Below are 72,089 nucleotides of genomic sequence, written 5' to 3'. Positions count from 1 at the left end.
TCATCATTGATGTTTCTATCTCTCCCTCCCTCTCCTTTCCTCTCTGAAATCAATAAAAAATATTTTTAAAAAATAAAATAAAATCAGAAATCTCCCTCTCTTTTCTCTTACAAGGATACCAGTCACTGGATTTAAGACCCATCCTAATCCAGTATAACCTCATCCTAACTTGATTACATCTTCAAAGACCCTATTTCCAAATACAGTCTTATTCACAACTATGGAGATTCAGACTGGCCAGACTTGAGGTGAGATGCAGAGAGGTGAGCTGCCAAGTTTTGGAGTAGCCAATTAAAACAGCAAGCCAAATGAAGTAACTGTCAATCTTTAATCACGTTCTGTGATACTGAAGGCAAGAGCCTAAATCAAAGACTCCCCTCTGTTCTATTTTTCTTTGGGAAATGGTTCTTGTGGAGGACCAGGTGGGTCAGCACAGATATAGGGAGTTTTCTCACGGTGGAGAGAGCCCCACAACAAAGAATTCTTATAGATTTCTGGCTCTGAGGTCTAGAGGGAGGATGAGGGAAAGGGCTAGAAATGGAAAAGTACTGCGTCACAGTAGCAAAAGGTGTTTTCAAGGGACCCTCCCCCAAGTAAGGAGGTTTGAGCAGGTGTGTCTGAGGATTAGGCCCTCAAATGCAGATGCTGAGGCTAATAATGAGACTATGTGTAAGGAGATGGTTGGCAAAAGTGGCTGAGTCCTTGCCTGCAGCTTCCTTCTGAGATTGTGCACTAGCTCTGGCATGAAGAAGTCACTGTTTCTGTGTGAAGCTTGGCAGGTAAAACCTTTGTAATTGCCTGTGTTTGGGCCTGAAAAATCACATATGAGTTTTTTATCAGGATCTGGATGCCTCAAGGACTCAAACACACATTTTGGGAGGGGACACAATTCAATCCACTATAAATGGTAGTTTTATCAAATTGCTGGAGACTGAGTATGGTCCAGTGTGAGAGTAAGAAGCCCCGGAGGCTGCAGTCAAGGGAACAGGATGCTTTCATGGGCTTTCCCCCAGGAATCCCACCAAGTACTCACAGCACAAATCTAAGAAAGATCCTCTCAAAAAAGAAGAAGAAAAAGGAGGAGGAAGAGGAGGAGGAAGAGGAGGAGGAGGTGGAGGAGAAGGAGGAGGAGGAGGAGGAGGAGGAGGAGGAGGAGGAGGAGGAGGAGGAGGAGGAGGAGGGGGAGGAGGAGGAGGAGAAGAAAGATCCTTTCTTAGTTCTACCAAGGAAGAGGAAGAGTGATCAATGTAAATATGCCCAGAGCCATCTCCAGACCTTCTCTCCAGAGAAAAAGACTGTTTCAGAGCCTTACCCTAGTTGGGGGAGGTCATTCTTCTCACTAGTGTCCTTGAGCCTTCCTGTCTCATCTCAGGGGGGAAAATATCATAGACAACAGGACTCAGGGCTTTAAGGAAATAAACCTGGAATACTGCAGCTAAGAAAAAGTAAGGCACAGGGAGAAGAAAAGGTATATTGCTAGAGAAACAGTTGGTCCCAAGACACAGAGCTAATAAATGACTAATGATAGCTAGTGGAGGAAGTACAACCAAGAGATTTATTTTTAGTAGATAATATTCCGTCATATCATTATGATGGTGAAAAACTATGGCAAAGTTGATTACAGGAGAGAGAATTGCTAGAATGGTGTTCTTGAAAAAGCATAGGAAAGTGGGAACCAATAGATCAGGGGAAATGTTGGTATTAAATAGAACAGATAGTTTTTCTATAGTAACAAAAGGGAAATCAGGACAAGTGGATGGAAATGCATCTAGGCATACACAGGTGTTAGCATTGAATGGTACCCCATATCAGACCTCAAATACTCTAAAAATCTACTTTCCATTTGACAAGAAGGAAAGATGACTCGTATGCATGCATATAACCATAACCAGTGAACACAGACAATAGGGGGGTGAGGGCCTGTTCTGGGGGAGGGGGACAGGAGCAAGCTGGGAGAGGTCAATGGGGGGAAAGGAGACATATGTAATACTTTCAACAATACAGAATTAAAAATAAATAAAGCATATTTTTTAAAATGGGGGGGAGGGGAAGGAAAGATGCGTCATTCTTTTGTTTTCCCACAGAAAGCCTTTACTAGAGGATTTTAACTGGGTCCAAGTTCTAAATGAACATAGTTTTACAGAGATGTGCTACCTCAATGAGCTAGGAATGAAAAGTACAAAAAAAGCAATATTCAGTTATGTAGTCAATCAAAATTATTTTGTCTTCCAGTTCCCCTAGTAATGAATGAAGTAGGGAACAACATTTGAAACCTTTTTTTTACTTGAGCATACTCTCCTATTTTTTTAAGATTTTTTATTGATTTTTAGCGAGATATGAAAGAAGAGGAGAGAAAGAGAGAGAGAGAGAAAAACACAGATGTGAAAGCAAAACATCGATGGGCTGCCTCCTACATGCCCCTTACCAGGAATAAGCTGCCAAGAATCAAGCTGCAACCTGGGCATGTGCCCCGACCTGGAATCTAACCGGCAACATTTCAGTGCACAGGACAACACTGAACCAACTGAGCCACACTAGCCAGGGAAACTACCCTTACTATTTTTAATGTTAGCCATATGACTAATAACATAACTCAACAATGTATTATTGTCTTCTAACTATAGTTGGTCCTAGCTTAGGATGAGGCGATTGATTGTGACCTTAGTCAACAATGCTTTATCTTCTTTCAACTTTCCCATATAATTTGACTTAGGAGTCCCTGGATTATGGTAAATTTGATATTAAAATAATATTTTTTTAATTTGTAGAAATATATAATACGCTGAAATGGTGCACATTTGGATGGACTCCAAAAGTTGATTAGCTTCACCTGTTACATGTCCCCTTCATGCCGAAGTCCCTAGAGTGCTGAAGCATCAGTTCTTGGGTCAGGGTCAGACTTGATCAACGTCCAAAATAAATCAATGCTATAGGAAAAATTGAACAAAACTGGCCATTAAGCCCTTGAGAACAACTGAGGTTTGCATTTCTCATTCTGATGAGCTAACAAAAAATATAGAAAAATGAAACTACTCAGTCTTAAACTGCAAGCTGATCTTTCCATAGACCACGAGTACAGACAGCATATTCTCAATACTCAATAGCTTAAATGTGAAACATCTTAATGTGAAACATCTTAACACTATTTAAAAATATCTAATATTTACATATAGAACCAGAAATTTTTCACATTTGATCCAAAAACCATGGCTGAGCCAAGACCTACACTTACTTTATTTACAACAGTTGTGAGGAATTGGTCATTCTGCTTCTGTTATATGTTATATCCCTTCTGTCTCTTTACAAATTAGCAGGCCCAGATTTACCATAAAAGTAGACCAATTCTTTTTCACTATACAAAATTAAATTAACTTGCAAATATTGAAAGCTCTTATAAATCAAACCTAAACTTTACCCATCGTACAGTTCACTATCCTTCACCATGACTACATGAGAATATAAAATACTTAGCTCTGAAAAGAAGAAATGTCATTATGTAATACGCAATATTGTCACCTTTTGGTACATTACATGCTGAGTCATTAATAACTACACAAATCTGCACAAAGTACATGTCGATGGAAAAGCACAGTAAATATCTGAAAGAAATGCAAGCACTTGACAATCAGGAGAGAGTGTGTTTCAAAGGACAAGTTGACCTTTTCAAGTGATCTAATCTGCATGAATCATTAATATTTCTTCAATTATTTAAGACACAATTTTTATTTTTCACTGAAGGTATCGTGAGAAGATTTACAATAGTCTTTTTAGTGATTATAATACCACTTCTGTTTACCTAAGAGTATTTCTTGTTTTGAAAGGGTGTGGGGGGAGGTAAAAGAGGGTAAAAGGGGATAAATAGTAATGGAAGGAGACTTGACTTTGGTGATGAATACATAAGAGAATATATAGGTGATGTATTATGAACTATATATACATAAAACCTATATAATTTTATTAACCAATATCACTCCAATAAATTCAATTTAAAAATAAAATAATTTTAAAAAGAATATATCTTTTTTTATATATGTGCCCATACCACTCCAATACTAAACACTAAAGGCACAGACAGTGCAATAGGTTTTGTAACATTAAAAATTTTATTTTTATTAATCCCCATAAATATCAGAAGTACACATTTCAGCATTTTTATTTTTTATATATATATATATTGATTTCAGAGAGGAAGGGAGAGGGAGAGAGATAGAAACTTCAATGATGAGAGAGAATCATTGATTGCTGCCTCCTGCACGCCCCACAATGGGGATGGAGCCCACAACCTGGGCATTTGCGATGACCAGGAATCGAACCATGACCTTGTGGTTCATAGGTCAACATTCCACTACTGAGCCACACTGGCCAAGCTCAGAATTTTAAAATGCCTGTCATAAGGAACTTCAACAGAAATAACTGGAAATATAATTATGCCCCAACAGAATTAGCTGATACATAATTGCACATGTAAAATGTAGTAATATAAATACATCAATGTTTCTAATCATGGTTTTGTACCTATGGGACCAAATCTAGCTTTTCTCACTCTTTTCCTAAGTAGAAATTTCATCGGTGAGTCAGAGCTGAAACTCAAAAAAAAGTGAGGATGGAAATGAGTCAGGAAGTATTGGGGGGGGGGGCTATAAAAATACCTAATTTTCTTATCCATATTAATAGAAAATAGTTCTGTCACCATAATGTTGCCTAATATTATAAATGCAAAGCTAATAACGTAAGTCAAAAGCCTTTCACTAATTCTAAAAGCTTTTCTTCTGGCTCAGACCTCCTTTCCTCATTCCTCATGTTCTGTTTGTGTTTGGGGAGTGCCTGGAGAGTGCATTGACCATACATCAGAATAAGGCCTCTTTATCTGGAGCCTACCTTTTCCATCACTCCTGAGGACTGCATGGCTTAGGTTTCATTATTTATTATTTGTGTTCCTATAAAGGAAAGCAGGATAAATGGAAATCCTTTTGAGTTTCCATTTGTGGTATAAATACTGACAGCAGCTTGAAATGTCCATTGTAGTGAGCCCTGGTGATTGTCCACACACATAAATTAGAGCAGCAAGATGCCTCTCAGCATCTACCAAAATGGGAACATAATCCCTTCTCTTCTTGCTTTCTACTCTTTGATCCTTTAAGGTTACAGCCTGTAGGTATTCAGTAGATGACGTATTCAATAATTCTGTATATGCAAGTACACCCAGGCAATATTTTTTATGAAAAACTATGACTGTATTGCATCCTCATTATTCGGTAATGCATTAAAATAGCAATTTTGTCATTTTTAGGTTCCTTTGCTAGGACATGAGGATGGATAACAAACAACTGCTATGGGATTTTGAGTAAGAAAATGCTGGAAACATGATTTCAGCACATGGTCAAGGGCAGCAAAAATTTTCCAGTCTATCACTATGACACTCCTCCCCATAAGGCCACAGGGAATAAGGCAATGGCATCTGTGAGATAACAAGCTCACTAGAGATTGTCTTTGGGATGGAGTCAGGTCTTGGAGCAGAACTTAAACAGCCTGTATCCCAGTATTCTACATCAGTTATAGCGGAAGCAGGAACCCATCTATCACCTTTCCATCCCACTCATGGTGGCTACACTGGAAACCAGAGTGCACATCTAATTGGCTTACTCACTCTGGGAAAAGAAAACAAAAAATAGAAGGCGAGTGTACTTTTGACAGTATATGATTTTTTGTTTGTTTGTTTTTCTTTGCTTATTGAGGCAAAACTCAGCAATTTAAAAAAAGACAACCTGTTAACGAGTACAAGGTCCAGTCCAGTTCCTTCTCTGAGAACATTTTACGATAGAAAGTCTCTAATTGTCCGTCATTTAGCTTATTCACTGGATTAATAGACCTGTTCCATTCCCTCTGATAAAGTCACTAAACTGACTAATTTACATGGTGTGATAAACGTACGGCTGTCTTTCTAGCACTCTACTCAGTTATGCACCACCAGTTGAGTTGTACTTTTACTAAGTTTCTATTGTGTCTGTTTGTTCCTACTCTGTTTATACCAACTACATTTGTCAAGGTAATTGAAGCATTTGATGAACTATTCTGTAAACCACTAAAATATGAGTTCAAAAAGAATGAAAGGTGTTTTTCTATGAAACCCAAGTCGAATGCTCTGAAAAAATTAGGTGTGAATGAGATGGATGAATCAGAAAAGTCTACATAGAGTCAGAAGTAAGCAGCTTTACAAATATCCTAAAATTCTGACTATTTTTAAAGAAACAGAACCTGGAAATAGGATATGACAGAGACACAGCCTCATGAATGCAGTTTAGCCAAGAAAAGTGATACAAAATCAGAAGGCCTCAGATTATGTTAGTAAGACTGGCAAATAAATATGTTTTAAAACAGTTTACATTAAAGTAAAATATTTAGCCCTGACAGGGGTGACTCAGTGGTTCGAGCATCAGCCTGGACACTGAAGGGTCATAGGTTCAATTCCCAGTCAAGAGCACGTACCTAAGTTGCAGGCTCAATCCCCAGCCCCAGTGAGGGGATATCTCTCTCACATTGATATCTCTTTCTCTCTCTCCCTGCTCTCTCCCTTCCTTCCACTGTCTATAAAAATCAATGGAGCCCTGACCAGTTTGGCTCAGTGAATAGAGCATCGGCTTGGGGACTGAAAGGTCCCAGGTTCGATTCCAGTCAAGGGCATGTACCTTGGTTGTGGGCACATCCCCAGTAGGGGGTGTGCAGGAGGCAGCTGATCGATGTTTCTCTCTCATCGATGTTTCTAACTCTCTATCGCCTCTCCCTTCCTCTCTGTAAAAAAAACAATAAAATATATATTTTTTAAATCAATGGAAAAAATATCCTTGGGTGAGGATTATTAAATAAATAAATGCTCTGGCTGTTTTGGCTCAGTGGACAGTGTCGGCCTGTGGATTGAAGTGTCCCGGGTTCGATTCCAGTTAAGGGAACATGCCTGGGTTGCAGGCTCGATCCCCAGTGGGGGGCATGTCGGAGACAGCAGATCAATAATTCTCTCTCATCATTGATGTTTCTATATCTCTCTCCCTTTCCCTTCCTCTCTGAATTCAATAAAAATATATTTAAAAATAAATATTTAAGCATGTGTATTTCATTTGTTATGATTCCTTCTCTTAATGACTTTTTGAATTAACCTCCCCCATTGTTCCTAATTGCCTTGGGTAAGAGATCTGCTTCTATTTTTCTAATTCTAACCACATTTCACTTTGTGTTACTCACTTTGCTTCCTTCAAGAATAGTATTTTTAAGAAATATCCCTAGCATGACCAAAAATGCTGCCAAGTAAAAAGATAGCAAGTTTTGCATTCTAACAGTGAGTAGTGATAAGGAATCCTATCAACCTGCATGAATTAAGACTCTATTCTGGCTTCAATTTACTTCCAGCCCTGTTATCATCTTGTGACATTTTGCACTACTGGGGGGGAGAGGTTGGCTAAGTCCTTCGTGCAGATGTAATTCATGGCAATTTAAACTGAGTCAAGTTAATAACTTTGAAATAATGCATGCACCCCATAGTGAGTTTAATCAGGGTTTATTAAATGATGGGTTACTTATGCCTTTTTGCCCTTCATGTTTCTTCATTTAAAAACAATCTTACTAGGAATTAAGCAAAAGCCCTCATAGTGCTCTTAATATTTTCTAAATTGTAGGCTTTTTATAAAAATGACTTGTCAGAACATAAATGTCTAAAAAATATTCCACAGCTCCCCTTCATCACTCTTCAGGTTCATTATCAGCAAAAAGCACATTTCTCTTCACTCTGAAATTGTAGAAAATGACGCTGCTGTGAAGCCTCTGGGACTCCTTGCTAAAACATGAATATTCACCACCAAGGACAGAAGCTTCTGCACATCAAATTAAATGGAACCTTAAGAAGAGCTTATCATTTTTTAAGTCATTTGCATCTTTCCCCCTTCAGACTTCCCTTCCCAACTGTGAAAGATGACAGTGCATCTCTACCCAGTCAGCATCAATTTTGCATATCTGAGTGAGAAGGCAAATGGTTACTTTCACTGGGGCTCCCATGTAGAAGCTTGGATGGTCACCTGTAACAGCCATGTAGCCAGCCACCAAAGAGTCAGTATTATGTGAGATAAGGTTATATCACTGACAAGCCTCACAATACTAATTCAAGTCCTAAAAAAATAAGTATGTGTTAGGAACTCTCAATTAGGATTGCTTGGTTGCAAGTATCAGAAACCCAACTGAAGTTGGTTGAAGCAACTGCAGCAATATATTGTGATACTTCACTTGGATGTTACAGGGGAGTGGACTGGCCTCAGGCATGAATGGTTGAGGGTTCAAACAATGTATCTTGCTCCTTGCCTAATTTCTGCGCTCCCAGAGAGCCCTCACTGTCCAAAGGCAAATTCATGAAAAAAAGAGTACCCCTGCATGTCTGTGTCAGCCTGATTGTCCCTTCCCTATGTGGGTAACATGTCCATGCAATTGGCAGGGAACTCAGGGGCAAATAATTAAGAACTTTTTTGGATTACATAGTATATGGTAAAAAATAAATAGCCAACATCTACAAATATCCTTTCAAAGAGCCAATATGAGTGGCAGGCTGGAAGGAGACAACGGGGGTAATGAAAAGAATACAAATTTGGAGCAAAAGTTTTATCTTTGAAAACTGTACCCACCACCTACACACAGTGAGTGGCTAAGTCAATCATTTCTCCAAGTCTGTTTTTCCTCCTCCAAAGCAAGTCCCAGCTTGCAAGATTATTTCAAGAATTAGATATTCTCTCTGTAAAGCACCTAGCATGGGTACTGCCAGGTAACATATGTTCAGAAAAGGGTAGTTCTTATTTGGATGAGGCCAAGGAACTGAGATTAATTCTAAATCTCAGCCAAAAAAAAAAGCAGAGAGTTGAAAAGATATGAAAAAATATAAAGCTTACTCTAACAGAGAGTAAATAAATAACCATATCTGCTTTGAAATATTTTAAATAAAAATTAGCATAGCTCTGGGCAGTGTGGCTCAGTGGTAGAGCACTGGCTCACACACCAAAGGATCATGGGTTCAATTCCTGATCAAAGGCACATATCTGGGTTGCAGATTTGTTTTCCAGCCCCAGGGCCCTAATTCAGGACACATTCAGAAGTCAAACAATCAATGTGTCTCTAATCGCCTCCAAAAGATAGTTTGTGTTTGAGAACATAGCATGAAAAAGGAAAAAAGTTTATTTAGATCCTTACATTTCACCTCATCTCCCAGGACAGTTTTATTAAATGAGCAATTAATTAATACATACCTATCTTTCTTATTAGTTGCAGATATATATTAATTGGCTTTTAATGTGTAAGACCAACTCCATTAAAGAGGCATATTTCATAATTAATACAGGAATTCAAATCCATGGAATCACAGATCTATAGAGCCAGAGGTAATCCTTGTACTGAACTAGTCCAACCTCTTCAGTTTATAGATGAGAAGAATCAGAACCAAGTTCATATTTTCTAGGCTTGAACCTCTGTTCTACCATTCCATTTAAGCAAGAGATTTTTAAACATTTAAAGGTTTTTTTAAGGGAGTATTATATTCTCTCAACTGCAAAGAGAAGAATAGAAATAAGAAAAAAGAAAGATGTAAGAAGAAGGACTGAACATAGATGATCCAGACTGGTGTCTGAAACTGGTTGAAAAGATGTCCTGAATGGGAGACTCAGGAAGCCCTTAACCACAGAGATGAATGGAAGAGTAGATGGGGAATGAGAGTCTCTAGAAATTTTCACGTAATAATTGCCACGCCCCATAAAATCATCACATGACTATCTACAAAATAAAGAGTGAGGTAGATGCATATCAGAGAGCAAATTAAATACTAGAATTCAATGAAAAAGTTCATTTTACTGACCAATGTAAGGCTACTAACTGCAGAGTTGATAAGGAAAATGTTAAATAAAATGTCATCACACCAGACAACTGTTTTGAGTAACTACAAGCCAATTTTAAATAAAGAGAGGATGATTATTAGCAAGCAATATGTGCCCAATGCCTACAAAGTCAACAAATCAACTGTGTAAAATAAAAAATTTCTTTTAGATCCACAACTGCAGCACCCACGGAACAGCTGCGAGCCCCAGAACAACGCTCCCCAATTGGCGCAAACACACGGGTTCAGAGGAGCTCTACACTCCACCACGGAAAGGTCAGATTTCGCCTGGGGAGAGAGAGAACTACATAACCAGACACCCAGAGAAGTGAGACCATGGGGAGACAAAGAAACAGCCCGCATATGAAAGAAAAGCAGGCATCACCAGAAAAGGAAGTAAACGAAACGGAGGCAAGCAACCTTCGAGAGAAAAAATTCAGAGAAATGGTCATAAGGTGGCTGAAAAGAATGGAAGACAAATTGGACAATATGAGCAAGAACCAAGAGGAAATGAAAAATGACATCGCTGCTGTAAAGAACTCAATAGAAAGCATCAAGAGTAGACTAGAAGAAGCAGAGGACCGCATCAGTGAGCTAGAAGACAAGATGGGAAAAAATACCCAAGTAGAGCAACTTCTAGAAAAAAAAAAATTAAAAGGCAGGAGGAGAGCCTAAGGGAACTTTGGGACAACACGAAACAAAACAACATCCGCATAATAGGGGTTCCAGAAGGAAAGGAAGCTGAGCAAGGAATAGAAAATCTATTTGAAGAAATAATGACAGAAAATTTCCCTGATATAGGGAAGAAAAAACCCACACAAATCCAAGAAGCTCACAGAGTCCCAAGCAAAATGAACCCCAAAAGACCGACGCCAAGGCACATTATAATTAAATTGGCAAACACCAACGACAAAGTAAGAATCTTAAAAGCGGCAAGAGAGAGACAGAAAGTTACATACAAAGGAACTCCCATCAGACTAGTGACTGATTTCTCAACAGAAACTCATCAGGCCAGAAGGGAATGGAATGAAATATACAAAGTCATGCAAAGGAAGGGTCTGAATCCAAGAATACTGTACCCAGCAAGGCTGTCAATCAAAATTGAAGGTGAAATCAGGAGCTTCACAGACAAAAAAGGACTAAGGGAATTTATTACCACCAAACCAGCAATGCAAGAAATGCTAAATGGTCTGTTGTAAAAAAAAAAAAAAAGAAAAAGAAAAGAAATAGGAAGCGAAGAAGGAACACAGGGGTGAAGAATAGGAATGGCGACAAATAAGTACCTATCAATAATAACTTTAAATGTAAATGGATTAAATGCCCCAATCAAAAGACATAGGGTAACGGATTGGATAAGAAAACACGACCCACATATCTGCTGTCTACAAGAAACCCACCTCAGAAAAAAAGACGCACACAGACTGAGGGTGAAGGGATGGAAAAAGGTTTTCCAGGCAAATGGAACTGAAAAAAAAGTTGGGGTAGCAATACTTATATCTGACAAATTAGATCTCAAAGTGAAGGACATAAAAAGAGATAAGGAAGGCCACTTCATAATACTAAAGGGAGCAATCCAACAAGAAGAAATAACTCTGGTAAACATATATGCACCCAATACAGGAGCACCCAAATACATAAAAAAACTCCTGGAGGATATCAAGGGAGAGATTGACAGCAATACAATCATAGTAGGAGACTTTAATACCCCACTATCACCATTGGACAAATCCTCTAAACAAAAAATCAGCAAAGAAACATCAATCCTAAATGACTCACTAGACCAGATGGAATTAATTGACATCTTCAGAACATTTCACCCCAAAGCCACAGAATATACATTCTTCTCAAGTGCACATGGGTCATTTTCAAAGATAGACCATATGTTGGGACATAGGGAAAGTCTCTTCAAATTCAAGAAGATAGAAATCATATCAAGCATCTTCTCAGACCACAGTGGCATAAAACTGGAAATCAACTACAATAAAAACAACCCAAAGAAATCAAACACATGGAGACTAAACAGCATGCTATTAAACCATGACTGGGTTACCAGAGAGATCAAAGAAGAAATAAAAAACATCATGGCAACTAATGACAATGAAAACACTACAATCCAAAATCTATGGGACACAGCAAGAGCAGTCTTAAGAGGGAAGTTCATAGCTCTACAAGCCTACTGCAAAAAACAAGAAACAATGGTAATAAATTACCTAACCCAACAACTCAAAGAGTTAGAAAAAGAGCAACAAGAAAAGCCCAGTGTAAGCAGAAGGAAGGAAATAATAAAGATCAGAGCAAAGATAAACAACATAGAGACCAACGAAACAATACAAAAGATCAATAAAACCAAAAGCTGGTTCTTTGAAAGGATAAACAAGATTGATGAACCTCTAGCCAGGCTCACCAAGAAGCAAAGAGAGAGGACCCAAATAAACAAAATCAGAAATGAACGAGGTGAAATAACAACATATCCCGCTGAAATACAAAGGATTGTTAAAAAATACTATGAACAACTCTATTCCAACAAACTGGACAACCTGGAGGAAATGGACATATTCCTAGAAAAATATAACCTTCCAAAACTCAATCAGGAAGAATCTAAACAGCTCAACATGTCAGTAACTATGGAAGAAATTGAAGCAGTCATCAAAGAGCTTCCGACAAACAAAAGCCCGGGGCCAGACGGCATCACCGGAGAGTTTTACCAAACATTCAAGGAAGAACTAAAACCTATCCTCCTCAGACTATTCCAAAAAATGCAAGAGGAAGGAACACTTCCAAGCTCCTTCTATGAAGCCAGCATCACCCTAATACCAAAACCAGATAAAGACAACACAATGAAGGAGAATTACAGGCCAATATCCCTCATGAATGTAGATGCCAAAATCCTCAACAAAATTCTAGCAAATCGGATCCAGCAGTACATCAGAAAGATCATACACCATGACCAAGTAGGGTTTATCCCAGGAATGCAAGGATAGTACAAATTCCGCAAATCAATAAATGTGATACATCACATAAACAAATTGAGAGATAAAAATCACATAGTCATATCAATTGATGCAGAAAAAGCATTTGACAAAATCCAACACCCTTTCTTGATAAAAACTCTCAACAAGGTGGGAATAGAAGGATCATACCTCAACATCATAAAAGCTATATATGATAAACCCACAGCTAACATCATACTCAATGGGCAAAAACTAAAACCATTTCCCCTAAGAACAGGAACAAGACAGGGATGCCCACTCTCACCACTCCTGTTCAATATAGTACTGGAAGTATTAGCCATTGCAATTAGACAAGAAGAGGAAATAAAAGGCATCCAAATTGGAAAAGAAGAAGTAAAGCTGTCCTTATTTGCAGATGACATGATATTGTACATAAAAAAACCGAAAGACTCCATCAAAAAACTAACAGACTTAATAAATGAATTCGGCAATGTAGCAGGATACAAAATTAACGCCAAGAAATCTATGGCATTTCTATACACCAACAGTGAACTTACAGAAGGAGAGACTAAAAAAGCAATCCCATTTTCCATCGCACCAAAAAAATTAAGATACTTAGGAATAAACCTAACCAAGGAGGTAAAAGACCTATATGCGGAAAACTACAGGACACTGAAAAAAGAGATAGAGGAAGATGTAAACAGATGGAAGAACATACCATGTTCATGGATTGGGAGAATCAACATCATTAAAATGTCCATACTACCCAAAGCAATCTATAGATTCAATGCACTCCCCATTAAAATACCAACGGCATATTTCACAGACCTAGAAAGAACTCTCCAAAAATTCATCTGGAATAAAAAAAGACCCCGAATAGCCACAGCAATCCTGAGAAAGAAGAATAAAGTAGGAGGGATCTCAATACCAGATTTCAAACTGTATTACAAAGCCACTGTCCTCAAAACAGCCTGGTACTGGCACAAGAACAGACATATAGATCAATGGAATAGAATAGAGAATCCAGATATCAACCCAAACCAATATGTGCAATTAATATTTGACAAAGGAGGCATGAGCATACAATGGAGTCAAGACAGTCTCTTCAATAAATGGTGTTGGGAAAATTGGACAGATACATGTAAAAAAATGAAACTAGATCACCAACTTACACCATACACAAAAATAAACTCAAAATGGTTACAGGACTTAAATATAAGACAGGAAACCATAAAAATACTAGAGGAATCCACAGGCAGCAAAATCTCAGACATATGCCAAAAGAACTTTTTCACTGATACTGCTCCTAGGGCAATGGAAGCCAAAGAGAAAATGAACAAATGGGACTACATCAAAATAAAAAGCTTTTGCACAGCAAAAGAAACCATCAACAAAACAACAAGAAACCCCACTGTATGGGAGAACATATTTGCAAATGTTATCACTGATAAAGGTTTAATCTCCAACATCTACAGGCAGCTTATACAACTTAATTAAAGGAAGATAAATGATCCAATAAAAAAATGGGCAACGGACCTAAATAGAATCTTTTTGAAAGAAGACAGAGGAAGGCCAAGAGACACATGAAAACATGCTCAAAGTCACTAATTATCCGAGAGATGCAAATCAAAACGACAATGCGATACCATCTCACACCTGTCAGAATGGCTATCATCAACAAATCAACAAACGACAAGTGTTGGCGAGGATGCGGAGAAAAAGGAACCCTCGTGCACTGCTGGTGGGAATGCAGACTGGTGCAGCCACTGTGGAGAACAGTATGGAGTTTCCTCAAAAAACTGAAAATGGAACTCCCATTTGACCCAGTAATCCCACTCATAGGAATATATCCTAAGAAACTAGAAACACCAATCAGAAAGGATATATGCACCCCTATGTTCATAGCAGCACAATTTACAATAGCTAAGATTTGGAAACAGCCTAGGTGCCCGTCAGCAGATGACTGGATCAGAAAACTATGGTACATCTACACAATGGAATACTATGCTGCCATAAAAAAGAAGGAATTACTACCATTTGTAGGCACCTGGATGGAATTAGAGAACATTATGCTAAGTGAAATAAGCCAGTCAATGGAAGAAAAATACCACATGATCTCACTCATTTGGGGATAATGAAAAACATTATAAACTGATGAACAAAAAGATAGATACAGAGGCAGTAAAGCATCAAACAGACTGTCAAATTACAGCGGTAAGGTTAGGGAGAGGTGGGAGAAATAAGAGATCAACTGAAGGACTTATATGCATGTATATAAGAGTAACCAACGGATGCAAAACATTGGGGGTGAGGGCATGTATGGGAGTGGGGTGGGGGGGGCAATGGTAAGATATGTACACATATAATACCTTAATAAAATAATAAAATACAAAAAATAAAAATTAAAAAAAATAAAAATAAAAAAAATTTTCTTTTAAATCTCAAGTAAACAGTTTTTGTAAATTTATCTTTATGGCCCTGAAAACAAAAGTGGTATGACCAGGATTTTCAGAATGCTGGAGTAGGGTTCTCAACTGATCCTTTCCCCAAAAGCAATGATAAAACTGAACGAAGTTGTTAAAAACTAGTCTTCAGAATTTTTTAATGAACCAAAGGTATAATTTCATTGGAAATGGATCAAAGGCATACAATGAATTGAGAAGTGTTTATTTATAAACAATGTTTGTTTATAAATGTTAATAACCAATCGCTACATTTATTTATAAACAATTGCTCCATTTGAGCCAGTCTGAACCAATTAGGGATTTTTCTGTTCCAGCCATTGGTTCAGGAATGGGCGTATTAACCACATCTGGACAATGGAACATGATAGATTTTCTGAGAACCTCAGGAAAAGTGTGTAAAATAAAAGGTATTATTTTTGAAGTAATCATTTTGTTCACCCTTTTGTTTTGTGTGAGGAAGCCTATAACCCCAATAAGTTCTCATAACCATGAGGGAAAACCAGCATTAAACACAATCTGACACATTGAAAGGCAGAGCAGAGGGAGAGACCAAGAAATAGATCCTTGATCCTGTAAATTAACCACTGAATTAAACCTAACCTGAAGCCTACCTTTCCTGTGGAATGTGAGATAAGTGAGCCAATAAGACACTTTTGGTTTTTTTTGCCAGTCTGAGTTGGGTTTCTTCTTACCTTCAACCATTATACACAGGAGTTGTTTGTTCGTTCATTCGTTTGTTTCAATCTCATAGCAACCTTATGAAATAGGTGATCTTATTGTCATCATTTTAAAGATGAAGAAACTGAGGCCTAAAAAGGTTTAACCTCAGAAGTAGTAAGTGGCAAAGCCATGACTTCACACCACATTCCTAAGCACTGTATCCTACCCCACAAGCAGCACACGTTTGGAATCAAGAAGCCACAAGAAGCGATGACAGTGGGACTAGCACAAGCATAGGAGCAAAAAGCAAGCTTAGAATCCTAGAATATTCCAGCAGGAAGCGGTGGACAGGTTACCTGTTTCCACCCCTGCTTTGAACCAATGGGAGCCTGAGATCCAGGCAGGCATGAACCTGAGTCACTCAGCCAGAGATAGGATTTAAATGCAGCACCTCCAACTCCCAGTCACATGCTATCTGGGGATCACACCTTGCAAGGCCCACAGTCCAGTAACCAATAACCATAGAGGCCACTGGGTACCACTGCCTTACAGAAGGAAGCCTGGGTCTCGGGGAAGAGGGTGGCCCCCATATACGCCTGGCAGTGTGGCCACAGGAGAAGGATCATTTTGCTGCTTTTGGAGTTCAACAGCCATGTCTACACTAGTGTTCCAGGCTTTGGACATAGCTCCTGGGAGCCCTGTTTTCTGAACATGCAGGGTATTGTGGCATACTTCAGGGGCATCCTCACCTATAGAAAGCCTTCTGTCTTTCTTTTGCTGGTGGACATTAGGTGAAGTACACCTGCTGTCCTAGTTAGCAGCCCTTGCCTGTACACTCCTCAGTTTCTCTGTGTGACCTGTTTGTGTATTATTCTGTATTTGTCTCCCACAACTTGGGAGATGGTCCTCTGAAGAAGACCATCTTTAGCCATCTCGAATTGAGAACCTAGACTATTTTTGCAGAACTGGCTGGCCAAAACCCACAAACAATACCTGTCCTTCCAGCAGGACCAAAGGAGCCAGCCTCAGTGCTTGGGTGTGACTTGCACAGACACCTTTTCCTCAAGAGTCAGCAGCCCTTTCAACCTCTGGCTCCCAGGCCAAGTATGCTCACTTAAGGGTCCTTCCCTTTAAAGCAATCCCGAAGGGCGGAGCCTAGACACAGAGAGTCAAGCACAGCCACAAATAGCCTTAGCCAGTCCCTGAGGGCAGAGCCTAGCTCTGAAGATCCGAATATCTGAGCCCACCTGAACAGCCAAACCAGACCCAAAGGGCAGAGCCTACCTCCAAATAGCCTAGCCCAGAGCAGAAGAGCTGAAGCCCTTCCTGAAGGGCAAAGTCTAGAGCCTGAAGGCCAAGCCCAGACCTGAACAGCTTTGGAGCAGAGGAGATAAAGTAGTGGGGCTGGAGTCCAGTCCATGCATAGAGTCTCTCAGAGGGATGAGAAGGGTCAGGATCAATAAGAAAGCTTGGGTTTCCTCCAAAGGTTAGAAAACAGAGCAAGATCAGAAGAGATGGCATAACTAGATGGAAGAGGTTAAAAGGAGGGAAGAGTCCTTGAAAGGACACAGTGAAATACTGAGATTGACACTGACCTACCTCTAGTTCCTAAAATACTGGGATGAAGGGACTGGGGGTGGGTTAGGAAAATAAAAAGATGACATCACCAGGATCTTTGTACACTTAAGAGTTCAGTATTACCATTTATCAGAGAAAAGCCAGGTTTCCATTTAGAGAAGATAGATAAAATGTTGCCAGAAACATTGAGTGAGCATGTATGTCCAAAGGCTCAAGAGAGCACAGTGAAGGGTACTGAGGGAATCGAGGGAGATGGGGAGGAGGATTGAGCTGGAGAGAACAATGTAGGAGGGCAAACAGGTGGTTTTGGTCAATGGGACAAAAGCAGGGAATCATGGGAAGGGAAGAGGTGGTTTCTGAATGCAACTGCTCCCCAGGTTACATTTACATTTGTGGGCTCCTTCACAATTCTGACTCCCTGTACATCGTGTCCTGCTGACGGAAGGGAACTAATGTAGCTCTGGCAATCTAACAAACATCACACAATGTTAACATTCACAAACATGTGGAGGCTGCAATCCTTTAAAAACAACGTAACATCAACAGTGGCAGCAGCAAACCAACAACCATAGTAATTTGTAACTGTCCCCTCTGGAGAAGCACAGAGCTGCATATATTATTTTTTAATAATCAGTCACAAATTAACTAATTGCTATAATTCTTAAACCTTTTTTTCCCTCTAGCTTGTCATTATCTGCAGATGTCAAAACAAGTAAAATAAATGGACTATATTTCCTTCAGACGTTTGTTGATAATAATTATCTTAAAAAATTTAAAAATTGTATGAGTCTTAGAGCAAAAGCTCCTTCTTGGATTACTTTAAAATGTCTTTTTTTTTAAATCTGAATATGCACTAGCGATTATTTTGAACTATGCCTTGCTGCTTTTTTGAATCATAAAATTCAGTGGTTTGCCTGAAGAACTGGTTAAAATTCACTGTGTGGGTGCAATTAAAATGGAAAATTTCTGGTCCCTACCTTAGAGCTGTGGATTCATTAGGGCTGGACCAGGGCCCAGGAATCGGCATTTTAAATGCTCTCCCCAGGTGATTCTGATGCTGGGATACTAGGTAAGGCTATGAGGAATAGCTCAAGTCTTCTTGGTGGGCTGTGGGGTGGGAGCTCAGGAGGGGGAGGTGTCCATTCCTGCTCTGCAAGTTGTTTTAAATCTTTTTTCTAATCTTCATTTCTTTCCTCTTCACCACAAACCTTTGCTCCTTTCACTTTGGCTCTGAATGAAGATCTATTAGTGAGGAGCTGAGCCTAGTCATAAGGTGAAGAAAGGGGAGTGCTGCTAGATTGAGAGCAAAGACCAGGCAGACAGATTCTCAGAAACGTCTGCTTTTACGTTAGCTGCTCACAGGAAAGGCACAGGACAGCATAAAGAAATGGTGTCTGTACACATTTGTGTTGTCTGTTGGGGGCACTGAGCAGGCAAAGTAAACACTGTTATCTGTTTCATATCTGCCTTTTCTTCTTGAAAGTCAACAAGGTGGGGTCCAAGGGGGATGGAGGTTAGAAACGATGTTTTTATTCACATCACCCCTTCTGTATTCAGTGTCTCCTCTGTGCACAATTGACACAGAAACTTGGGGAAATGGTTGAGAGCTAAGGCATGTTCTAAGTTCTGTGTGTACTGCTGTGCATGCCACAAAACTTCTTTGTAGATAGGAGTTTCTATTTTCAGAATTATCATTGAACAGGGATCCTTGGATAGGAGTAAATACTTTAACTCTTGGTGTGTGTTGGAGAAGGTCATTGAGAGGATGTGGCGGACAGTTAACCCTGGAGCTGGACCAGGGCAATCAGAAGCTTCCCATCCCCTCCCGTATAGTTGGAATTTCCTATGGCCCACCATTCTCTCAGCCAGAGCTGTTTCAAGGATGCAACCTTGGGAGAGCAATGTGTTGTTGAGACCATCTGGACATATATAGGTGACTGAACCAGTTAATGCCTCTATATAAACTTTTTAAGATTCTGGCAGGTGAGTACAGAGATCTATTCACCTTGTGGCTGCCAGAACAAGCCTTGTTTGCAAGTTCCCTTGCTTATTCAAATAGCCACCCACCAATCTAAAGAGGTCTTTCTTCCATTGCTCCTTGACCTCTGTGTACTGGGGCCAGTTTTTGAACTAATAGCTTGGATTATGGATCCAAAAATAATAATTTCTTGGAAATTCTTAATGTGGTTCTTAATGCAACAATACCAAGGGGCTTCGATTGTTTTGTTAAAGATTGCAAACTAGAAGCTATGGGCCCATTTCACCTTTTTAAAATGTTTACTTTTTAGCAACACATTTTTAAAAAAGGAACAAGTAGTCAAACAAAATGCAAACAAGTAATCAAACAAAAACAACCAGAATAGTTCACGTAAAAATCCGTATTTCTGGCTTTTTTTGAAAAATCCAAACACATGGCAGTATCAGCCAAGAAGCAGAAAGCAAAACCATCACGCCCAAAGCTTTGTCACTTCACTAATTTGTCACAGACCTACTTGGTCATTTCCACTTGGCTTGGACTTCAGAGGCATCAGGGTTTCTGACCTCAGACTTGAGAGCACAGATCTAGACTCAAACAGCCTGGGCATGATAGCCACTTTTCCATTTATTCCATGTAAATCTCGATGAGACAGTTAATCCTCTTTGTGTTGTTTCCTTAGCTGTAAAACAGAGATAATGATAATAACATCTACATCTTTGAATTGTTAAGAGTTACATTAAGAGAGGTGATAATTAAATACATATTAAGGCTGTAAATCATGGTTAGTGCCTATGGTAGTTTAGTGCTATGATCATTATTACTGTTGTCAGATCAACTGAGTTGCTTCATTAACAGTCTGGGCTATTACATGTGATCTCAGAAACTCATAGAGAGAATAATGTTTACCAATTAAATGACTGAAGATTATTTTGACTGTTGTTTCACGTTACATAGGACAATATTTTGAAAATATATTGTTACTGCTTACTGAATGAAGATGGAGTGAAATGAAAGGGAATAAAGTAATATATTAATCTTTTTATTATAAAATATTTCAAAAATGCATAAAAAGATAGCCAAAAGAACATTGTATTACCTCAACCTAGATTCAAAAAGGGACATTGTTACTCTCTATATATTTTTTAAAATTTAATTTGCAGAAATTAACTCTTCATCCTGAATCCTTTCAGGTGTATCTTCTAAAAAAGCAACATTTCTCTATAAGACTACTGTTATACTTAAAGAAAAAAAAAACACATCCTGAATTCCATATATCTCTTGAGTTCCAATGTTCATTTCCTTTACTGTCCTACAATTATATGATTTTTAAAAGAAGGGTATAATAAATGATCGCACATTGTAATGCATTTTTAGTCTTTTTTAAACTGAAGAAATCCATTTTTTAAAAAACTGAGGCATAATTGACATAAAACCTACATATATTTAAAGTATAATTTGATATGTTTAAACATGAATACACCACGAAACTGTCACAATCACAACAATCCATCACCCCTGAAGCTTTGTCACTCCTCTGATCTTCCATTCTGCCTCCTCTCTGTCCTCCACCCCCATCCCCAGGCAACTGCTGATCTCTCTGTCAATGGAGATAACTTTGCATTTTCTAGCATCCTATATAATAAAAGGCTAATATGCAAACTATCCCCTCGACCAGGAGTTGGACAGGGAGTTCAACCAGGGGGCGGAGCCAGCCTGCCAACCACCCCTGGCCCCTCCCATGCATGAATTCGTGCATTGGGCCTCTAGTTTTATATAAATGGAATCAATCAGTGTGTGCTATTTTGCATCTGACATCTTTTCTTCAGCATCATTATTTGAGATTCCTTCATGTTTTTTATATATATTAAAAATGCATGGCTTTATTGCTGCATAGCACTCCTTTTTTGTGGCCATATCACAATTTGTTTATTCATTTACTAGTTCATGGACATTTGGGTTGTTTCTAATTTTTCCTATTCTCCTCTATTACAAATAAAGGTTTTATATGGACATCTACTTTTTCTTTAAATCTTGGGTATATTTTTAGAATTGGAACAGCCTAATCATAAAATAGCTGCATATTTGGCCTTTTAAGAAATTGCTAAACTATTTTCCAAAGTGGTTATACCATTTTACAACAGTATGTTTATTTGCTTAATTCCTTACATTTTGGGTCCTGGCTGGGGAAAATATAAGGGATCTGGGAGATAATTGACTGCATAAACACACTGTCCTTTAGATGAGTTCATCCAGTACTATGACCAACTCTCTGACATGAATGCGCCTCAGAAACATGGCTTCACCTGTGGGCTATTTGGGATTGTACCTCTTCCCATTTAAAAATGTACTTTCTGATTATGAAAGAAAACTCAGAAACCTCAAAATATGAATAAGAACTTCTTAAATGTCGATGGCTGGTAATTATCTAAGCTTCGGATATGCACAAATTTAATAAAATGGACATTCAATAATAAAAAAAGAACTTATCTCTGTTCACTCTTCCCCTTATCTTTTTAAAAAGTTATAAACTCTACAGTTAAAATGAACCCTTGAAGTAAATTTGTAGATGTCTAATATTTACAACCTGGTTTCCTGGTCTTTCTAAGGCAAAATTCACCCTACTTTTATTCTAGACTGTAATGAGACAGTCTAAAAATCTTTTCTGCTTATTAGTATGGAATTATTTAATAAGCCATGATCTTCATGGGCACACCCACATGGGATAACGTTGAAAACTTTCAGCTGTTTTGGGGATAAAAATGCTTATAGGAAAACGTTAAATTAAAAGAGTGAGGACGTAACGTACAGCATAGGAATAGAGTCAATAATATTGTAATAACTAGTACAGTGCCAGATGGGTACTTGAAATATCGGGGGAACCACTTTTTAATGTATATGATTGTCTAACTACTATGCTGTATACCTGAAACTAATATAAAATAATATTGAATATAAATTATAATTGACAAATAAAATTAAAAAATAAGAGTAGTGATATAACAATAAGAATTTCTATTGTAGGAGAAGTCAAATGTTTGAAATGGCAGTGGGTCATAATATTTTATAGCTAGAATGGATGTGAGCTATAATAAAGCATCTAACAATTATTGAGTGCTTTCATATATTAGGAAAAATACTTTGCATGCCTTATTTCATTTCATTTTCTCAGCAGCCCTTGCCCTATGTACTATTAGTTCCCCCATTTAAATAAGGCATCAAAAATTAGAGAGGTTAAAGAAGTTGATCAAGGTCATGTAACTCATTTGTTTAAACTCTCATCTTGTAAATATGGGCAGATTAGGTATTTTTCAGGGTCATGTGTAAGTAGCAATTTATTAGAAAAATTTTTCGACATTGAATTTAAAAAGCTAAGAATTCTTTGTTATATAACCTTGTTGCATAAATTGTTGGTTTTCAGACATTTCATGATTGAATCTGCCTGCTGAGATATCTTTTTTCCTATTGCAAAGGCTCATAATACGTGCAGACTTGAGAGCCTGGCTTGACTTCCGATAAGATACTACAGACTGAGCTATAGAAAATTCAGTGTTATCAAAGAAAAATTAAGTGAGGTGGTGTGTGAATAAGCCTATGTTAGGTGCTGAGGTAGCGGCTAAATCTTGTTAGTATTTTTCAGCTCTCTGTATAAGTCAACTCTATCTGATGTGGCAGCAGGCAAGAAAGGAGATAAAGATAAAATGTACAGACAGAACAAATAATTTGTCAAACAACTTATTCTAAACACAAAAGAGTAACTAATTAGAATAAGTTATATTGTGTCCTGCATTTCATATGAACACTTCCTTAAAGGTAATAAGGCTTTGATTAGCTTTCCTTCTAAAGATAATATTCTGTAGACAAAATGCCGGATGCTTCTTGGCCTTAGTTCATGTTGCTTTGGGAGCCTATTGATGGCTACTAATCCATTCTCCTTAATGTAAAAATCCCATAGGCTATGAGGGTTGTGAGGACTAGCACCATGGATATGCTCACGTTTCAAGAAGCTTCCAAAAATAGCAGTATCACAAAAGGATTTTTGATAAGAGAATAAATGTAATAATTAACAGTAGGAATAATAGTTTTCACCATTTCATTTTGGGCTGTTACTGTAATCTTGTAATAATCACATTGGTTATAAATGAAATGGTGATTCTTATTTGACAGGTGAGGAACATGAATATTAGAGAGGTAACCTGGCCACATAACTCTGCTGCTATGTGCAGAGATGGGATTGAACCCCAAGTTGGCCTAAATCTCCAGTCCCATTCTCTGAATTATTATACCATATTATGCCTTCTTTTCTTTATAGTGCCTTAAATAAAACATAAATAAAATATTTACTTAAATATTTAGCCTTTTTAAACAAAAGTTTGTTCTAATTTCCTAAGTCATAATTAAGCCATCATGTATATAGGAAATTACAAGTTGGAGAGAAATTATAGGTACAAACTAATGAGAATCAAAAGTACACATTTTACATTAGTGAGGATCTCAGCAGGAAAAAGATGGTATACTCATATTGGGCAATTTGAAAAGAGTTTAATAAAGGGATTATTAGAGGAGTAAAGCTTAGTGCCTTGGTCTTCCCGGGCTTCCATAACAAAATGCCATAGACTGGATGACTTAAAGAACAGAAATTTATTTTCTCACAGGCTGCAAGTCTGGGGTCAGGATGCTAACATGGTCTGGTTGTGGGGAGGGCTAGGTCCTCCTATATGACTTTTAGGAGGACACAATTCACTCTAGAGCATTTAGGAAAACAATAATGGATAGTGTATTACCCTGAGGCTAGAAACTTTAGGGATTTATCACACTTAAGCCAGAAGGAGCTGACTAGGGTTTGGCCACTACTCTGGCAGAGAGAAAATGGATGTGGTGAGGGCCACTGGACAGGGATTGTAACCGTCATTGTGGAATGTAGCCAGCCAGTAGCAACCCCAGCCCAGAAGGAATGAGGACTTCACTTTCCTGCCTCCCTTGGATTTTGTCCTGTGCTTCTCAAGGAACCTAACTGGAAGCCAGAGGGAAAGAAGTCCATTGATGAAGTCCATACATGGGTAGGGGAAGAAAAATAATTTTTCCTCTACTCTTCAGAGGTCTTTAGCCAAGATCTCTGTAATAAAAGATATACACACACACACACACACACACACACACACACACACACACACATATATATATGTGTGTGTGTATATATATATATATATATTAGAGAGGGTGGGGGGTAATATGCAAATTAGGCCAGGATGCCATAATGGGTCACAACTGGACAGCAGGAGGTTGTGTGCGCAGGTGAGGCCCGGAGCAGAAACAGAGACAGAGACGGGGGTCCTGCCTGAGCCAGCATGGTGGCTTGGGCGGCCCCAGAGCAGATACAGGCAGGGTGGCCGGGGGACGCTGCGAGTCAGGTGGGGGTCCCGGCCCCCCACGGCACCGGTCCGGCCCCCCGCAGCACCAGTCCGGCCTGACTCCTGTGGTGGCCAGCGCTGCATGAGTCAGGTGCGGGTCCCGGCCCCCCCACAGGATGCCTCCTCACACAGCGGGAGGCAGGGCAACTCCTCACACGCTAGGCCTCTACTATATTAATAAAAAGGGAAACAATGAGAAGTTTATTAGCATGTATATCTCATGTATGCATAGGAGATACCTAGGGGGTTATGAGGAACTCCCATAGGTGTCTTAAACTTTAGACTTAGATTTATCTTAATAGGGAAAGGGAAGGGAGGATGTAGGCCTCTTGGGAGAGTAAATGCTTTTGAGGAAAGACTAATGGGCTCTTAGAAGAATGGATGGGAGGTATGATGGTTTGTGACAGTTTGTCAGGGTGTAGTGCTGACTTCTAGTCTCTTCTGTGATAAAAGTCAATTTTCCCTGGTTGATGAAACTCCAGGGAGGGGACTTATGACAGTTGAGTTCCTTTGAATGATCTGTTTTTAGGCAGATAAGGGGAGTTCAGAGAACACCTCTCCCTGTATTTGCTGTTTTTCAAGTACCTATAATTCAAAATCATTAATATACCAAAGTGGCATATTTTGGAATGGCATGTCTTGAACATCTATAGTCACGTTTGGAGGTGGCATATATTTTTTGGCCTTTCCAAGGTCAACTTCTAAAGACACAGAACAAGATGGAAATGGAAGGAGAGTGGACTTAGAAGGGCAAAGATAACAAAATGTACCTGTTGTCTACTTTATTCTATAACCAACCGCTAAAATGGACCTTCTTCCTCTCTTTCCTCATGTTACTCTTTATCACTTCATTGGTTATCTCTTCCATATCATTTACTGCAACAGGAAATTACCTCTTTATTTGTATACTTTGTATTTGTGTGACTCCCTTCACTAATAAGTTTCTAAAAGGAGGGACTTTTGTTTTTGGGATTACAGCTCTGGTAATAATCTTTTTATTTAGGTATCTGGAGAGACTGCATTTTCCTGCCTATTATGACGGGGTTATATGGCCTGTTTTAAAGAGTTGTGAAAGAAATGAGAAAGCCACTTAAGGCAGAAACAGCTAATCACTAGTGCGCCACACTTTAGAACTAATTTTTCCCATTGTCAGAGTGACCAGTAACATTTGAGAGGGAGACACTGGGAGTGAGAAGACCAGGAATGGCAGTTATGTGGTATGAGGGAGAAATAGAGCTTTATTTTTATGTCAGTGAAATTTTGGGATTGTTTGTAGCAGAATATAACACAACTCTATTCTGACAGATCCTTAGTTGTGAAAAGAATGAATAAATGTGTCCCTTTTAATTTGCACAGCCTGTGATTACCCAAGTAGCTAATTTACATATTTTTGAAACTCTCCCTTGTCAATAGGTCCTTGTCATGACCTGGAAAGTTTAATGTTATATTCTATCTCATAGTAGAAGAATTTCTAAATATAACTCTCATTAATTCTAACAGGCCTCTGCATATTGAATGACATTCTAGCCCTTGAAATTTTAAGTTTGAGTGAGAACGGCACATGAAAGACAGATCCGAATCAGGCAGGCGGTCTCTCCTGGGAGGACAGGAACTAATTTGAGTTTTGAATTTGTCCTTTTGATGTTCTATGATTCCCAACAATAGTAAGTAATTTTAAGATGCAGAATTGAAGCTGCCTAGGCCTGTTCTATTCTCTCATGTCTAGTCCACTCATCTTATTCAAATCTGACTCTCATTCATTACTTTTATTTTCTGACAAATAGGTCTATAGACATGTACATTGCTCTGTCCTGAATGTTAAAGCAGGAAAAAAGGGTTCTTAGTACAACAGATTTACAAGAAGTGTGAAAAGTTTGAAGATGAGTGCATAAAATCCAAGACCATGCTTTAATTGCCTATTTTGCCTCATCTTGCTTTGGGTAAGGATGTTTTTTACTTTACAGGTTTAAAGTGAAACTACAACACATAGTGGGTTAGGGGTTTTTTTCAATTTGGTAGGGAATTCTTTTGGGGACATAACAAAGATATGACCTTTAGCAGTTTCTGCCGGGGTTCTTTTCCCAGCCTTGCAAAGGGTTCAGCATTCTGGAGAAAGGGGCTGCGCGTAGATGATTAAAGAGTCCAAGGACAAAAGATATTTTTGAAAGGCATTGGGGGTCAGAGGAGCTTCAGCTAAAGGGAGCTAAAGACTCTACCTTGACCAAGGACCCGTGCTTTTATTCAACACGATTTATCCTAAGGCAAGGTGGAAATATACACTTCAAAGGGTACGGTATCAAAGGGTTTATACAGAAGCATTATCAGTTTGTGGAACAGCCTATAGCTGTTCAGGTGTTTGGCCAACAGGAGGCAATAAAATACCCTGAACTGTCTGACAGCAGACAATCATTCTATTCAGGTTTGGGGGGAAGTGCCTTAGCCGTTTCCAACAGATAAATTACATGTGTGGCTCACCCTTGTTGAGCCCCCCAAGTCCCATCAACCTTTTGATGGAACACTTGTAATTATTACATGCTGGAATTGGTTCTCGGCAAGTTTCAATGAAAAACTTACAAGCCCACTGCCTATTCCAGAGTAAAGTGGGATCACAAGAACATGGATTGATAATTTCTCTGTTATGTCCAATGTATCAAAAGTACCCAGATTAAGAATCAAATATGCCAATAGACAGAGATTTTCAGAACAAGCTCTAGAATATCTATACTAATAAAAGCCTATGTGGCCCTCGTGCCCTAGTGTCATCACAAGATGGCAGCTCCCACGTAGTCACAAGATGGCCACCCCCACATTGTCACAAGATGGCCACCACAAGATGGCCGGCAGGGGAGGGCAGTTGGGGGCAAACAGGCCAGCAAGGGAAGGGAAGTTGGGGGCAACCAGGCCAGCAGGGGAGGGCAGTTGGAGGCAATCATGCTGGCAGGGGAGGGCAGATGGGGGTGACCGGACCTGCAGGGGAGGGCAGTTGGGGGGAACCGGACCTGCAGGGGAGGGCAGTTGGGGGGGACCGGGTCTGCAGGGGAGGGCAGTTGGGGTGACTGGGCCAGCAGGGGAGAGCAGTTGGGGGCAACCAGGCCTGTAGGGGAGGACAGTTGGGGGCGACCAGGATGGCAGGGGAGGGCAGTTGGGGGCCATTGGGCTGGCAGGGGAAGGCAGTTAGGGGCCATCAGGCTGGCAGGGGAGGGCAGTTGGGGGTGACCGGACCTGCAGGGGAGGGCAGTTAGGGTGACCGGGCCACCAGGGGAGGGCAGTTGGGGGCAACCAGGCCTGTAGGGGAGGGCAGTGGGGGCGACCAGGATGGCAGGGGAGGGCAGTTGAGGGCCATCGGGCCGGCAGGGGAGGGCAGTTAGGGGCCATCAGGCCGCCAGGGGAAGGCAGTTGGGGGCCATCGGGCTGGCAAGGGAGCAGTTAGGCGTCAATCAGGCCGGCAGTCAGACATCCCCCAAGGGGTCCCAGATTGGAGAGGGTGCAGGCTGGGCTGAAGGACACCCCCTCCCCATGCATGAATTTCATTCACCAGGCCTCTAGTCCTATATAATAAAGAGCTAATATGCTAATGGCCGAGATGCCCTCACGCCATAACGACCGATCAGCAGGAGGCTGCATGCACATGTGTGGTGGGGCAGAGCCATCACGTTGCTCAGTAGACAAGGTGAAAGCGGGGAGGCGCCCGGAGGAGGCGGGACCAGCCCAAGGTGACTCACAGGACCAAGGGCAGGGCTTGAAGCAGCCAGAGAAGGCTGGAGGGGTTGGGGGGGGGGGGGGAAGGGGGCCACATGTGCTCGAGCTCTGGGTGGAGAGGTTAGGGTGTCACGGCGGGAGGGCAGGTGGGTGGGCAGGGTGTGCGTGGCTGGGAGGGGCTGCACGATTTCACACGCTGTGCCTCTAGTCCTATATAATAAAAGGCTAATATGCAAATGGACTGAACTGGAGGAATGACTGGTTGCTATGATGCGCACTGACCACCAGGGAGCAGACACTCAACGCAGGAGCTGCCCCCTAGTGGTCAGTGCGTTCCCATAGGAGGAGTGCCGCTCAGCCAGAAGCCGAGCTCAAGGCTGGCAAGCGCAGAGGCAGTGGCAGCACTAAGGATGTCTAACTGCCTACACGGGCCTAAGCTGTCAGTCGGACATCCCCTGAGGGCTCCCGAACTGTGAGAGGGCACTGGGCCTCTAGTATAAAATATAAAATACTTCTCTGAGTGAAGTTATTACTAAAGATTAGTAGATATATGCCTCCAAAAAGGACTAAAAGTGATCAGAATCATACAGATTCCTGGGAATAGATCATCAAATAAAACTTGGGTAGAAGAATTGTCAATCATATAGGGAGAAATTTGGGTGCTGCATAAAAGATGGGCTCATGGTTCAGTAAAGAGAAAGACTTCATATTTGTTTTGTTTGGAGGGGGAAAGGCCTTTGGAAGAAGTTAGTGATAGTGAGGGCTTCATACATAGGAAACCCAAGCAAATAGACAGAGTGGACTCCATATATTCTTATTCCTGTTTACTTTTCTGCCTCAGTCCATCATCCTTGCAGAAGGCTCCATTAGGGAGCTAGAGTATTTGTTGATGACTGGGCCAGGGCTAGGGGCCAGTTGTTAGATTAACACAGACGACTGGGCCAGGGGCTAGGACCTGTAAATGGGAACAATATAAAGGTAATGGGTTGCTTCCCAGGTAGCTCTGGATAGAAGTGAGTAAATATATAGGTAGAGGGTGGAATACAAACTTTTCATGTTAAACAGTATCAGTCAAATCTTCACTTTAAAATTTTTTTTTAAATTGATTTCAGAGAGGAAGGGAGAGGGAGAGATAGAAATATCAATTATGAGAATCATTGATCAGCTGCCTCCTGCATGCTCCACACTGAAGATCGAGCCCACAACCCAGGCATGTGCCCTTACCAGGAATCAAACAGTGACCTCTTGGTTTAAAAGTTGACTCTCAACCACTGAGGCATGCCTGCCAGGCTATAATGCATTTCCTAATATCCTTTTCTGATTACTCATTTTTATTGTATTATATACAATGAATTATTATTTAATCTTATATTTTGTGAACTTGCTAGTCTAATTTGTTCTAGCAGTGTTTTTGTGGATTTCTTAGAATTTTCTATAAGATTTTATTTTCTGGGAGAAACCAAGATGGCAGCATAGGTAAGCACCTAAACTGCTGCCTCGCACAACAATTTCAAAACTACAACTAAAAGACAGAACAGAAATCATCCAGAACCACAGGACAGCTGGCTGAGTGGAAATTCTACAACTAGAAGGAAAGAGAAAAGCTCACAGAGAATTGGAGGTACGGCAAAGGGTCTGTGCGTGCAGAAAGGAAGGGTGGCTGAGAGCCTGGCTGACTTTCTCTGGCGGAAGGGGGAAGGAAGCCCCCGACTGCACTGAACCCTAGTTCTGACTGCACTGAACCCCAGTCCCGGGCAAAACCCCATGGACCCAGGCTCATACAGGGGGGAGTCTGGACTGTCAGGTAGAGAGAAAGGCACCCGGAGACTCGGAGACACGAAGAGACCCGGGGGAGACCCGGGGGAGCCCCGGTGGGCAGGGGTCTGGAGGTGCGCGCACCAGTGTGCACAAAGGCTGCGGAGGTTGCCACAGGCTTTCCCTAGCAGAAGGGAGTCGCAAGCTACTGACTGCACTGAACCCCAGTTCTGACTGCACTGAACCCCAGTTCCAGGCGAGCCCCTGGGGACCCACGCTCTTGTAGGGGGAATCTGGACTCTCGGGCAGAGACTCGGGAGCCGGGGAAGGCAGAGGTCTGGAGGCACGCGCCAGTGTGCACAAAGGCTGCGGAGGTTGCCACAGGCTTTCCCGAGTGGAAGGGAGTCAGAAGCTCCTGACTGCACTGAGCCCCAGTTCTGACTGCACTGAACCCCAGTTCCAGGCGAGCCCCTGGGGACCCACGCTCTTGTGGGGGGAATCTGGACTCTCGGGCGGAGACTCGGGAGCTGGGGAAGGCAGAGGTCTGGAGGTGTGTGCGCAAGGGCAAGGTTGACTGGAAGCCAAGACTGTCTGCTCAGCCCTGAGATTCCACCCCATCCAAGCTGAGCACAGAGGCTATTGCAATTTGGCAAGTCTAATCCTATAAGGCTGTCTCCAGCACCGAACTTCTCCCAGCATAGACACAGCTGATCCTTACAACCAACTGGCCTGGAGGTCAATTCCTCCCAGTGATACCAACAACAATCAAGACTTAACTACAACAAGGCTGTACACATAGTCCACAAAGGCGTGCACCAAGAGTGTCCACCTCTGCCAAAACCGGTTTGGCTCAGTGGATAGAGCGTCAGCCTGCGGACTGAAAGGTCCCAGGTTCGATTCCAGTCAAGGGCATGTAACTTGGTTGCAGGCACATCCCCAGTAGGAAGTGTGTAAGAGGCAACTGATTGATGTTTCTCTCTCATCGATGTTTCTGACTATCTATCCCTCTTCCTTCCTCTCTGTAAAAAATCAATAAAATATATTTAAAAAAATAATAATAATAATAAAAATAAACAAAGAGTGTCCACCTCAGGTTAACTGGGGAGGCCGACCCACTGGGCCATATAGGAAACCTAGCACACAAATCTACTCTACCAACGCAGGGAAGCAGTGAAAATGCAGCGTCAAAGAAACAGATCACAAATGAAAGAAATGGAGGAAAACAAACGACTCGATATAGAATTCAAAACCACGGTTATAAGGCTTTTCAAGAATATCCTAGAAAAGGCCGATAAATATAACGAGACCCTCGAAGATATGAAAAAGGACCAACTAGAAATTAAACATACACTGACTGAAATAAAAAATATTATACAGAGACCCAACAACAGACTAGAGGAACACAAGAATCAAGTCAAAGAATTGAAATACAAAGAAGCAAAAAACACCCAACCGAAAAAGCAAAAAGAAAAAAAAAATCCAAAAAGTTGAAGATAATGTAAGAAGCCTCTGGGACAACCTCAAGCGTACCAACATCAGAATTATGGGGGTGCCAGAAGAAGAGAGAGAGCAAGATACTGAAAACCTATTTGAAGAAATAATGACTGAAAACTTTCCCCACCTGGTGAAAGAAATAGACTTACAAGTCCAGGAAGCGCACAGAACCCCAAACAAAAGGAATCCAAAGAGAACCACACCAAGACACATCATAATTAAAATGCCAAGAGCAAAAGACAAAGAGAGAATCTTAAAAGCAGCAAGAGAAAAACAGTTAATTACCTACAAAGGAGCACCCATACGATTGTCAGCTGATTTCTCAACAGAAACTATGCAGGCCAGACGGGAGTGGTAAGAAATTTTCAAAGTGATGAACAGCAAGAACCTACAACCAAGATTACTCTACCCAGCAAAGCTATCATTCAGAATTGAAGGTCAGATAAAGAGCTTCACAGATAAGAAAAAGCTAAAGGAGTTCATCACCACCAAACCAGTATTATATGAAATGCTGAAAGGTATTCTTTTTTTTTAATATATTTTTATTGATTTTTTACAGAGAGGAAGGGAGAGGGATAGAGAGTTAGAAACATTGATGAGAGAGAGACATCGATCAGCTGCCTCCTGCACATCTCCCACTGGGGATGTGCCACAACCAAGGTACATGCCCTTGACTGGAATTGAACCCAGACCCTTCAGTCCGCAGGCCAATGCTCTATCCACTGAGCCAAACCGGTTAGGGCCTGAAAGGTATTCTTAAAGAAGAGGAAGAAGAAAAAGTAAAGATAAAAATTATGAACAACAAATACATATCTATCAACAAGTGAACCTAAAAATTAAGTGAATTAAAAACCTGAGGAACAGAATAATCTGGTGAATATAATAGAATCAGGGGCATAGAAAGGGAGTGGACTGATAATTCTCAGGGGGAAAGAGGTATGGGGGGGGTTTAGGAAGAAACTGGACAAAAATCATACACCTATGGATGAGGACAGTGGGGGGGAGGTAAGGGCAGAAGGTGGGGTGGGAACCGAGTGGAGGGGAGCTATGGGGGAAAAAGGAGAAACAATTGTAATAATCTGAATAAAGATTTATTTTAAAAAAAAAGATTTTTTTTTCTGTAGATGAAAATTTATAGTTTTACGTCTTTCTTATTTATTTCTTCCTTTCTATTTATTATTATTTTTACTTATTATTACTTATTATTACTAGCTTTATTGCACTGGCTTGAACCGTTAGTACAGGGGTGGGCAAACTTTTTGACTCGAGGGCCACAATGGGTTCTTAAACTGGACCAGAGGGCCGGAACAAAAGCATGGATGGAGTGTTTGTGTGAACTAATATAAATTCAAAGTAAATATCATTACATAAAAGGGTACGGTCTTTTTTTTTTATTTATTTCAATAGTTTTATTCATTTCAAACATTGTAACAAGAAGAATGTAAACACTAATTATTATAATTTGAAACTTCAAAAAATGGAGGAATCATAGCACAATAACATACCTTATATTGAAGATGGCAAAGGCAAAATAAAATTGCCTAACAAAGGAAAAATTGCCTTTCAAATCAAACTTAAATATAATAAAATAATTTAAAACTAAAACAAACAGAAAAGAACAAAATGTGTAAACAGTAAATTAAACATTTTCTTTAGTGCAACTTCCAAATTATGCCCGGGACGTAGATGTAGATGCAATGTAGACTGGGTTGAAAGGTTTTTGGTCTTTAAAACATCAACTTCATGGGAACAGTGTTGTTGGTCTCCTTTTTAGCTAATGCTCTGATACTGTGCTCTCCAGGGGCGTGTCTCCCTACATCACCACGATAACGTGTCTACACATTCCCAGGGTGATGTCGGGGGACGCGTCCACGGGCATTACAAGGAGCCTCTGGAAGATTGAGAGGTTGTTCCTTCTATTCAATGGGCGGATATAAATCCGCCCACTCAGAAGAAGGAGCTGCGGCCGTGTTTCCCGACGTTGCCATGTTAACACTGCTGCTGGTGAAGGAGCGGAGGGGAGAGCAAGAGAACCCTCCGCTCTTTCGGCTCCGCGGGCCGGATAAAACAGCCGAACAGGCTGGATCCGGCCCACGGGCTGTAGTTTGCCCACGGCTGCTTTAGTACAATGTTGAATAGAAGCAAAGAGACAGTGACAGTCTGGCCTTGTTCCCAAACATAGGGGGAAAGCAAAGTCTAGTTTGATGTTAGCTGTAGATTTTCTTGAATGCTGTTTATCAAGTTGGAGAAAGTTCCCTTCTTTTCCAACTTGGTTGAGAATTTAAATCATGAATATGTTGAATTTTTTTCAGATGCCTTCTCTGAATTTATTGAGATGGGCATGTGTTTTCAGTCTCTTAGTTTAATAAGCATATTACATTGATATGGACATGTTGAAGCAACTTTATAATTCTGGGATGAATCCACTTGGTCATGGTATATAATCATCACTACTAGTACTGGATCTGGTTTCCTAATATTTTGTATAGAAATTTTCACATCTATGTTTATGAGAGATATTGGTCTGTAAATTATTTTCTGTGTGTCTTTGTCTGGATTTGTTAATACTAATCTCATGGAATAAATTTTATAGAAGAGTTAATGAAAGAATATTATTATTTCATTTTTTCTAGAGTCAGAGTTAGTAATTTAGTCAGTTATGCTTTCCAACTCCAGAATTTCCATTAAAATAAATTATTTATAATGAAATTCTTTTTAATATGTCATTATCATCATAATTTCCTTTAATTCGTGAAAAATTTTTTCTACTACTTTGAATATATTGATGGCAGTTGTTTTGTAGTCTCTTTCTCTGTCAAATCCAATATCTGGGCACCCTTAGAAATAGTTCCAATTGCCTGTTTTTTTCTTTTGCCTTTAGGAAGCAAACATTCCTATTTCTTTTCATCCATTAGTTTTATTATTAAAAACTGGACATTTTTTATATATTATAGCTATTCTGGATTCTGATTTTTTTTTCCCCTCCTGGAGTTTTTGTTGCTGCCATTTTGTTTGTTTAGTAAGTTGCCTGACCTAATTCTGTGGAGTCTATCTCTTCCTTGATTTGTAGACACTGATGTTTCTATTCAGTATTTTTTTAAATTGTTTTTTGTTAAAATCTGGCTTCCCAGAGGTCACCATTGAATCAGCATGATTTGGTATTTGGCCAATGATTGGTCAGAGGTTGTGTTTGTAGTGGAGGAAAAAAAAAAACACAAACAAACAAACAAAAAACAGATTAACAAGAAAAAGACAAAAGACAAACAGAAGTTTATTAAAATGTGTATATATGAGTAACTCAGCAAGAGTAACTTAAAGAGGTGGTCTATTACCTTATTTTTTATTTTTTAATATGAAATGCTTCATGAATTTGCAAGTCATCATTGTGCAGGGGCCATGCTAATCTTCTCTATATCATTCCAATTTTAGTATATGTGCTGCCAAAGCAAGCACTCAAAGAGGTGGTTTAGAATTGAGGTTTATATAGCATCTTCAACAAAAAATAATAATTTGTAAAGAAATGACAGGACAAAGAAAAGCAATTTTAGGCTTCTGAGAGCAGCAAACTATGAGAAGGTAAATATATGGGAAACTAATGGTAGATAAAATCTACCTTGCTGATAGGGTCTAATGTTGTCTCCAGTGATTAACTTTTATCCTTCCTGGTAGAGAGGGGAGGATGGGCACCTATGAAAATGTGTGTCCTGTTTTTAGGCAAATAGTAAGCAGGCAGGGAGCTTTTCTAATATATGATTCTCAAATTTTTTCAGTCCAAAATGATCCTTGGGCCAAAGAAACATATTTTAGGGTGACATAACTTTTGATTTCCTTTATGCTCAAACAGCTCAAGTTGGTAATATTTCCACCTAGTATCAATGGATCTATGTGTGGTGTAGGGAATGCTTTAAAAGTTTCGTCAGTTTACAGGTTTTCCCTGACTTTTACTTGCTGTTCAGCTCTCTTGTTTGACCTCTGCATATTTGCATGGCCTCATATTCAGCCAGTGCTGTGTGAATTGCATTCTCATCTGACCTTGTACTTACACATAGCCTCTCAGACTCCCAAGGATAAGTAGTTGCATATCAAGGCCCTCTATGTATGTCTCATTCTCTCTTCCTCCCAAATTTCTAGCTAGTCTGCCAGAGTATTACTAGACCCAACCAGGATCATCACCTCAGGCATGCTATGGCCTTGTTCTTCACTCTTTTAACAATAGCATGGTTCTCTTTCTGCCAGTACTTTTCTGACCATTCCTCCAAATCAAGAGATTCCTCTCCTGGGGTAAAACTGCTGTTTTTCACAGCTTGCCCTACCCTAGTAGAGCTGTGAGGCTGATGGTGCTCGTTGAGGAGTTGGATGCAACTCCTGTGTAAAACCTGACAGATTCCCACTGTTATTATCCAAGATTTAGGTTTGTTTTTTTTAAAAAATATATTTTATTGATATTCTACAGAGAGGAAGGGAGAGGGACAGAAAGTCAGAAACATCGATGAGAGAGAAACATCGATCAGCTGCCTCCTGCACACCCCCCACTGGGGATGTGCCCGCAACCAAGGTACATGCCCTTGACCGGAATCGAACCCAGGACCCTTGAGTCCACAGGCCGACGCTCTATCCACTGAGCCAAACCGGTTTCAGCTAGGTTATTTTTTTTATTTTACAAACCCTGGAAGATATCTTTCTGCCCATAAACTATATAGTAAGTACGAGATGGGGAAAGAGAGGGGAACAGATGTTGAGGAGATGACCTAACACCCACTGTAGGCAATTAAGTCCTTAGCCAATAATGGGCAATTAGTAAAGACAATACTAGTATTATCACTTACTATTGTCATTTTCCCTTTGTTGACTACTTCTCATTCTTCTGTGTATTATCTTTTCATATTTACAGGGTTGCCTCTCTATGTTCTCCCATCCTCAAGCTTGTAAAATCCTAAGGCCCCATGCTTTCCTGACCTTTTCACTTCTAACAGGGACCACCCCCAGCTCTGTATCTAGCAGAGTGCATAAGAGCACAGCTTCAGTAAATGCTGGTTGAATACAAAAATAGTTCCAGCCAGTGACAGAGTCTCTCTCCAGCAAGAATTACAAGATTATGCAATGCTCTCGTGCCCTTCAATAAAAACAATGTAATACATTTTTTAAATATTCTTTTTTATTTAAAATAAAATTACTAATCCACTATTGATTACAGAGGTACAGAAAGTGAATATGTCTTTGGTATTTCTAACTGATCAATAAAAGCTTATTCTTTACCACAATTACATGCAATTTGTTCTTTTTTAGGTTTCTTTCACAATAACTTTTGAAGTAGGTAATTCCATTTGATCAGACTAGATGCACTAGAAAGAATATTAGGGGGCATGTGATTGTATTTATTTTTTGGTCTGTGTACCCTCACAATGAAAGCTAGGAAATCTTCACATCAGTACATTTTGCCTAGCCCTACAGTTCTCAAAAACACAAATTATCAGGGAAAACTCCAATAGTGCATGGTGTGAAGTTACAAGATACTTATTCAAGAAAAGACTTCCATTAAGATTAACCTTTAAAACACCCTGTTTTCCTAAAATATACTGCCATTTTAAACCAATGTATTAAGATATATGACTTTTCCTGCCTTTTTTTTTTTTTAGTAAATAACATTACTTTCAACCAAGTTTATTTTAATGCTTTTGAAAAGTAGGTAATATTAGCAATTCTATCTTATATAATAAAAGGCTAATATGCAAATCAACTGAAAGGCAGAATGACCAGTTGCTATGATGCACACTGACCACCAGGGGACAGACGCTCAATGCAGGAGCTGCTTCCTGGTGGTCAGTGTGCCAGAAGCTGGGCTCATAGCTGGCGAGCACAGCGGCGGTGGTGGGAGCGTCACCCGCCTCCATGGCAGCGCTAAGGATGTCCAACTGACAGCTTAGGCCCGCTCCCCTAAGCTGTCAGTCAAACATCCCCCAAGGACTCTCAGACTGTGAGAGGGCGCAGGCCAGACTGAGGGACCCCCCCCCTTCCCTGAGTGCACAAATTTCGTGCACCGGGCCTCTAGCAATAATATAACTAGTAAAGGTGTAGCTGTAATTTTTAGATAGACATGGTAAATGCCTCTGTATAGGAGGGGTTGTTTTCATTCATTGTATTTCTTTTAAAGTCTGTGCGGTACCAGAATTTTATTATCTGAAAATTACCTGACTTTTAAAAAATGTATTATTAAACATGAAAACAGCAAAGTGTGTGGGAAACTATAAAGCACTGTCAGTCTCAGGGTGAAAGGAGAGGAAATGTGGATTTCCTTACATCTAAAAGGCCACAGCAGCCTGGCCGGTGTTGCTCAGTGGTTGAGCATCAACCTATGAACCAGGGGGTTGCACTGTGATTCCTGGTCAGGGCACATGCCCTGGTTGCAGGCTCAAACCCCAGTATGAAGCATGCAGCAGGAAGCTGATCAGTGATTCTCTCTCATCATTGATGTTTCTATCTCTCTCTCCCTTTAATCAATAAAAACGTATTTTTAAAAAAATAAATAAAAATAAAAGGCTGCAGCAGTACAAAGCCTTTGCTCCTTGACTGTAGACACCATGTAGTAAATTTTAAGTGGGGAATCTGATGTAAGAGTAAAACAAGAAATGTTTAGAGAATATACTAGTAAACTAGTCATACTATCTAGGCTTCATGAAAACATGCTAATACATTTTAAAATCATAATTATAGCACATAAGCCTAATCCAGATACCACCACATCTAAAACGTTATACTATACTTTTAACATCTAATAATCCACATGTATGACCAGTCACATTTTTTCACATGCCTCTTAAAACATCCACTGTGGTTTCTCTCTGGCCATAAGCTTTTCATAATCCAATACAAAGTAAAGCCTCAGAAAATAATGCAATGACATGAAGGATGGTTAGTGCAGTGGACAATAGCATATCCCCATAGACTCTGATGCCTGACCCAACTCCATGAAGTAGATATTGTTACCTGAGGCCAAGATGTTAAATAATTTTTCTCTAGGCTTCTAAACCTAGGGAATCAGGACCCAAAGCCCCTGACTGCATTGCAATGTGAGGTCTAACCAATAAATCTCTTTTCCAAAGCAAAATCCTGCAGAGAAAGTGGGCACTGTTGATCTCAAATAGCCGACTAAATACCCATAAGGCTGTGCAATGTAAGTTATTCTATTACCTCTGTTGGATTTGGGTGATGAGTCACTCGGGTGAAGCTTTTGATGTTTCCTCAGTAATCAGTCTGCTTGATAGAGCAGCCAAACAGCCCACAGTCTCCAGTCTGGCTTCCTTGATGACCCTAAGCATAGATACAGTTTAGGATGACACTGATACAATGGAAAGAGCCTTGACCTCAGCAATGTTTATAAAATGACCTCAGCAACGTTTATAAAATAACCTCTCTGGGATGCTTAATATCATCCATTATTTAAAAGAAAAAAGTAAGAGAAAAACTAAATGTCTTTTTTTTTCCCAAAAAATTTAAACAATATGAATTTTTTAAAGGAAAATTTCTCACTTCTGAGAGGATAAATTGACGTACTCATGTTGGATCTAAATTTTAAACATGCACACATTTTGAAACAGAAATTCCATTTCTATAAATGTATCTCTAGAGAAGTATTCAAAGAAACATAGAGATATTACAGTGCTGAATAAGGAAGTAGCTAAATTTATTATAGTAAATCGTGCAATACAATGCCATGAAGCCTCTAGGAAGAATGAGGTAAATCTATATATACTGATATTAAAAATATCCCAATTATATTACAAACTGAGGAAAAACACTTTAGATACTAATATCTACAATATGATTCTCATCTGTGAAAAGAAAGTATACATATTTTCCCCTTATATTCACAGAAATTTCTGGAAGCACTCACAAAGTACCGATAGTCTGTGGAGTGAAAAGAACAATGTGGAATACAACAAAACCTTAACTTCCTACTTTATCTTTTCTTTACTTGTTAAACGTTTTTACCATGCAAGGGGAAATAAATTCTTTTATCCACTCTCTACCTTGTATGAGGGTAAACATGGATGATATAAATGTCCAATATAAAAAGCCTCTCAGACATCAGGATTCCAATTAATCTTGCTTCTCCTATTCAAACACTGGGGGGATGGGGAGCACACATACACATAGACACACCACTCCCAACATCTTCTGAACCCTGATATCATTTACATGTTTCCAATCTTATGGTTCATTTCCATTATCTTCTAGATATCATTATTTCAATGGAGAACTGTAGGAAGGAACAGAAGAAGGACTAATTTGGAAGTTGCTGTTCCTGAATATCTAGCTTTAGTTTTCAAAAAAAGAAAGTTAGAATCTTATATTTTATTTTCCATTTTCAAAACAGGGAGATAAAATCTTCCAAGGTGCCATCAGTGACATAGGGAAATGATTCATCTTGCTCCCTACTTCAATCAATCTTGAAAGAAAGAATGGAGTGAGAACATTTAAAATATACCTCTGCTGTAATTGAAAGCCACAAGAATGATGAAACCTCATGCATAACGATGTTGAAATAACCCTCAGTAAATTGTGGGGACTCTGACAGCCATAGATTTATGACTCCTTTCCTCCATCCCAAATCATAGAAACAGTAAAAAGCTAACTTCCTGATCAATGATCTCCAAAACAGATGTTGATCTCATACCCCAGCAGTGAGGAAATCTTGGTCAAACATCCTCAACATATTTTTATTTACTTACAAATTAGATATTGTCATGCCACTGTATTGACATATTATGAACATTAGCTAATATAAAAATAGAAATTAAAATAGATGAAATTTAAACAGCTGACAAAGATTCTAGTATTTTCTTCCCACACTCACCCAGTAGGATTTTGTAATAAATAACTCAAATAGCAACCATCATGATGTCTAATGCACAATTATAATATTCACAACCTTAAAATATCACAACTGGAGTTATCATACCAATGAAAAAGTTTCAGGACAACTCTTACTACTGAAATACCTCAATAGATAACTTATAAAATTAAATTGAGAAAATAACTTGTTCTTTTTTCAGTTGTGGAAAGGATAATATTTAATGAGTACTTTCTTATATCAAGCATTGCTAAGAGTCTTAAAACATATTAGAGAACTGCTGTGACTCAGAACCACCCAGACTGGCCTCAGACACAAACCGGGACCCAACAGCCACAATGGACAAAGACCTGCTACCACAATTGCAGACCCACAGACACTGAGACTCCAGCCATCCCAGCCAAAGATTCCTGTGAGTCACAGAGCACATCCCCCTCCTGCTGGCCCTCCAGAAGAACAAGAAGAGCAGCGAGGATTAGAGAACCTAGTTGAAGAAATAATGATAGAAAACTTCCCTGATATGGGGAAGAAAAAGGTCACACAAGCACAGAGGATTCCAAACAAGAAGAACCCAAAAAGACTCACACTAAGACACAACATAATTACAATGGCAAACGTTAACGACAAAGAGAGAATCTTAAAGGCTGCAAGAGAGAGACAAAGAGTTACCTACAAAGGATCTCCCATCAGATTATCAAACGATTTCTCAACAGAAACACATCAGGCCAGAAGGGAATGGAATGAAGTATACATAGTGATGCAAAGCGAGGGACTGAATCCAAGAATACGCTATGTAGCAAGGCTATCAATCAAAATTGAAGGGGAAATCAGGAGCTTCACAGACAAAAAAAAAAAAGGCTAAGGGAGTTTATCACTACCAAGCCAGCAATGCAAGAAATGCTAAAGGGACTGTTGTAAAAAGAAGAAATAGAAAGGGAAGAAGGAACACAGGCATAAAGAATATAAATGGCTACAAACAAGTACTTATCAATAATAACATTAAACGTAAATGGGCTAAATGCTCCAATCAAAAGACATCGAGTGACTGAATAGATAAGAAAACATGACCCATATATATACTGTCTAGAAGAGACCCACCTCAGAACAAGGGACTCCCACAGACTGAAAGTGAAGAGATGGAATAATATCTTTCAGGCAAATTGAAATGAAAAAAAAAAAAACTGGGGTAGCAATACTTATATCTGAAAAAATAGACCTCAAAGTGAAGGCCATAACAAGAGACAAGGAAGGCCACTTCATAATTCTAAAGGGATCAATACAACAAGAGGATATAACTCTGATAAACATATATGCACCTAATGCATGAGCACCCAATACATTTAAAAAAAAAACAACTTCTGTAAGATATCAGGGGAGAGATTGACAGCAACACAATCATAGTAGGACACTTTAATACCCCATTAACATCACTGGATAAGCCCTCTAGACAAAAAAATCAGCAAAGAAACAGTAATCCTAAACAACTAACTAGATCAAATGGACTTAATCGACATCTTCAGAACATTCCACCTCAAAATTACAGAATATTCATTCTTCTCAACTGCACATGGGACATTTTCAAAGACAGACCACATACTGGGACACAGGCAAACTCTCTCCAAATTCAAGAAGATTGAAATCATATCAAGCATCTTCTCATATCACAATGGCATAATATTAGAAATACACTACAATAAAAATAATCAAAAAATTAATACATTTGGAGGCTGAATAGCATGCTATTAAACAATGATTGGGTTACCAAAGAGATCAAAAAAGAAATAAAAAACATCCTGGAAACAAATGACAATGAAAACAAAACAATCCAAAATCTATGGGACACAGTAAAAGCAGTCCTGAGAGGGAAGTTCATAGCATTACAGGCCTACCTCAAAAAACAAGAAAAACTGGTAATAAACCATCTAACTCTGCAACTTGAAGAATTAGAAAGAGAGCAAAAAGAAAGGCCCAGAAGGGAGAATCCAAGATGGTGGCATAGGTAAACACCTAAACCGCTGCCTCACACAACAATATCAAAACTACAACTGAAAGACAAAACGGACACCATCCAGAACCACAGGAAAGCTGGCTGAGTGGAAATTCTACAACTAGAAGGAAAGAGGAAAGCACATTGAGAATCAGAGGAGCTGCAGGAGGCAGAGGTATGGAGACGAGCGAGCCCGTGGAGTGGACGGGCGGCTGAGTGCAGAAGCGGCTGAGTGCGCGGCTGGCTTTCTAAAGCGGGAGGGAGACGGAAGCTCCCAACTGTGCTGAACTCCAGTTCCGGGCGAGTTTCTGGGAACCCAGATTCATTCGGGGAGAAACTGGACTGTCAGGAAAAGAGAAATCACACTGAGACTCAGGAGAGCTGCAGAGGCGGAGGTCCAGAGGCACGCGTGCACAGAGAGGACTGACTGCTGAGTGCACAGGCAGCTGAGTGTGCAGCTGGCTTTCTAAAGTGGGAGGGAGAAGGAAGCTCCCAACTGCACTGAACTCCAGTTCCCGGTGAGTTACTGGGAACCCAGACTCATTCGGGGAGAAACTGGACTGTCTGGCAGCAGGTGAAACTCGAGGGTGGCTTTCTCTCAGAGGTGCTTACAGCGATTACCGAGGGACACTGAGACCCAGGGGCCTCATAGGGCAGGGCTGATGGGAAACCAAGGCTGTCTGTTCTGCCCAGAGGCTCTGCCCCATCCAAGCTGAGCACAGAGGCTTTTGCAATTTTGCAAGTCTTGTCCCATAAGGGTGTCTCCAGCACAGAAGTTCTTCCAGTGTAGACACAGCTGATCCTCACAGCCAATTGGCCTGCAGGTCAATTCCTCCCACTGATACCAACAACAATCAAGACTTAACTACAACAAGGCTGTACACACAGTCCACAAAGGGGTGCACCAAGAGTGTCCAGCTCAGGTAACTGGGGAGGCTGAGCCACTGTGCCCTAGAGGACACCTACCACACAAAGCTACTCTACCAACTCAGGGAAGCAGCAAAAATGTGGAGACAAAGAAACAGATCACAAATGAAAAAAAAAAGGAGGAAAGCAAACGACTGGATATAGGTTTCTAAACCACGGTTATAAGGTTTTTCAAGAATTTCCTAGAAAAGGCCAATAAATTTAGCGAGACCCTCGAGGATATGAAAAAGAACCAATAGAAATTAAACATACACTGACTGAAATAAAAAATATTGTACAGAGACCCAACAACAGACTAGAGGAACGCAAGAATCAAGTCAAAGATTTGAAATACAAAGAAGCAAAAAACACTCAACCGGAAAAGCAAAAAGAAAAAAGAATCCAAAAAGTTGAAGATAGTGTAAGGAGCCTCTGGGACAACTTCAAGCGTACCAACATCAGAATTATGGGGGTGCCAGAAGAAGAGAGAGAGCAAGATACTGAAAACCCATTTGAAGAAATAATGACTGAAAACTTCCCCCACCTGGTGAAAGAAATAGACTTACAAGTCCAGGAAGAGCACAAAACCCCAAACAAAAGGAATCCAAAGAGGACCACACCAAGACACATCATAATTAAAATGCCAAGAGCAAAAGACAAAGAGAGAATCTTAAAAGCAGCAAGAGAAAAACAGTTAATTACCCACAAGGGAGCACCCATATGAATGTCAGCTGATTTCTCAACAGAAACTATGCAGGCCAGAAATATTCTAAGTGATGAATAGCAAGAACCTACAACCAAGATTACTCTACCCACAAAGCTATCATTCAGAATTGAAGGTCAGATAAAGAGCTTCACAGAAAAGAAAAAGCTAAAGGAGTTCATCACCACCAAACCAGTATTATATGAAATGCTGAAAGGCATGCTTTAAGAAGAGAAGAAGAAGAAAAAGGTAAAGATAAAAATTATGAACAACAAATACATATCTATCAACAAGAGAATCTAAAATTAAGTGAATTAAAAATCTGAGGAACAGAATAAACTGGTGAATATAATAGAATCAGGGGCATAGAAAGGGAGTGGACTGACAATTCTCGGGGAAAGGGGTGTGGGAAGTGTGGGAAGAAATTGGACAAAAATCGTACACCTATGGATGAGGACAGTGAGGGGGAGGTAAGGGCCGAGGGTGGGGTGGGAACTGGGTGGAGGGGAGCTATGGGAAGAAAAAAAAGGAACAATTGTAATAATCTGAACAATAAAGATTTATTAAATTAAAAAATAAAATACATTGATTGAAAAAATAAAAAAGGCCCAGAGTGAGCAGAAAGAAGGAAATAATAAGGACATAAAGGTAAATAAATGACATAGAGACCAAAAAACAATACAAAAGATCAACAAAACCAAGAGATGGTTCTTTGAAGGATAAACAAGATTGATGAGCCTCTAGCTAGGCTCAACCAAGAAGCCAAGAGAGAGGACCCATGTAAACAAAATCAGAAATAAAAGAGGTGAAATAAAAACAGACCCCACAGAAATACGAAGACTCATAAAAAAAATACTATGAGCAACTCTATTCTAACAAACTGGTCAACCTGAAGAAATGGACATATTTCTAGAAAAATATGACCTTCCAAAACTCAATCAGAAAGAATCAAAAATTCTGAATAGGCTGACAACTATGGAAGAAATTGAAGCAGTCATCAAAAAACTTCCAACAAACAAAATCTCTGGACCAGACAACTTCATAGGGGAGTTTTATCAAACATTCAACGAAGAACTAAAACCTATACTCCTCAGACTATTCCAAAAAACTCAAGAGGAAGGGAGACTTCCAAGCCAGTATTACCCTAATCCCAAAACCAGATAAAAACAATACAGAGAAAGAGTATTATAGGCCAATATCCCTCATGAACATAGATGCCAAAATTCTCAACAAAATTCTAGCAAATCAAATCCAGCATTACATTAGAAAGATCATACACCATGACCAAGTGGGATTTATTCCAGGGATGCAAGGATGGTACAATATCCACAAATCAATAAATGTGATACACCACATAAACAAATTGAGAGATAAAAACCATATAATCATATCAGTAATGCAGAAAAAGCATTTGACAAAATCCAACACCCTTTCCTGATAAAAACTCTCAGCAAGTTGGGAATAGAAGGATCATACTTCAACATAATAAAAGCCATATATGACAAACCTACAGCCAACATCAAACTCAATGGGCAAAAACTAAAAACATTTCCCTTAAGAACAGGAACAAGACAGGGGTGCACACTCTTACCACTCCATGGATAATACTTCCAGTACTCCAAAGTACTGGAAGTATTAGCCATGGCGATCAGACAAGAAGAAGAAATAAAAGGCATCCAAATTGGAAAACAATAAGTAAAATTGTCATTATTCACAGATGACATGGTATTGTACATAGAAAACCCATCAAAAAAAGACTCCATCAAAAATACTACTAGAGCCCTAACCGGTTTGGCTCAGTGGACAGAGCATCAGCCTGCGAACTGAAAGGTCCCAGGTTCGATTCCGGTCAAGGACATGTACCTTTGTTGTGGGCACATCCCCAGTGGGGGTGTGCAGAAGGCAGCTGATCGATGTTTCTCTCTCATCGATGTTTCTAACTCTCTATCCCTCTCTCTTCCTCTCTGTAAAAAAATCAATAAAATATATTTCAAAAAAATACTACTAGAATTAATAACTAAATTTGGCACTGTAGCAGGACACAAAATTAACACCCAGAATGCCATGGCTTTTTTATTCACCAATAATGAACTCATAGAAAGAGAAACTGAAAAAACAATCCCATTTACCACTGCAACAAAAAAATTAGGATACCTAGGAATAAATTTAACCAAGGAGGAAAAAGACCTGTACCCAGAAAATTACAGAACACTGAAAAAGGAGATACAGGAAGACATAAACAAATGGAAGAATATACCATGTTCATAGATTGGTAGAATCAACATCATTAAAATGTCCATAGTCCCTAAAGCAATCTATAAATTCAATGCAATCCCCATTAAAATACCAAAGGCATACTTCAAAGACCTAGAACAAACTCTCCAAAAATTCATTTGGAATAAAAAAAGACCCCGAATAGCTGCAGCAATCTTGAGGAAAAAAAGAACAAAGTTGGAGGGATCACAATACCAGATATCAAGCTATGCTACAAAGCCACTGTTCTCAAAACAGCCTGGTACTGGCACAAGAATAGATATATAGACCAATGGAACAGAACAGAGAACCCAGAAATCGACCTAAGCCATTATGCTCAATTAGTATTTGACAAAGGAGGCAAGAGCATACAATGGAGTCAAGACAGTCTCTTCAATAAACAGTGTTGGGAAAATTGGACAGATACATGCAAAAAAATGAAACTAGACCACCAACTTACACCATTCACAAAAATAAACTCAAAGTGGATAAAGGACTTAAATGTAAGATGGGAAACTATAAAAAGCTTAGAAGAAGCCATAGGCAGCAAAATAGCAGACATTTGCCTTAGCAATATATTTAGCAATACAGCTCCTAGAGCAATGGAAACTAAGGAGAAAATAAACAAATAGGACTACATCAAAATAAAAAGCTTCTGCACAGCAAAAGAAACCATCAACAAAACAACAAAAAAGCCCAACGCAAGGGAGAACACATTTGCCAATGTAATCTTAGATAAGGGTTTAATGTCAAAAATATACAGGGAACTCATACAAGTTAACAAAAGGAAAATAAACAATCCAATCAAAAAATGGGCAAAGGACCTAAATAGACACTGTTCGAAAGAGGACATACAGAAGGCCAAAAGACATATGAAAACATGCTCAAAGTCACTAATCATCCAAGAGATGCAAATCAAAACAACAATGAGATACCATCTCACACCTGTCAGAATGGCAATCATCAACAAATCAACAAACAACAAGTGCTGGCGAGGATGCAGAGAAAAAGGAACCCTTGTGCACTGCTGGTGGGAATGCAGACTGGTACAGCCATTGTGGAAAACAGTATGGAGTTTCCTCAAAAAGTTAAAAATGGAACTCCCATTTGACCCAGTAATCCCACTTCTAGAAATATATCCCAAGAAAACAAAAACACCAATCAGAAAGGATAATTGCACCCCTATGTTCAAAGCAGCACAATTCACCATAGCTAAGATTTGGAAACAGCCTAAATGCCCATCAGCAGATGAGTGGATTAGAAAACTATGGTACATCTACACAATGGAATACTACGCTGCTATAAAAAAGAAGGAACTCTTACCATTTGCAGCAGCATGGATGGTCCTGGAGAGCATTATGTTAAGTGAAATAAGCCAGGCAATGAAAGAAAAATACCACATGATCTCACTCATTTATGGAAAATTAAGAACATTATAACCTGATGAACAAAAAGACAGATACAGAGGCAGTAAAGCACCGAACAGACTGTCAAACTACAGCAGGAAGGCTGAGGAGTGTTGGGGAGAGGGGGAAAGAGATCAACCAAAGGACTTGTATGCATGCATATAAGCATAACCAATGGATACAGACACTAGAGGGGTGAGAGCATGTGCCAGGGAGTGGGGGTGGGAGGTTGGGGGGGAGGTAATGGGGAAAAAGAAGACATATGTACTACTATTTGTAATACTTTAAACAATAATAAAAAATATTAAAATTTTCCAACCACTTGGTATTGTAGGTATTATTTTTCCCATTTTACAGATACAGAAACTGAGGATTAAAGTGGCCCCAGATCAGCTAGTTAGAATCTGATAAGACACAATATCAGAATCTAGTTGGACTGATTCCAAAATCTAAACACTCAATCAGTTCTATTTACTGCCTGTAAAAGGAAAACATTAGGGGTCTAAAATGTGTAAATGTAGTTACGGAATATAAAACCACAAAATAGCATATAATTAATAAGATGAGAGGTAGTTTGAGGTCTGGGTCTTCTCTTCCTATTATCTTTGAGCACTATCACTCTGTTGCCACATAGAGAGATTTTCCTTTAGCTAAAGATGAAATAGAACCCCATATTTATCACTGGGCAGACTAAACTCTAAGAACTTGGTAGGAAGGTTTTAGAAGAAAATTTTAAATGAATTTTAAGTTATCTCTTTATATTCTCATAATAATTTTCTCCAAACTAAAAATAAAACCCCACACAGATTTTTAAAAAACAACCTTTAAATTGTGCATACCATTGATGTAGCAAACTGTTCTTCAAAGGATTCAATCATAGCCAGTGATTCTCAATAGGGGAGAAATTTTGGCTCCCAGGGGACATTGGGCAATGTCTGGAGACATTTTGGGTTGTCACCACTGGGAGTGGAGGAGCTACTGGCATCAGTGGAAAGAGACCAGATGCTGCTGAACATCCTAAAGTGCACAGGACAGTCCCCTGTTCCCATAATGTCAGTGGTGCCCAATGGTGCCAAGCTTGAGAAACTTTTTTCTAAGGAATAAATAATATGTCAAAGATAACTATCAAGAATATATTCGTCACAGCCCTAGCCACTTTTGCTTAATGGAGAGAGCATATCAGCCCATGGACTAAAGGGTCATGAGTTCGATTCTGGTCAAGGGCATGTACCTAGGTTGCAGGTTAAGCCCCGGCCCCGTGCAGGAGGCAACCAATCGATGTGTCTCTCTCACATCGATGTTTCTGTCTATCTAACCCCATTTCTTCCACTCTCTCTAAAAATTAATGGGAAAATGTCCTTGGGTGAGGATTAACAACTGCAGCAAAAAGATGTGTTCATCCCACTGTTGGTGACAGTTCAATAATATGAGATGCATTAAATACCAGTGCATCTATTCATTGGAACACAATAGCCATTGAAAATGATGTTGCAGTAGAATCCTATCTAATAAAAGGGTAATATGCAAATTAACTGTCACTCTGTCACAAAGATGGCAGCGCCCATAGCCACAAGATGGCAGCGCCCGGTCCCCTCAGCCCCGCCAGAGTCCCCCAGTTTTGGGGGGATGGCTGCTGAGAGAGAGCAGCATGAGAGGCCTGGCAGAATGCTTGCTTCATTTCCGTGGCAACAAGGCAAGCATCCCACCCCAGCCTCAGAGGGCCTCTTGGGGACAGGGGGTCGGCCCGCAGCCTCCGCAGCCGAGTGCAGGACCAGAGAGGAGACGATGGGCCTGCCTCCCACGGAAGCAGCACGGCTCCCTCCTACCTCCCACGGAATCGGCGCAGCTCCCTCCCAGCTCCCATGGGCGCTGGCGGCTCACTTCCTCCTCCCGAGGAAGCCGCAGGGCTCCTGTGGAAGCAGCAAGCGGCCTATTGCACGTGATATCATGCGCTGGGCTACTAGTATTTAATAAGATGAAGAAATGTTTAGTATGGTTACAGTACTGTTCAGGCATAGAAAATATTTTGAAGATTATCACCCAAAATATTAATACTATTTATTTCTGAAGAGTGGTAAGGAGTTCCTATGAAAGAATACTTAATGTCCAATGTCATTAAAAATATCTACACCATTATCATCCTGAGGAGAAGCACAGCTGACATAAGCCATCATCTCAAAATCTATATAAGCTTTTAAGTACATAATAGTTTCAGAAAGTGTCACTGGAAGAGTTTTCTGTCCTGGCATCAAGTTCTTTAATGATAGAAAAGAGGAGCAGCAGGCGTTTTTCACCAGGTGCCTTTGTGATGGCAGCAGACAGAGTTCACTGGGTATTTTTGTTCAGAGCCAAAATAGCACCTACTACTCCCATTCCTTTTCTTTAAAAGCCTTCATTGTTATACTATGATTCAAAAGTAGAGTTACTCGCTGCCACCCACACCAAAAACAGTATGATCACGACACTATAAACTTAATAAAGGTTTAAAACAAACTTTTTGACTCGAGGGCCACAATGGGTTCTTAAACTGGACCGGAGGGCCGGAACAAAAGCATGGATGGAGTGTTTGTGTGAACTAATATAAATTCAAAGTAAAGGAGCGGAGGGGAGAGCAAGAGAACCCTCCGCTCTTTCGGCTCCGCGGGCCGGATAGAACAGCCGAACGGGCTGGATCCGGCCCGCGGGCCGTAGTTTGCCCACAGCTGGTTTAAAACATCTTGAACACTCAATATCCTCATTTCAAAATATTTTATGAGCCTGATTGGTGTGGGTCGGTGGTTGAGCTTTTGACTCATGAACCAGGAGGTCATGGTTCAATTCCCAGATAGCGCACAAGCCTGGGTGGTGGGCTCAATCCCCAGTAGGAGGCATACAGGAGGCAGCCAATCAATGATTCTCATCACTCATGTTTCTATCTCTCTCTCCCTCCCTTCTACTCTGAAATCAATAAAAACACATTTTTTAAAAACAAAGTTTTATGAGTAACAGGCACTATGATATTGTTTTCTATGCAGCCTTATAATTTCGTATTGGAATTCAGAAGTACTGATGTCCCTCAAGAGACACATGCTGACATTTCACATTTTCAGCAAAACATACCAAGAACAATACATCCTTAGAAAGTAAGGTTACCAAGGTAGGCAAGTTGGTTTAACATTTGAAAATCAATATACAGTATATAATTCATCATGTTCAGACTAAAATTGAAAAGCTATATAATAATATCAATGGATGAAGAATAAGCTTTTGACACAATATAACACCAACTCCTGATTAAAACCATCAGTGAACTAGGAATAGAAGAGAACATTCTTCATCTGATTAAAGAGAATCTATAAAAAAACAATAACTGAGATCATACTTAATTGTGAAATACTGAGTATACTTCCTCATTAAATAAGGAATAAGATAAAAGTGCCAAATCTCACCAATATTATTTTAAATTCCACTTACAGCCTGGCCGCCATGGCTCAGTGGTTGATCGACAACCTATGAACCAGGAGGTCATGGTTCAATTCACAGTCAGGGCACATGCCCAAGTTTTGGGCTCAATCCCCAGTGTGGGCATGCAGGAGGCACCTGATTAATGATTCTCTCTCATCATTGATGTTTCTATCTCTCTCCCTCTCTTTTCCTCTCTGAAATAAATAAAAAATTAAAAATAAATAAAATAAAATTCCATTTACAAAGAATCAAAATATAAGCTAAAACCATAAAGATTTTAGAGGAAACATAAGAGAAGATCTTCATGACTTTGGTTACACAAATATTTCTTGTGCAAGTCACAGAAAATAAAAAGCATTAAAATTTGATATTAAGTTTCATCAAAATTTTAAACTTTTGTTCATCAAAAGATACTATTTAGAAAATGAGTAGGAAAGACAGAATTATTTACAAAACATATTTGACAAAGGAGTGTTATATATAAATACTAGAGGTCCAGTGCACGAAATTTGTGCACTGGAGGGGGGGTCACTCAGCCCGGCCTGCACCCTCTTGCAGTCCAGGACCCCTCAGGGGATATCCGTCTGCCAGCTTAGGCCTGTTCCCCATGAGGAATGGGCCTAAGCTGACAGCTGGAAATCCCTCTCGCAGTCCGGGACCCCTTGCTCCTTACCGCCCGCCTACTCACTGCTCCTTACCATTCAGCTTGCTGCTCCTTAGCGCTGCTACAGAGGTAGGAGAGGCTCCCACCACTGCCACTGCGCTCAACAGCCGTGAGCCCTATCTTTCTGTGTACTTATCTGTGGGCCAACTGCTCTCTTCCTTCTCACTTAGGACGAGGAGCATGTGAGGGCAGAGTGCACTGTCGTGGAACACAGAGGCTGCCCGGAGCTGAGGGAGTGGCTAGGCCACGGGGTGAGAGGTGGACACAGAGGACGCTATCTCACCCAATTGTGGGGCGAGTGGGCTGGCTGGCCTTCATCTGCCTGACTCCACCCGGGAGGAACCGAGCAGGGTGTCCGCCTCTCCATTCTCCATCCTTCCATCTGTGACATCTGTCACCCTTGCCAGGCCTCCCCCAAAATGAGTTCAGCTCAATCCCTGAATGTAAAAGGGTATGGGGGGGGAGGTCCATTCCAGTGCCCCCCAGATTCCCAGTGACAGGACTTGGTCGACAGGACCTGATCTCAGGACGGTGGCTACAGCTGCAGAACATAGATCTGTTTCAAGGAAAGTTGGGAACGCAGACTTTCGTATGAGGCCCCATTCCAAAATGTGGCAGTTTATTCACATTGTGGCAAAGACACCTTCAAGAGTAACGTAAGTGGGTAAAGTCAAGCCCAAACTGTGTCATTTCCTCATCCAATCTCTCTGAGGCGTGTGGACAGAACCAAGTCTAAGCTCTTCAAAGGACGCTTCTGGGGGTTTTTAAGCCTAAAGGACAGTAGCCTGTCTCCATTCTTGTTCTTTGGGATTTTTTTCACCGTCAGATAAAAGAATACCTACATCGGGGCAATCTTCTCGAGATACAATATTGCAGCCATGTGATGACAACAGCACCCCACAGAGGGAGGGAGCCGACAGATGGGGAGCAGGGAATTCTGAAAACCAAAGCGATGACAGAGATGCTAAGCCTTTCCTTCACGCATCTAACACTCTTCAGGCAGCCTGCAGGCCAGGCATCTGCTGGACCTTTACCACTTGATGTCCTGGCAGGCTGCCCTGGACCCTGCTAGGCAGTGTGCAGGGCCGCCTGAGCCCGGAGGGAGTCGCCCTCAGCCCCAGCTCCTGCACATGGGCGCTGGTCTCCGGGGGCCACACCGGGATGGCAGCGTAGATGCCTTCCATCTGCCGCAGCAGTGCCCTATCTGCACATCCGTCATCCGCCTGGGCCTGGCCCCTGCCACTTATGCATGCCCGGCACAGGCCAGGACCTCCACAAAGTGGCAGGGGAACTTGCCCCTCTACAGCTTCAGGACCACTTCTGGATGTTCCGAAAGCCGTAAGCAGCCTCAAAGCGTAGCAGAACCTCTCTGTCCCTTTCAAGGGTGACTTCCTGGAATCCTCTCCCGTCACACAACTGTCACACACCAGGCAGTCACTCTGAAATATCTTGGCAGCAGCCAACTTATGGAATTCTCCCTTCTCTCCATTCTCCTGAGCCAGACTCCGGACGTTGACTGCGGCATTCTCTTGGTCATCAGTTTTTGTTTTTTTACTACATTCCTTCCGTGTGCAGTGATCACACTTCATCTGGAGCAGGGCGGGCAGGGGCCAGCTCGAGTGACCTGGAGGAATCACAGGGAGAGCAGTCAGTCACCACTGGTCGCCCCTGCGCTATTGGCGGTATCCTTTCTTCCTTATGGAGCCTCTAGGGAGGGGAAGCAGTTGAAGTGCCTGAGTTTGAGCTCCAAGAGGCCGGCAACACTGTTGGGATTGTGCCGAAGGTACTGGTCTGTTGGTGCCTGGCCTGTCCTCTGGAGATTGAACTTACAGGACTACTAAGGAAGCCAGTCCCCAGTTCCGCCCCGCCTCCACCACACAATGATTGGAGTCTGAGGGCCAGGAGAAGGGACCAAGAGGCCTGCTCGACAGTCCCCGCGCCACTTGCTCCAGTTCCCTGTTAACCATCCCCTGATCAATGGGAGCCTGCGGGCCAGGGGAGGGACCAAGTGGTCTGCCTTCTGCCCACTCACCAGTCGCTGCTGCTGCCACGGATTAATTGGAGCCTGAGGGCCCCTGGTTCCCCATAAGCCACCCCCTAATCAATGGAGCCTGAGGTCCAGAGGATGGACCAGTTGTCCGTTTGGTCATTACAGACCCTGGGTTTTTATATATTGGGATAAGTAACCCAATTAGCAATTTGAACAGAAACTTCACAAAAAAAAGATATGCAAATACCAATTAATACATGAGAAGATAATAGTAAAAACTGGAAATAGCCCAGGTGTTCATCAGTAGGAAATTGGATAAACACACTGTGGTATAGTCATACAACAGAATATTATTTAGCAATAAAAATTAATAAATTACTGAAACCTGCATAAACATTGGATGACGCTCAAAAATATTATGTACATAGTATGAAAGAAATCTTACACATAGGAACACCTATTTGATTTGATTCATAGGAAATTCTGGAAATGCAAAACTAACCTATAATGAAAAAAATCAGAACATCTGTCGTCTCTGGAAGTGTGGGGCAGAGATTGAGTGGGACAAAACATGAGGGAACTATCTGGAATTGTGGTAATGTTCTATATGTTGAAACGTACACTTTAGATCTGTGCATTTCATTGTGTATAATATCTAAACTCAACAAAATACCCTGTAAATGAGCAATGAACTCTAATTAAACATGCCTGTAAGTGAAGCACGTAGAAGAAAATATACCGAAGTCTACAGTTTACTTTGAAATGTATCCATAAGAAGACAATGGTTTACTGCATAGATAGCAATGTTAGATTAATAGATGTGTGTAAGCAGTAGAATATAAGAGTAATGGTAGAATCTAGGTGATAGGCATATGGGTCTTCACTCCAAAATTATTTCAAAGTTGCTGAATGTTCATAATAAAATATGAGAAAAACCAAAATTAAGGACAATTTAGAATTTAACTATATTAAATATCAAAAACTATAAGTTTAAATGTATGGTAATAATAGTTCGAGGTGATGATGTAGTCAAAAAACTGTTATACTGGGAGGAAATATTTGAGAAACTGAAAAACATTTGTACCTGAGAAAGCAGATTGAGATACCAGGTGTGTTCAAGGCCATATGCTGACTTTGAAGATTGCAGATAAGGTGCCATTATTTAAGTGGTTCTTGTGTACCCATGGAATTGAAAGGCTGGTGGAATGAAGGAAAAGATCATTAAGAATAGTTCCAGAGCCATGGCTGGTGTGGCTCAGTTAGTTGATCATGCTCCCATGCACTGAGAAGTTGCCAGTTTGATTACCAGTCAAGGCACATGCCCATGCTGTGGGCTCGATCCCCAGTAGGGACTGTGCAGGAGGTGGCTGATCAGTGATTCTCTCTCATCATTGATGTTTCTATCTCTCTCTCCCTCTCACTTCCTCTCTAAAACCAATAAAAATATAAATTTAAAAAATAATAAGTTACAGGAACAAAGAAGCCAGATATTGGAGGGTGGCAACTGGATTTGCCAAGAATAATAGTAGGCTTTGAAGTCACAAGAAAAACCAGGTAATGTGGTAGGAAGATCATGGGGAAAGATTATTCATTTGTAGACGCAGCAAAGTTTTTTAAAGGAGAGAGTCCTGATTCAAAGGGGCAATAGAGGACTGTAACTCTGCTCTTGAGGTACATGGAGCATGAGAGAAGAAAAAATACAGTCTTTTTCAGGAGTTCAAGCCATAGGATACACCTACACTCCATTTACAATAACAAGAGAACATGATGAAGAGAGGAGAGACAAAGTAGTTTACTAAACAACATTGCAGGTCACTGGGGACACAGTGAAGGCTTTGGGAGTCCAGGAATTAGGGAAGTACACAGATGACAAAAAGTGGGGTTATAATGAATATTCAGGAAAATTTTATCTTCTAGAGGTCATTGAGATAAACAGGAACATGTGGCATGATGCGATTAACCCTCACTGTCTGTTAGTTTAGTGGAGAGTGATCAGTTTAGTGCTATGGACTGAAGTGCTGCAGGAAAAAGACCAAAACCTTACGCCTCTCTCGGATAGTATCTAAGGGTATTGCTAGAGTAAAGCTGAAGAAAGAAGAATAGGATGAATCAGAAAAAAATCATATGTTATTAGAAAATAGAACAAATTTTAAAGATATATACTGTAAACAAAAAAGATGGTCATTTGGAAAGAATAATGAAATAGACAAACTTCTGGAAAGCTTTATCAAGAAAAAATAAAGAATAACCAATATAAGTCATAAAAGGGGGAACATAATTAGAAATACAAAGATTGGAGAGGTAAAATTTTTCATATATATACCAAAGTAAAAAAAAATGGAATAATGAATCTCAATGTACCTATTAGCCAACTTCAGAGTTACAAATTCAGAGCTAATTTTGTTTCATCTCCACCCTTTGTCCACTCCCCCCAGCCTAGATGATTATGAAGCAAATCTCATAGACATCAAGTGATTTCATCTGGAAATAATCAGTTTGTGTCACCAAAAGGTAGTATCTCTTTTAAAGACAGCCACTATATCATCATTATACTTTCAGTATTCATATTGTTTTTCTATTTCCCAGTCATTTTACAAATTTCAGTTTGTTTGAACCAGAATCCAAATAAGATCCATATACTTCTATTAGTTGGTCTTTTCTGTTTCTTTCAATGCATGTTTCCCTTCTCTTTTTATCTTTTTTTCCCTGTAATATTTCTGTTGAAGAAACTTGTCTTTTGTCCTGTTGTTTGCCCAAAGTCTGGATTTTGTTTATTATATCCTGTAGTGTCAATTAATATGTTCCTCTATATTCTTCATTTGCTTAAAATTGCCTGTCAGATCCAAAAGCTTCCTAAGATCATGTTCCATTATTTGATAAGACTACTTACTTCATAGGTGATACTACTCCATCAACACCTGATTTTCTGTTTTGCAATATAATAGCCATTGATAATCACTGCCTAGATCAATTAATTCATTATTAATGAAAAATGGTGATATTCTACCATTAAAATTTTTTCAGGTCCAGCTGGTATTGCTCAGTGGATGTGTATCAACCTATGAACCAGGAGGTCAGGGTTTGATTGCCATTTGGGGCACATGCCCGGGTTGCAGGCTCAATCCCCAAAAGGGGGCATGCCAGCGGCAGCTGATCAATGATTCTCTCTCATCATTGATGTTTCTATCTCTCTCTCCTTCTCCCTTCCTCTCTGAAATCAATAAATATAAAAAAATTTTTCAGAGAATATTCTGTACAGCCTCATACCAGTAAATCAACAACTGTAAATAAAATGGAGTGTCCTCTTAGAACATATATTATGAAAACTGAGTCTTGATTCAGAAGAAACTTTAATAGACTAATCACCATAGAAGAAATTGAAATTGTCATTAATGAAACACACCCATACTTTAAGAACACTATTCCAAACCTTCAAGGAAGAGGTAATTCCTTTGTTAGAAACAGTTTTAGAGCACAGAAAAAGTTTTAAAACTTCACAGTTCATTTTATGAAGCAATAATCATTTTAATATGAAACCCAATCCTATATAATAAAGTGGTAATATGCAAATTAACCATCGCGCCATCACAAGATGGCTGTGCCCACAGCGGAGGCAGGATTCCCATAACACAAGACGGCTGCGCCAACAGCAAAGGCGGGGTTCCCATAATGAGTGAACAGCAGGGACCTGAGGCTGTGTGGAGCCCGGCCAGGGTGGGGACCAGAGGCTGCACCCCTAACCCAGCAGGGTGGGGGACCTCAGGCCGCACCCCCTGCCCCGGTCCAGGCCGGGGGACCTCAGGCTGTGCCCCCTACCCTGGCACCAGGCCAGGGAACCTCAGGCCACACCCCCGCCCAGCAGGGCTTGACAGGAGATCTCAGGCTGTGCCCCCTGCCCGGTGGGGCTTGACAGGGGACCTCAAGTCAATGCCCCCCACCCCGGTACTGGGCCGGGGGACTTCAGGCTGCGCCCTTCACCCTGGGCTGGGAGACCTGAGGCTGCGTCCCCCACCCAGAGCTGGGCCGGGGGACCTGAGGCTGTGCCCCCCGCCCGGCACCAGACCAGGGGACCTGAGGCTGCACCCCCTGCCCGGCAGGGCTTGACAGGGGTGCAGCCGGCCAGGTCTGGGTCTTGCGTGATTTTGAGGTGCTTGCAGGTGGGCGTGGACTTGACTCTGGGTCCGGTGGCGCGCACCAGACTCTGACAGGAGGAAATTTTCATATACATTTTACTCATTTTCTTTCATCTCTGACACTTCTATTATAGAGAAAGGGCAAATAGCAATACTGAAGTATTTCCTCTAATTAATTCCCTTTTAATATGCACGAATTTTGTGCACCAGGAATAAGAGTATAATGAAAAGAAAATTATAAACCAGTTTCATTGGGAGATTTTTAAAAAATTATTAGCAAAATGAATCCAGCAATATATTACAGTAATTTAAAATAATAACAAATTGGGTTGATCCAAAAATTCAGAGTTGGTTAAACATTAAAAATTATGTATATTTTAAAAAAGATAATATTCTCTCTCACTTTAATTATTGAACATTATTCTGAATGTTCTAGCTATAGTGTAAGTAAAATGTAAAGTTGTTTAATATGTGAATATGATCTGACTGCATATCAGAAAAACCCAAGGCTTCAACTGTTGCAAAAAAAAATACAAATATGTAGGCTGTAATAACATTTATATACAATAGTTGATGGCTTTCATATTTTCAAACAATAACCACTTGGGAAAAATAATGAGATAAAATACTGTAAATCCATAGCAAAAATTATTCAATATCTAAGAACAAACATTACAAGAAATTCATAAGATTTAAATAAAGTTTTAAATGCTCCTGAGGCATCTAAAAAGATGAACAAATAAAAGCATGCTATGTTTTAAAGTAGGAAGGTTAAACATCATAGAAATGCTATTTCTTCTTGAATTAATTTACCAATGTAGGCCAACCTTAACTCTAAAACTTATATGGAACAATAAACAAGAGTAGCCAGAAAAAAAATCTAAAATAACAAATCACAGTACTAACAGAGGTATTAGAATATTATAAAGCTACAACTAAAGAAGTGTGGGGGCAGCACATGAAGAGATAATCAAGGATTAGAAGAGGAAGTGCAAAAATGGACCCAAATGAATATAGAAATTGAGCACATGTAAAGAGCATCTTAGGTCAGTCAGGAAAGATAGATTTGTGCAGTCAGAACAAATGGATAGCAATTTGGAAAATTAGCTCCATCTTATACCTAAATAAAATCCAAAAAAGATGAAAGATTTTATGAAACATAAAAGTGTTAGAGAAACCATCTGCAAATCCTTTTAGGACCTCAAATTGGGGAAGATATGACTAACTATGACACAAAGAAAACTTGATAAAAGAGAAAGTAGGCAAAGATATTTACAACTAATATTATAAAGAATGCCTAAATATCTTTCAAATAAGTGAAACACAGAAAGAGTCCAGCTATAGTATGAGAGTGTCTCTTCTGTAACACCTTTGTCAAAACATTGTGCTATTTTTCCCATACTGGTAGGTGAAACGTAATTCTTACATAATTTAAATTCATGCTATGCATTTTATATATTTTGTAAAATTGATTTTTGAGAGAAAGGAAGGGAGAGAGAGAAACATCAATGTGAGAGTGAAACATCAATGGGCTGCCTCCTGCACGCCCCCTACTAGAGATCAAGCCCACAACCCAGGCATGTGACCTGACCATGAGTCAAACTTGAAATCATTTAGTGCACGTAACAACATCCAACAAACTGCGTACACAGGCTATGGCCATGCTATGCATTCTTAAATTTAAACGCTGTGTTCACTTAAAAAAAAAAAAACAACTACTTTCCATATTTTCTGTAGCAGGTGTATACAGGCTTTGATTGTAGTATAAATACCCCCAAAATTGGAGTCAAACTAGGCTAAGTCCAAAACTCAGCTCTGTCACTTCTTCAATATGTGGTTTTGCATAAATTACTTGTTATTGAGCTTGTGCATCTCCATCTGTAAGAAAAGTGCCAGTAATATCTATTTCACAGGGTTCTTGTTAGAAAGAAAATGAGACAACCTTTGTGAAGTTCTGGGCAGGTAGGTATTACCATTTTTACCTCTGTCCTTTCCTTGCCCTCACACCTACAGCAGTTACATTTCTTCCAAGGGCAAACTGATCTGGTTGGGAAATACATTAAAAAGACTTTAGATTTGCCCTGGCTGGTGTTGTCCAGTGGTTAGAGCATCAGCCCACACACTGAAGGGTTGTGGGCTTGATTACTGGTCAAGTGCATGTACCTGGGTTGCAGGTTCAATAATGGGCCCCAGTAGGGACACGTGTGTGAGGCAACCAAATGATGCGTCTCTCTCACATCAATGTTTCTCTCTCTTTCTCTCTCCCTCCCTCCCTCCTTCCTTTCCACTCTGTAAAAATCAGTGGGGGGAAATATCCTTGAGTGAAATTTTACAAAAATAATAATAATAAAATAAAAATTAAACAATAAATAAACACCTTAAATTCACAGAATGTTGTAAGAGAAAAGGCACAGGAAACAGCTAATAAAAGCCATTCGTCTTACAAATGGCAAAACTGAGACCCTACAGGGACATATCCAGAGGAGCAACCCATGAAGACATGATGAACAAGGATAGTTTCCTCCCAACCTCCAGAAACCACAGTTACTACCTAAACCTCAATCTCCCAACCCAACAGGCTTTTTGCTGCTTTTCTCTCTATCCATGAAATCCCATTAATCCAGTCTCCTCCACAAACTATCCAAGGTGGCAAAGGCAATTCAGGAGTTAATAAAACAATCCCAATATTTTTGTTGGTCTGTGTCCTTTCGAAACTGCATAAACAAGTTTGGAAGAGATGCTGCTGAGAATGCCTCTAGGAAATGGCACAAGGGCTCCATCTTCAGCTCACAGACTAAAGAGGAATTTTTCAAAAATGCTTGAGTCCTCAAGGAGCAGATCTGAAATAGAATCTCTTTTCATAATATTTCAGTCCACAGTATTTATCCACTATCTATAGGTGAAATGAAATATAAGAGTCCTACCATGTGCTATATTGATATTAAATAGACAAGATTCAAAAATACATTATATTTTCTTTAAATTCTTGAGTTAAAGGGGGGAATAAGGACACATGTAATACCTTAATCAATAAAAAAATTTTAAAAAATTCTTGAGTTATTTTCTCTATAGCTGCAGTAGAGTCTGATAAGCTCTTCCATTTTAATTTTCTTGTGCTTTCACTCCATTGGACTTATGGTCTTGTATTAAAGGAAAAGGCAAATTCTTGCCCCAGAGGACTATTCATAAATTACCAGCAGATTTTGAATATGCCACTAAATATAAGCCAGTTTGCAGAGGAAAATTTCATCTGGACAGAGAAGTAAAATTCAGTTCTATAAAGGGACATTGGTTGGGCCTTGAAAACTGGTATCTACCAATGGGTAATGGTAAAGAATATTAGTTTACAAAAACAAACAGCAAATTGCCGAAAGACAGCCCCATAATTCCACATAATGAAACTCCCAAATCTAAGTAGAATTCTAAAACAGTTTACATAATTGCATAACAGAGTGAACCAATCTTCCTTCCATTACATATTTTATAGTAAATTTATTAAAGGTGACGGAGTGCCCCGCTTCTCTACAAACTGTGACATGTAGGAGGGAAATTAGCCACTTTTTACATTAAAAGAGATCAGTAGATGTGGAGCATAAGCAAATACATATACAGACAGTGAATCTTTCAAAATCTAATCATAAGAGTAAATTTATCACTGATTTTCTCCCTATTGTTTCCTTCTTGGCTTAGCCAAATCCTCAGATTTCTGATTCTCAGTGAAAGGAAGTCATAGACATTAAGGGTTACTAAATTTTGTCTAGGTAAGGAAAACCATAAAATTACACTTAACTGTTATACCCTTCTCTCTCTCTCTCTCTCTCTCTCTCTCTCTCTCTCTCTGTCTCTCTCTCTCTCTCTCTCTCTCTCTCTCTCTGTCTCTCTCTCTCTCTCTCTCTCTCTCTCTCTCTCTATATATATATATATATATAGTCATAGACATTCAGGGTTACTAAATTTTGTCTAGGTAAGGAAAACCATAAAATTACTCTTAAGTGTTATACCCTTCTCTCTCTCTCTCTCTCTCTCTCTCTCTCTCTCTCTCTCTCTCTCTCTATATATATATATATATATATATATATATATATATATATGAAGTTTCCACATGCTTTCTAATGATGTCCTAAATTCTTTTTTTTTCTTTTAGTCTGTTTACAAGACTGGAACCAGAAGTCACCACAGAGAAATGTGAACTTTTGTGTCCCAGAGATCCCAAAATAGAATTACCATGCTACCAGAGTGAGGACTAAAACCAAGCCCAAACTTCTGAGTTTTTTCAGCATCCAAAGTTCCTAAGACTTGCCCAGCTAAAATTTCCTTTGTAATAGTGAACAGTTGAAATTTGTAGAGCAATTATTGTGCCTAGCTTCCTGATAAATATTTTTTAATGTTTTGTAAGCCTCTTAATGATCCAACAACTTAATTTTCTTATTACCCTTTGTTTTATCATTGAAAAAAACCAAGGCTTAAATAAATTGCAAGGACCCTGGCCAGGTAGCTAAGTTGGCATAGAGCATCATCCCAATATACCACTGCTTATTTAGTTTTTTTCCCCCTCTTGTTTAACTATTATAAAAATTCTGCACTTACCGATATTGCTAAATCATCATCACATAATTTTTTCAACATCTATTAGTCATCTTGAATGACAATGAACATGCATATCTTTGGCTTCAATAGGGCAAGACAAATTAGTTCCATGGGAGCATTAATGGTGTCAGGTCAAATCTCCAAAAAATTCTTTAAGAGTCAAGAGTCAAATCCTTAAATATTAAGAACACAGAGGGAACGCAGAGGTGAGTGGGTGGGAAGAGATCAACCAAAGAACTTGTATGCATATGTGCATCACCCATGGACATAGATAATAGGGTGGTGAAGGCCTAGGGTAGGGGGCAGGGGTGGACTTGAAAGGTCATTGGGAAAGAAGGGGGACATATGTAATACTTTCAATAAAGATTTAAGAAAATTTTACATTCCCTCTGTGTTCTTAATATTTAAGGATTTGACTCTTGACTCTTAAAGAATTTTTTGGAGATTTGACCTGACACCACTAATGCTCCCATGGGACTAATTTTTCTTGCCCTATTGAAGCCAAAGATATGCATGTTCATTGTCATTCAAGATGACTAATAGTTGTTGAAAAAATTATGTGATGATGATTTAGCAATATCGATAAGTGCAGAATTTTTATAACAGTTAAACAAGAGGGGGAAAAAAGCTAAATAAGCAGTGGTATATTGGGATGATGCTCTATGCCAACTTAGCTACCTGGCAAGGGTCCTTGCAATTTATTTAAGCCTTGGTTTTCTCAATGATAAAACAAAGGGTAATAAAAAAACTAAGTTGTTGGATCATTAAGAGGCTTACATCTCCTTTTTTTTTTTTCTCCTGAATCTGTCAACCTGAAAACGAATGCAATTGAAATAACTGGGCATTTCCAGGAATATCACTCAACTAGAGCAAAAGTTTCTCCCTGATCTAGGAAGTAAGCTTCCCCCAAAACTCCACAAGTTCGGGTTGAATTATATATCTGTCTCTCCACAGGCAGGTTCCCTATCTTGCTCTGGAATGCCACCTTAGTGGGTACGCCCAGGGGAGATCTTTGGGAACAAAAACGCTACATCAGTGCACAGCCAGTCTCCATTTTAGAAGCTATTTTGTTAGCACAGATTTACTTCCTAGCAGATAATTCTTGTTCAGTTACCGTCCTTCAACCCCCAACTGCTGCCAAGGTTAATGCAAGCCCTAACTTCTGCCTGTTGATTCTTATTAATTAATCCAATCAACGATCTTGTATCACAGAGTGTCTGCTTTTAATATAACCTATTTGACGAGGCTGTATTAATTTAGAAGAAATAATGCACTGGCATTCTGGCATGCACTTTTCCTAATTATCTTACAGCCTTCATTCAGGAGTGAAATTAGTCTGTGGAATCATCGTTAATGGAAGCGAACAGCTCTTAGGTAAGTGATCTCCACCATTCACCTGATCTTCTCTTGCTCTCAGCTGCATAAACATGATTGCACTATCTGTGCAGTCCCTGGTGAGTGCATAATGTGGGCGTGAGTGTGAATGTTTTAGCAAAATCTCCTGCCTGGGAACAAAAAGATGGCACTCTATTCTGCTACATTTCTTTTTTTTTTTAATTTAATAAATAGTTATTGTTCAGATTACAATTGTTTCTCCTTTTTCCCCCCGTAGCTCCCCTCCACCCGGTTCCCACCTCACCCTCTGCCCTTACCTCCCAACCCCCGTGCTCATCCATAGGTGTACAATTTTTGTCAGGTCTCTTCCTGCACCCCCCCATACCCCTTTCCCCCTGAGAATTATCAGTCCACTCCCTTTCTATGCCCCTGATTCTATTATATTCACCAGTTTATTCTGTTCCTCAGATTTTTAATTCACTTGTTTTTGAGGTTCACTTGTTGATAGACATGTATTTGTTGTTCATAATTTTTATCTTTACCTTTTTCTTCTTCTTCCTCTTCTTAAAGAATACCTTTCAGCATTTCATATAATACTGGTTTGGTGGTGATGAACTCCTTTAGCTTTTTCTTATCTGTGAAGCTCTTTATCTGACCTTCAATTCTGAATGATAGCTTTGCTGGGTAGAGTAATCTTTGTTGTAGGTTCTTGCTATTCATCACTTTGAAAATTTCTTGCCACTCCCATCTGGCCTGCATAGTTTCTGTTGAGAAATCAGCTGACAATCCTATGGGTGCTCCCTTGTCGGTAACTAACTGTTTTTCTCTTGCTGCTTTTAATATTCTTTGTCGTTTGCTCTTGGCATTTTAATTATGATGTGTCTTGGTGTGGTCCTATTTGGATTCCTTTTGTTTGGGGTTCTGTGCACTTCCTGGACTTGTAAGTCTATGTCTTTCACCAGGTGGGGGAAGTTTTCAGTCATTATTTCTTCAAATAGGTTTTCAGTATCTTGCTCTCTCTCTTCTTCTGGCACCCCCATAATTCTGATGTTGGTACGCTTGAAGTTGTCCCAGAGGCTTCTTACACTATCTTCAACTTTTTGGATTCTTTTTTCTTTTTGCTTTTCCGGTTGAGTGTTTTTTGCTTCTTTGTATTTCAAATCTTTGACTTGATTCTTGCGTTCCTCTAGTCTGTTGTTGGGTCTCTGTATAATATTTTTTATTTCAGTCAGTATATGTTTAATTTCTAGTTGGTCCTTTTTCATATCTTCGAGGGTCTCGCTAAATTTATTGGCCTTTTCTAGGATATTCTTGAAATGCCTTATAACTGTGGTTTTTGAATTCTATATCCAGTCGTTTGTTTTCCTCCTTTTCTTTCCTTTGTGATCTGTTTCTTTGTCTCCGCATTTTCGTTGCTTCCCTGAGTTGGTAGAGTAGCTTTGTGTGGTAGGTGTCCTATAGGGCACAGTGGGTCGGCCTCCCCAGTTAACCTGAGGTGGACACTCTTGTTGACCCCTTTGTGGACTGTGTGTACAGCCTTGTTGTAGTTAAGTCTTGATTGCTTTTGGTATCACTGGGAGGAATTGACCTCCAGGCCAGTTGGCTGTGAGGATCAGCTGTGTTTACGTTGGGAGAAGTTCGGTGCTGGAGACAGCTTTATAGGATCAGACTTGCAAAACTGCAAAAGCCTTTGTGCTCAGCTTGGATGGGGCGGAATCTCAGGGCGGAGCAGACAGTCTTGGCTTCCCATCAGCCCTGCCCTTGCGCGCGTGCGCCTCCAGACCTCTGCCTTCCGTGGCTCCCAAATTTCCGTCTGACAGTCCAGATACCCCCCGTAAGAGTGTGGGTCCCCAGGGGCTCGCCCGGAACTGGGGTTCAGTGCAGTCAGGAGCTTCCGACTCCCTTCCGCTAGGGAAAGCCTGCGGTCTTCTCTGCGAGCACCCACGTGCGCGTGCCTCCAGACCCCTGTCCACCGTGGCTCCCCCGAGTCTCCGTGTGCCTTTCTCTTTACCTGAGAGTCCAGACTCCCCCTATATGAGCCTGGGTATATGGGGTTTCACCCAGAACTGGGGTTCAGTGCAGTGGAACAGGGGTTCAGTGCAGTCGGAACAGGGGTTCAGTACAGTCGGGGGCTTCCTTCCCCATCCCGCCAGAGAAAGTCAGCCAGACACTCAGTCGCCCTTCCTCTCTGCGCGCGTCTCTGTACCTCAGCCCTTTGCTGCTCCTCTGATTCTCCATGAGCTTTTCTCTTTCCTTCTAGTTGTAGAATTTCCACTCAGCCAGCCTTCCTGTGGTTCTGGATGATGTCCGTTCTGTCTTTTAGTTGTAGTTTTGAAATTGTTGTGCAAGGCAGCAGTTTAGGTGCTTACCTATGCCACCATCTTGGTTTCCTCTGCTACATTTCTTTAAGTTTAAGTGGATGGGTAACAAGATTGGAAAGACGAGATAGTGAAAGGAAAAGTTACATAATAACAGGGCTGAGGGAGGAAGAAAAAGCTTTTTAGGATACCCAGGAAACTTGAAACATGACCTTGCAGTTACGTGCTAAAGGTCAGAAAATGGATTCTCCTTCAAAACAGATAAGGGTATCAAATTCTCCATGTCTTTGTTCACAGTGCTCTATGGCTTCACAATGCCTATCCTAAATTTTCCATCTCTCTCTTTAAAACTGTGTGGAGTTCTTAATCAAAACTATTATTTTCTCTTCTATGTTCTCATTTACTATAATCTTCCTTCCTTCCTTCCTTCCTTCATTCACATTCATTCATTCATTCATTCTAGTAGTACCTGTGAGACACCAGACACTGTGAAAGGCCTTGGAGATAAACCTGAGAATAAAACAGAGATAGTCCCTTGTCTCATGTAAACTTCCATCTAGTCGATGAGACAGGCAATTAAACAAGCTAATTAAAGTTGATAATTATGAATTGCTAAAATGCTGGAAATAAAACAAAGGTGGTCCTGCTCTGACATAAAATGACCAGGAGGAACCAACTATGAAAGGGTGTTCAGGGAAGGCTTCTCTGGGGAGGTGACATATGAGCTGATATCTGAATAACCAGAAGGGACCAGTCCCTCTATGAACTAAGGCAGAATGATCCAGCAAAGGAACAGCAAACACAAAGGTCCTGAGGCAGGAATGAGTTCAGTGCATTCCAGAAACCAACAGTAGGCTAGAGTACCTGGAGAAGAGGCAAGAGGCTGAAAATATGACCCTTTGATAAGCCTTGCAGCCAATGGAACCTGGGTTATAGATGGTTGTCTGTGTGTCTCCTTCCCCTTTTCTTACTGGATAATAAACAACTTAAGGGCAGAAATAATACTGTATTTGTTTTTGATTATCCACAGTGTCTAGTGTGATGATGCCTTTGTAAAGGAAGTGGCCAAAAAATGTGAGTTGAATTTACTTGTATGTATTTCCATGGACTATGATCTCCAATTCTATCTGTGAAAGAGAAAGCTGCTCAGCTTCTGAAAAACTTGTTATAATAGTTAATATTTATTGAACTGTTATTATTTATCAGGAACAAGTACCTATACATATCCATTTCTTTAAGGGTTACAAAAAATCCTATGAGTCTATATTGAGTTTGTTTCCATTTCAGAGATGAGACACTGAGGAGCAGATATGTCAGTAATAACGCTCCAAGCCAGAATATGAATCCAGCAGTCAGGCTCCACAATGTGTCCTTAATATTGATGCTAATGCTCCTAACAGTCTAAATATGTCTTGGAAAACTAATTAAGCCATTGGGATTCATCAGTACTTAATATTCTAGAATTGAAGTCAGATACATGACATGACTCTGAAGAAATACACTTGCCCTAAGTATGTATTATTCTGAGTATATGAAATATACCTTTAATAAATTCCCATCTCTGCTTCCTTGGTTATAAGAAAGGGTTCTCCAGGCTTCCTTCAAATGGTTTGAGTGTTGCTACAGAAACTGCTTTCCTTAAGTTTGTAAGGTGGCTCTCTCAACTTGTAAGACACTCGGCTATAGAAATAGACCACCACAGGCCTACCAACAACACCGAGGGGTGGCTTCGGAAAATTGAAGATTTCCCCCAATATTATCCATCCATCTTTTTCTCTCCCTAGTACCTCAAACCAATTTCTAGAATCCAAATAAAATTAGTATGCTTGCTAAACAAATGTAGTTTCAAGACAAATCCTTAACTACCTTCTCCCCCATAACCTTGCTTGCTTACCCTAAGATTCCTCTTAAATAAGATCTGGCCCATTCAGCACTGGTCGATGATGGGAAAGAACTATTTCTTAGAAAACTTTTGTTTCGAAGTCGGCTGTGAGAAGAGTGAGTCCGAGGGCTTGGGTCGTAACACTCCTGGACAGAGTGGTATCTGCATGGCAGAGGTGCCATCATGTTCTCTTTCAATATGTTTAATCACCCGATTCCCCAGGTCTTCCCAAAACGCTTCTCTACACAGTACCGCTGCTTCTCCGTGTCCATGCTTGCAGGGCCTAATGACAGTTATTATGTCACCCTCAGCCCTCGATCAACTCACATGTCAAAAACAGAGTCTTCTGGAGAAACAAAGATGGCAGCATAGGTAAACACCTAAAGTGCTGCCTCACACAACAATATCAAAACTACAATTAAAAGACAAAACGGACACCATCAGGAACCACAGGAAAGCTGGCTGAGTGGAAATTCTACAACTAGAAGAAAGGAAAGCACATTGACACTCAGAGGAGCTGCAAAGGGCTGATGTACGGAGGCTTGCACGCGGAGAGAACGTATGGCTGTGTGCACGGGCGGCTGAGTGTGTGGCTGGCTTTCTAAAGCAGGAGGGAGAAGGAAGCTCCCAACTGTACTGAACTCCAGTCCCAGGTGAGACAGTAGGAAACCAGACTCATTTGGAGGGAATCTGGACTGTCAGGAAAAGAGAAAGCACACTGAGACTCAGGAGCTGCGGAAGGCAGAGGTCAGGAGGCGTGCGCGAGCAGAGAGGACTGACTGCTGAGTGCAGAGGCAGCTGAGTGCACGGCAGGCTTTCTAAAGTGGGAGGGAGATGGAAGCTCCTGACTGCACTGAACTCCAGTTCAGAGCAAGTTTCTGGGAACCCCGACTCATTCGGGGAGAAAATGGACTGTCTGGCAGCGGGCAAAACTCGAGGGCAGCTTTCTCTCAGAGGTGCTTGCACCAATTACTGTGGGACACTGAGACCCAGGGGCCTCATAGGGCAGGGCTTATGGGAAACCAAGGCTGCTGCTCCGCCCAGAGGCTCTGCACCATCCAAACTGAGCACAGAGGCTTTTGCAATTTTGCAAGTCTTGTCCTATAAGGGTGTCTCTAGCACAGAAGTTCTCCCAGCGTAGACACAGCTGATCCTCACAGCCAATTGGCCTGCAGGTCAATTCCTCCCACTGATACCAACAACAATCAAGACTTAACTACAACAAGGCTGTACACACAGTCCACAAAGGGGTGCACCAAGAGTGTCCACCTCAGGTAATTGGGGAGGCTAAGTCACTGTGCCCTAGAGGACACCTACCACACAAAGCTACCCTACCAATTCAGAAAAGCAGCGAAAATGTGGAGACAAAGAAACAGATCACAAATGAAAGAAATGGATGAAAACAAACGACTGGATATAGGTTTCTAAACCATGGTTATAAGGTTTTTCAAGAATTTCCTAGAAAAGGCCAATAAATTTAGCGAGACCATTGAAGATATGAAAAAGGACCAACTAGAAATTAAGCATACACTGACTGAAATAAAAAATATTATACAGAGACCTAACAGCAGACTAGAGGAACGCAAGAATCAAGTTAAAGAGTTGATACAAAGAAGCAAAAAACACTAAGCTGGAAAAGCAAAAAGAAAAAAGAATCCAAAAACTTGAAGATAGTGTAAGGATCCTCTGGGACAACCTCAAGCGTACCAACATCCAAATTATGGGGGTGCCAGAAGAAGAGAGAGAGCAAGATACTGAAAACCTATTTGAAGAAATAATGTCTGAAAACTTCCCCCACCTGGTGAAAGAAATAGACTTACAAGTCCAGGAAGCGCACAGAACCCCAAACAAAAGGAATCCAAATAGGACCACACCAAGACACATCATAATTAAAATGCCAAGAGCAAAAGACAAAGAGAGAATCTTAAAAGCAGCAAGAGAAAAACAGTTAGTTACCTACAAGGGAGCACCCATAGGATTGTCAGCTGATTTCTCAACAGAAACTATGCAGGCCAGATGGGAGTGGCAAGAAATATTCAAAGTGATGAATAGCAAGAACCTACAACCAAGATTACTCTACCCAGCAAAGCTGTCATTCAGAATTGAAGGTCAGATAAAGAGCTTCACAGATAAAGAAAAGCTAAAGGAGTTCATCACCACCAAACCAGTATTATATGAAATGCTGAAAGGTATTCTTTAAGAAGAGAAAGAAGAAGAAAAAGGTAAAGATAAAAATTATGAACAAATACATGTCTATTAACAAGTGAACCTAAAAATCAAGTGAATTAAAAATCTGAGGAACAGAATAAACTGGTGAATATAATAGAATCAGGGGCATAGAAAGGGAGTGAACTAACAATTCTCAGGGGGAAAGGGGTGTGGGAGGTGTGGGAAGAGACTGGACAAAAATCGTACACCTATGGATGAGGACAGTGGCGGGGAGGTAAGGGCAGAGGGTGGGGTAGGAACCGGGTGGAGGGGAGCTATTGGTGGGAAAAAGAGGAACAATTGTAATAATCTGAACAATAACTATTTATTAAATTAAAAAAAAACTTTTGTTTCTTGGTTATTGCCTTCTCTTAGGACTTTTTCCTAGAGCAAAAGCAAAGGCTAATAAAAAATACATTAGTGATATTCAGAAAAGCATAAATGTAAAATTTTCTGGAAAAAAATGAGGAAGAAGTGTTGAAGTTTTGGTAAGGCCATTGACTTGTCCTGGGAATCTATGTCTTACTCATCCTGTTATCTAGGGCATTTTATCAGTGCAGCTCCTGGTACTCATTAAGTGCCTAGTAAAGGTTGAATAAATATATGATGTCCTTGGTCCTTTGAGAGATATATGTATGAAGTAATTATAGTAGGAAAAATATAGAACTATCATAAGGTTATTTTCCTGATGATTGCAGCCACAGTAATTCCTAATTCTTTTGTTGTTGTTGTTGTTGTTTTGTTAATCCTCATACGAGGATATTTTTCCATTGATTTTTAGGGAGAGTGGAAGAGAAAAGGAAAGACAAAGAGAAACATCAATGTGAGACAAACATATGGATTGGTTGCCTCCTGTATGCACCTTGACCAGGGCCCAGGCCAGGGAGAAGCCTGCAACCACGGTACATGCCCTCAACTGTGCCCTTTTCTGGAATCAAACCCAGTACCCTTTGATGCACAGGCTGACACTCTAACCACTGAACAAAACAGGCTAGGGTCCTAACTCCTTTTGTATATATTACCAGATCTTCCCAACCAACATCCAAGATTATCCTTTGCAGTTGTTTTGAATTTTTTTTATTTTGTGATCACACATGATAATCATGCACTGATATATTCATTTATAATTTTTTAGGTTTATATTGTGTCTCCAAGTAGACGTGGAGACACCTGTAGAGCCATCTCCCTTCTCACTGTTCTTTTATCATACCCTTTTCACTAACACGGTGCTGGGTACATTACAGATACTCAATAAGATTCACTCAGTAACTGATGGATGCAGATGCAGAGAGGTGGGTCATACTGAGTGGTCTAGTTCTTGCAGTGACTAGCATTTTGTCACTCAAGTTAGCAAATTTCCACAGAAGTCTTCCATTCACTATCACTCAAAAAATCTTAAAAAGAAAGGAAAGAGAGGGAAAGGGAAGAAGAAAGAAAGGAAGGGAAGCAGGGAGGAGGGAGAAAGGGATGGGGGAGGTTTTAATCACCCAAAGTAACCCAAAGGATAGTTAGTGTGAGTTTGAATCATATTTTTTTACT

The sequence above is a fragment of the Plecotus auritus genome, assembly GCF_963455305.1.
Source record: "Plecotus auritus genome assembly, chromosome: 6".
Taxonomy (NCBI): Eukaryota; Metazoa; Chordata; class Mammalia; order Chiroptera; family Vespertilionidae; genus Plecotus; species Plecotus auritus.
This window is presented reverse-complemented; position numbering follows the sequence as displayed.